At 38.8% G+C, this 72,089-nt stretch overlaps 2 protein-coding genes across 5 annotated transcripts; both read left to right on the top strand.

The window, feature by feature from the left end:
* The first annotated feature begins 40,001 nt into the window (after positions 1–40,001).
* On the top strand, positions 40,002–44,698 carry LOC107762793 (rac-like GTP-binding protein 5). Its single transcript, XM_016581184.2, has 7 exons — positions 40,002–40,243; positions 41,514–41,601; positions 41,718–41,827; positions 42,163–42,226; positions 43,882–43,946; positions 44,067–44,132; positions 44,214–44,698. The coding sequence occupies exons 1-7, from the start codon at positions 40,145–40,147 to the stop codon at positions 44,316–44,318; spliced, it is 597 nt and encodes a 198-aa protein (XP_016436670.1). The 5' UTR covers positions 40,002–40,144; the 3' UTR covers positions 44,319–44,698.
* Positions 44,699–61,076: 16,378 nt separating this feature from the next.
* On the top strand, positions 61,077–67,116 carry LOC107762792 (basic leucine zipper 23). Of its 4 annotated transcripts, XM_016581182.2 has the most exons (4): positions 61,077–61,232; positions 61,747–63,899; positions 65,315–66,108; positions 67,000–67,116. In XM_016581182.2, exons 3-4 carry the CDS (start codon positions 65,334–65,336, stop codon positions 67,032–67,034), a joined length of 810 nt encoding a protein of 269 aa, XP_016436668.1. In that variant the 5' UTR covers positions 61,077–61,232; positions 61,747–63,899; positions 65,315–65,333; the 3' UTR covers positions 67,035–67,116. The 4 variants fall into 4 exon arrangements, with proteins under 4 accessions (XP_016436668.1, XP_075110320.1, XP_075110321.1 ...); XM_075254219.1 differs by lacking the exon at positions 67,000–67,116 and having other exon boundaries at positions 65,315–66,993; XM_075254220.1 differs by lacking the exon at positions 67,000–67,116 and having other exon boundaries at positions 61,747–63,903; positions 65,315–66,993.
* Positions 67,117–72,089: the final 4,973 nt, after the last annotated feature.

The raw sequence follows: 72,089 nt of genomic DNA, 5'->3' as shown, positions 1-72,089 counted from the left end.
GAATGTCATCAATGAATACAATCACGAACACATCAAGATAGGGCCTGAATATAGTATTCATGAGATCCATAAAAGCTGCTGGGGCATTTGTTAGCCCGAACGACATCACCAAGAACTCAAAGTGCCCATATCTTGTCCGGAAGGCCGTCTTTGGAATATCCTTCTCCCTAACCCTCACCTGATGATACCCTGAATGTAAATCAATCTTAGAGAAATACTTGGCACCCTGGAGTTGGTCAAACAGGTCATCAATTCTTGGAAGTGGATACTTGTTCTTTATAGTAGACTTATTCAACTGTCGATAGTCGATACACATCCATAACGACCCATCTTTCTTCCGCACGAATAGGACTGGTGCACCCCAAGGTGAAGTGCTAGGCCTAATAAAGCCCTTATCCAGCAAGTCCTTCAACTGCACCTTCAACTCTCGCAACTCTGCCGGGGCCATTCTGTATGGAGGAATAGAGATCGGTTGAGTGTTAGGCAACACATCAATGCTAAACTCAATCTCCCTTTCAGGAGGAAGGCCTGGGAGTTCATCTGGGAAAACATCTGGGAATTCGTTGACCACAGGGATTGATTGTAAAGTAGGCGGTTTCGCCTCCGCATCCCTAACGCGAACGAGATGATAAATGTAACCTTTTGAGATCATTTTCCTTGCCTTAAGATAGGAAATAAACCTACCTTTCGGTGTAGCAATGTTCCCTTTCCGTTCAATGACGGGTTCACCCGGAAATTGGAACCTAACCATCTTCGTACGACAGTCAACATTTGCATAGCATGAGGCCAACCAGTCCATTCCCATTATCACATCAAAATCAACCATTTCTAACTCAAATAAATTTGCCGAGGTTTGACGACTACAAATCATCACAGTGCAACCTCTATATACCCTTCTAGCAATCACAGAATCTCCTATCGGAGTAGATACCGCGAGGGGTTTACTTATCAATTCAGGTTCAATGCCAAACTTATTAGCCACAAATGGTGTAACATATGATAATGTAGATCCCGGATCAATCAGCGCATATACATCATAAGAAAACACAGATATAATACCTGTAACAACATCTGGAGACGACTCGAGATCCTGTCGACCTACTAGAGCATAGGTTCGATTTTGAGCACCACTCGAACTCGGCACTGCACCTCTACCCCTACCACGACCTGTCGACTGCTGAAAACCCCGTGCTGGAGGTCGAACTGATGAGGAAGAACCAGACACAGATCCAGTCGGCTGAGCCATACCATCACCTCCTCTATTAGGACAATCCCGTATCATATGGCCAGGCTGCCCGCACGAATAGCATGCATCAGAACCTCGACGACACAGTCCAAAGTGGGCCTTTGCCGCACTGATCACAATGTGGTGTTGGGGGTCTCATCTGACTAGTATCCCTGTGATGTTGCGAGCCAGATGCCCGCGAACTCTGACCTGGACCAGAATAGGATCGATCATATCGAGGCCTCTGAAACTGTGGAGGAGCACTAGCTACAGGTGGCGCCGAACTCCTCGAAAACTGTGGCCTGATGCGGCCTCTGAAGTCATCAGAATACCTTGCAAATCTTGCCCTCTTATGCTGGCCTCTATCCTGCTCCCTAACTGCCCTCTGCTGGCGCTTACGATCCTCTAGGGTCTGGGCATAAGCTTGAATACGGGAAATATCCATGCCCTCCACCAAGGAGGCTGTCGTACACTCATTTATTAGATGTGGTCCCAACCCATTCACGAACATATGCACCCTATCACTCATCTCGGCCACCATATGGGGAGCATACCTTGCCAAAGAATCAAACTGCATACTGTACTCTCGCACACTCATATTACCTTGTCTAAGGTTCAAGAACTTATCAGCTCTAGCTCGTCGTATCTCAACTGGCAAGTAGTGACGAAGAAATGCCTCAGAAAATTCCTTCCACACAGTTGGAGGAGGGTTCGGACCCCTGGATCTCTCCCAACTATCATACCAGAGAACCGCTAAATCCCGTAGCCGATAAGAAGCCAACTCTACTGCCTCTGTATCACTAACATGCATAACCCGAAGTGTACGATGAACCTGGTCAATAAAAGTTTGTGGGTCCTCCTTGGGGTCTGATCCGGTAAACACTGGAGGGTCTAAATTAATAAAATCACGAACTCTTGTACTAACTGGTTTCTCAGCAGCACCTGTATTCTGCCTCTGAGCCTGAGCAGCTACCAAGCTAGTCAATAACTGCAAAGCACTCCGCATATCCTGGTCTGGAGTGCCAGACGGAGGAACTGGAGGCGCTGGGTGCCTTCTAATATCCTTTGGAGGAGATGGAGTAGATGAGGTATGAGAGGGCATCTCACTTTGAGCCTCACTTTGTCCTGCTCTGACTTGGGGCACCTGACTGGTACCCTCTCATGCTGCTGTATCAAGCCGTCTACTAATCGTTTGCTTCCTAGTCGAAGGCATCACTAAAAAAAACAAGGTGAATATTAGAGACGAACACTTACGACTCAACTCTACGCACGATCTAGATTTAGGAAGAAGGTAACAACCCTAGATGTCATGTAGCCTCCTGATTATAAATGTGGCGCGCTACACATCCATAATCAAGACTCTACTAGACACGGCTCATAGACAACCCCTAGGACAGACTTGCTCTGATACCAAGTTTGTCACGACCCAAACTGAAGGGGCCATGACTAGCACCCGACCACACTTGCCGAGCACCAACGTACATTTCATCTAACCTTCATTATTATTTTTTAAGGCTGACGAGATCAATATAAATGGTAGACCTAGATCATGGACAACCAGCAATAAAATATGACGGCATGAACATACATAGCAGGGGATGACCAGACAATCAAGAAACTACGTATAAGATATGAGCTACCTCGCTACTATGAAAGACTATACAACAAAAACTAGCCGACAAGGCATACCAAACTATACATGAGACGACACCTGTCTATGAGCCTCTAACAGAACATAAGTGTTGCAACATAGCCGGAACAGGGCCCCGACATACCCATAATGTCTATAACAAAAATTGCATACCAAGACCAAGGCAAGTCCGGAGAAGGGATCTCGCCAATCACCGCTGAACTGGACAGTCTACTGTGGTGGGGGAGTTGCACCTGCCTGTCTATCAGGACCTGCAGCACAACATGCAGCGTCCACAAATAAAAGGACGTCAGTACGAATAAAGTACTGAGTATGTAAGGCAAGGAACCATAAATGCGATCAGTAATGTAAGCAAGGATAGAGAATATACAACCTCTAACATCTTAGTACCTCTGAGGGCTACTTACATGAAATGCATGATACATATGTATAAATACATAAACCTTTAAAGCATTCGCCTCGTGGGCATCATCATCATCATATCGTACCCGGCCATAATAGGCTCGGTAGAATCGTACCCGGCCACGTGGAGCTCGGTAAAACCCAACTGATCAGTGGTTGCACAATAGGTGCCGTACCCGGCCAACTATAGCGTGGCTCGGTAGAGTAAAATAGATACATATATATAATGCATTCTCGACTCATGGAATCACATTCTAAACCTTTCGGAGTGACGTAAGGTCGGTATCCTCTGTACACGTTATTAGGACTAACTCTTCACTATGAACCTTATAAGAATCAGGAAGTACCAACAACATTGATAACATAAGAATAAGAGAAGCAACATTAACATCAATCGTTCCATAAGAGGGAAAACAATGTAAGTACTGCTAGATTCTAAGAGTAGAGTATCTTGGAAGATCGTTCATTACATTATGTACAATCGGAGTCGTGCAAAAGAAGGAAAGGGATAGCCTCACATACCTTGTATATACTGCCCCAATCTCAAGCTATGAAATTGTCAAAACTCCTTAGTCTACAATAAGAGAAACGATACTATCGTTATCATTTAAGCGTCATAACTATTATGTATCGACCACAACCTATTTTACGATGAAACGGACAGCACCTCCCCTATATATATGACCTCACACCATTCAAAACAGTCACCAAACAACCCAAACAACATCAATAATAAACATATTGAGCCTCCCAAAATAGTCCACACAAAGCCTAATCATTCCATACATACGACGACCACCGTAGTCGTGTCAAACAACCTGGAAATGTTACGAATAACTATCAGCCCATAACCCTACATATATATGGTGTTTCTCCACACCCTTCCTCCTCCAAAACTCCACAAGATAGTAGTAAAATACGCAGCCCAACAACAACGCAAAACAGTCCACAAAACAATAACATTACTACCAAGCCTTTCGATATATATCTCACAAGTTCTAGCTTCAATGGCTTAGCCGCAACTTGGATAATCTTAAATACATATAGAGTAAGAGGTTCCTTACCTTTATACAGAAAGAACAACTCCAATTTGACCTTAAATTTCCATGAAATATCCCTCCAATGCTGCCACAACAACAAAAAAGCGAAACTAGCGATCAATTAGTGTTTTTCGGCACTAGAATCACTTTAGAAGGCTTGAAATCACCTAGGATTGATATTAAGAACATGAGGGAGTATTTACAGAACATAAACCCTTTAAAACAACCTCCCACACGATCTGGAACAACACAAAAATGAGCAACAACAAGAAGAACAAGAGACTTACTAGCGCCACGGAATTCCCGATGCTTGATTTGTGTTGTTTGCCCCTTTTTTGGGTCTTGAATCTTGCGAGAACCTTGAGAGGATGTTCCTAGGGTTCTAAGGTCTGAAAATAGTGAAAATAAATGACTTAAAATGGGTTGGAGTCATCCTATATAGGTCCAAATATCTTAAACCGACTTAGTGGGCCCCATAGAGAGGTGCTTGGCGCAGTCTCACGAAAATACGAATATCTCTCTACTCCAAGATCGTATCGATGAACGGTTTAATGAGTTGGAAACTAGACTCATAGATATTTAATTTGGTTGGTATATCACCCCGTAATTCCTTGTAAATTATGAGAAAAGATTAGAAACATTTGACCTAATATTTAAGTAAAATTATGAACCTAAGTTGCGACAACTTTTGTCGACTTTTGTTTCATAACTCGTTTGACTTCATGACTTATGATACGGATATTATATGATTAAAATACCTTAATAAATGACCTCTTGAGTGTATTAAGCACCGTTAGATTACCTGAAAATACGAGTTACAACATCCTTGATTCGTTTAACTTCTAATACTGGTTAATCACCCTTATACACTCTTGTATCACTTAAGACCAATAGGATTGACTTCTTATCATCTCAAAGATAATTCCTTCTTGGATTTATGTTAACTAATATATGGCATGAACTAACACATGCGGATATGGGTTGTAACACCCAGCACACACAACACTATTACTATCACGACCCGGATTTCCCACCCTCGGGAGTCGTGATGGCGCCTACTAATGAGAGCTAGGCAAGTCAACTCTTAACTATTTTTATCTTTTATAAATTATTTCTTTTATCAAATATTAGTAATAGCATAAAAATGATTGAATTAAATAAATATGCGGAAGAATTAATTTAAAGTGACTGAATGTAAATGCGGAATCCAACATAAATCTCTACCCAAGAACTGGTGTCACATTACTCACGAACTTCTACGAATACTGAATACAATCGTCTGAAAGAAAATAATAAATTGTTTGTCTTGAATACAATGAGATAACAGACTAAAATAATAGATAGAGGAGGCGTCGGGCCTGCGGACACATGCAAGGCTACCTCGGTGTCTCACTAGTCTGATTGCTCACACCCGCGCTATTGTTGTTGCTGTCCGAAACCTGTATCTGTGCAAAAGAGCACAGAGTATAGTATCAACACAACCGACCCCATGTGCTGGTAAGTTCCTAACCCCGGCGAAGTAGTGACGAGGCTAGGACCAGACAATCAAATAAATATGTGCAGTTCAAGTATATATATATAGACAACAAAGGAAGTACTGGAAGCAACCAATCAATGTGGGAGGGGAAACATGATGTGGGGAGGTAACAGTTTCAAATAGAAATATTCAATAAAAGGAGACAACAAAGTCATAATATCAACAAGTATCAAAAGGAATCAACAATTTGCACGGCATCACCCTTCGTGCTTTTATTCTCTTCCTCACCCAAGCAATATATAAAATAAAACTGTACACGACATCACCCTTCGTGCTTTTACTCTCTTTCCTCACAATATAATTAATAGATATTAGTACGGAATGACACATCGTATGGCACAGTATCACCCTTCGTGCTTTACACTCTTTCCTCACCATATCAAACAATACACGGCATCACCCTTCGTGCTTTATCACTCTTCCTCACCCAAACAACAATCACAGATAAGGGGCAAGGAAGTAAACTAGATAATAATCGGGATTCCAATAAGGGCACAACAATTAACAATAAAATTCCCGGCAAGGAATATATCAACAATTCCAGAATTATCTCGGCAAGGGAATAATTCAATAATTCTTTCTCTTTCTTTCATTTCTTACTTAGTAATTCATTTTATAACTTGAGCCAACGCTCCTCAAATATTAAATATCACCATTTCTTTCACATGCACTTCACAACATATAGAAGTCATCATTTAATCATGGAAGATATAACCAAATTCGAACATTCGCGATATAAGGACTTACGGTCATGCTAGACACCAACGTATAGATACTCGTCATCATGCCTATACGTCGTACTCGACAAATAGCAAGTAGCAATTAAGACTCAGCTCCTATTCCCTCAAGCTAAGGTTAGACCAAACACTTACCTCGCTTTGCAACCAATTCAAAATTCCAACAAGCCTTTGCCTCGCGAATTCGTGCCCGAAATTCTCAAATCTAGTCATAAACAATTCGATTAAGTCAATAAAAAGTATAGGAATTAATTCAATATGAAATTCTACATTTTCCATTTAAAATCCGAAATTGCACTAAAATTCGCCATGGGGCCCACGTCTCGGAACCCAACAAAAATTATGGAATATGAAACCTCATCCAACCACGAGTCCAACCATACCAATTTTACCAAAATCCGACATCAACTCGACCCTCAAATCTTCAAATTAAACCAAGAGGGTTTTCAAGATTTTCCCAAATAAAATCACCAATTAAATGCCAAAACTAGTAATAGATTCGGGTAATCTAACCAAAATTAAGTTAAGAACACTTACCCCATTATTTTCTCTAAAAATATCCCGAAAATCGCCTCTCCCCGAGCTCCAATTTGCTAAAAATGAAAAATCAGAAGTCTGCCCAGAATGTTTTCAGGGTTACTGTTCACGCGTTTTTACTATTCACGGGGTACTGTTCATGGCGACTGTTCACGGGGCACTATTCATGGGTATTGTTCACGGGACACTATTCATGGGACTGTTCACGAGTACTATTTCTGAAATTTTCTGCAATTTTCCTAAGTCCGAAATCACTCCGAAACACTCCCGAGCCCTCGGGGCTCCTAACCAAACACATACACTAACTCAACAACATCCTACGAACTTAACCATGCGATCAAATCGCCAAAATAGCGTCATATACCGAATTAAGCTTTAAAGTCCAAAAATTCTTTCAAATTTCATAAAACATCAAATTTTCCATTTTGAGTCCGAAACACGTCAAACGACTTCTGTTTTCAACCAAACTTTACAGAAAATGCTTAAACCATATATAAGACCTGTACCGGGCGCCAGAACCAAAATATGGGCTCGATACCATCACTTTCTAATCAAATTTCATTTTCATTTTTTTTCCTTAAATATTTTCAGAAAAAATTTTTACTCAAAAATTCATTTCTCGGGCCTGGGACCTCGGAATTTGATTCCGGGCATACGCCCAAGTCCCATATTTTCCTACGGACCTCCCGGGACCGTCAAATCACGGGTCCGGGTCCGTTTATCCAAAATGTTGATCGAAGTCAAATTTATTCATTTTAATATCAAAACTTAGCAAATTTTCACAGAATTTCATATTTGAGCTTCCGGCTACGCGTTCGGACTGCGCAAGCAAATCGAGGCAACTGTAAATGAGGTTTTCAAGGCCTCAAAAGCTCGGAATGGATAATAAAATAGGTGATGACCCTTTGGGTCGTCACATTCTCCACCTCTAAAACAATTGTTCGTCCTCGAATGGACATAAGAAGGAAGTATCTGAGTCGGGGAATAGATGAGGATAACGGCTCTGCATGTCGGACTCGGACTCCCAGGTCGAAGCCTCAGGAGGCTGACCTCTCCACGGAACACGACCAGAGGGGAAACTCTTGGATCTTAACTGACGGACCTGCCGGTCTAGAATAGCCACCGGCTCCTCCTCATAAGACAAGTCCTTGTCCAACTGGATAGTGCCGAAATCTAACATGTGGGATGGATCGTCGGGATACTTCCGAAGCATGGACACATGAAACACTGGGTGCACGGATGATAAACTCGGCGGCAATGCAAGTCTATGAGCCACCTCTCCCACTCGATCAAGAATCTCAAATGGACCAATGAACCTAGGGCTAAGCTTGCCCTTCTTCCCAAATATCATCACACCCTTCATAGGCGACACTCAGAGCAATACCCGCTCACCAACCATGAAAACCACATCTCAAACCTTATGATCTGCATAGTTCTTTTGCCTGGACTGAGTTGTACGAAGCCTATCCTGAATGATCCTGACCTTGTTTAAGACCTCCTGAACCAAATCTGTACCCAACAACCGAGCCTCTCCCTGCCCAAACCATCCAACCAGAGATCGACACCGCCTACCATATATAGCCTCATAAGGAGCCATCTAGATACTCGACTGGTAGCTGTTATTGTATGCAAACTCTAGTAAAGGTAAGAACTGATCCCATGAACCTCCAAAGTCAATAACACAAGCTCGGAGCATGTCCTCCAATATCTAAATAGTCTGTTCGGACTGTCCATACGTCTTAGGTTGAAATGTTGTGCTCAACAGCACCTGGGTACCTAACTCTCGCTGAACTGCTCTCCATAAACACGAGGTAAACTGCATGCCTCAATCCGAAATGATAGATACCCGCACACCATGAAGGCGAACGATCTCTTGGATATAAATCTCAGCTAACCTCTCGGATGAATAGGAGACTGCCACAGGAATGAAATGCGCTGACTTGGTCAGCCTATCAACAATGACCCAAACTGTATCAAGCTTCTTCCGAGTCAACGGAAGTCCAGTAACGAAGTCCATAGTGATTCGCTCCCACTTCCACTCGGGAAGCTCAATCCTCTGAAACAAACCACCAGGTCTCTGATGCTCATACTTAACCTGCTGACAATTCAAACACTAAGCCACGTATGCAACAATATCCTTCTTCATTCTATGCCACCAATAATGCTGCCACAAATCTTGATACATCTTCGCGGCGCCCGGATGAATAGAGTACCGGGAGCTATAGGCCTCCTCTAAAATCAACTCCCGAAGCCCATCCACATTAGGCACACAAACTCGCCCCTGCAATCTCAAAACTCCATCATCATCTAAGGTCACCTGATTGTCACCTCCACGCTACACCGTGTCTCTGAGGATACACAAATGGGGATCATCAAGTTGCCGATCACGGATACGCCCCAATAATGAAGAACGAGCGACCGTGCAAGCTAATACCCGACTAGGCTCAGAAATATCGACTCTCACGAATAGATTGGCCAAGGCCTGAACATCCAAAGCAAGCGGCCTCTGACCAACCGGAATATAAGCAAGACTGCCCATACTGACCGACTTCCTGCTGTGAGCACGTGATTTTTGCCCTATGAGAACTACTCCCAAAATTCAAAAAATAAAATGGTTTTGTGTTGTTTGTGATTTACTTGTATTCTGTCTGTGCATGTTTATTTCTACTTTAATTAAGAAAAATACAAAAAATATGTGTTGCATGTGCATTTAGGATTTAATTTTGCAAATTAGGATTTAATTTTACAATTTAGGATTTAATTAAACAAGTTTGCTTTACAAAAATGGAAAAATCACCAAAAAATATGTACTTTGCATTTAATGTCCGAATTGTGTGATTTTATCTTTATTTGATGTTTAACTTCGTGTGATAGCTATTATTAAGAGTTAATGTAGCTAATTGTCAATTTTATAATTAGGATTTTTAGTTGGTAATTAGGAATTGAAAAGAAAATAGAAGAAAAGGAAGAAATAAAGGGAAGTCGGACTGGGCCAGTTTTGAATTAAATAGACCAGGCCCAAACCAAAATAACCCCTTACAGCCCAGTCCGAATACCCTTTTTATCCGGTCCAGTTAGGCTGGCAATACGACCGTCCAAACGACGTCGTTTTTGTCACTCTCAATCTGGGTCGTTAATCTCACTGGATCAACGGTACAGATCACTCCGCCCTCACTCGTAACCCCATTACCCGACCCGTTACCCGGATCGACCCCGACCCCAACACTAAACCAAACGATACCGTATTTGATTAGCTCCTTGATCCTAGCCGTTGGACGTGCTTGATCCAATGGCCAGGATTAAAACACCCCCCGTATATAGCCATGATTCCTTACCCCCACGCCCCCTAAACCAAACCCCCCCTTCACCTCTTCGTCTCTGAACTTTAGAGACCAAACATATCCGCCGCCTTCAACCACCATCCTTCGCCCACCGGAAATCGCCTCACGACGGTTCCGGTGGTCCAAACGACCCCATTTTTACACCATTGATTCTCCTTGACCTTCCCATTCCGAATCCCTAACTCTTATCCCTCGAATCCCAGCCATGTGCTTCGAATTTTAGATCAAAAATCAGGCTGAAACCCTATCTCGTCCAAAAGCCTCCAATTTCACGCCACAGCTTCCCCAAGACTTCCTCGTTCCAGTCCCACGCTCAGTTTGCTTCGAATCACCCCCGAGATCCTCGAATCTTAAATCAAAGGAATAGACCCAAACCCTAATCCGTTCAAATGCCACCAAATTCACACCCTGTGATTTCCTGGACCCCCTCACCATGAATCTCTGATTGACTCTGTTTAAATTATCGTGGGGTAGCTCAGATTCCAGATCGAAGTTAGGCAGGCCAGGTTCCATAAATTTTGAGCCAGGGACTGACTTTAGCCATACTGTTTTCCTTCGAAAACACATGGTTAAAGCCTGTCTTGGCGTGAAAAGGGGAAGAGCCTCGAGTTTTTATTGAATTGTGATTCGGGTAAGTCTTTTACACCCAATTTTGGTTATTCACTCCTGCAGTTCCGTTTGTTTACTTTGTCCTTTCCCCTTCTGTAAATTGGTATGAATTTCCCATTTGAATTATGATCAGTAGTCTATGGTCCAAACTTGGGCCAGTTTGCGAGTGTGTGTCTATTTAGTTTCATTAGTCTAAAGTCCAAACTAGTTGAATTCATGTCTGTTTAGTTTGTTCAAGTTCAGGCTACCAATTATGTTGTCATTGTGATCCCTTAATCAGTAATGTTAGCCTATACAATAGACCTAATGCTTAGGAAGTGGTTCATGATTGTCTGAGCTTAGACTCGTGTTATTAATCAGGTTTCATTTCATGACACTTGCTTTGCCTCATCTCTAATTGCAGTCACATATTGATAGTAGTTGGGTTTAGCCAAATTGTTGTGAATTAAAACTTATCCTATAGTGTGTGATTCCCCTTTCTTGCAATTCATGTTGTTGATTGCTTGTCTAGTTGATTATCAGGGAGTCTATTGTTTGTTCAAATCTGAAGTTTTGTAATCTGTCCAGTTGAGTTAGGAGTTAGTGGTTAGGAATTTGATAGTTTGGATTGGCTATAACTGTTTAGGGTTGTTACCAATTGAAGGGATTGGGTAGGACAGTGATTTCAGGGGCTTTAGGAGGGTAATTTGGGAATTGAAAAGGTTAAAAATGGCTAGTTTAAGTGGGCTGTCAATAAAACACTAAAGTTCCATTAAACTAATGAATTGTTTAGTATTAGTGGAGAACAAAACATAAAAGCATGGGGGATTAATTGAATATTATAAGTTGCCCATACCTTTGGGCACAAGACACTTGATAATGGGCTGTAAGGGAACATCATGGGCAAAAATTTGATAAGGTAGAGGGGGCAGGCCTGCTTTGGGGATATATATAGAGTCATTTTTAGATAGAAGAGGGGGTTGAAAAATCTGAAGGGGGCTTTTCTTTAGTCTGGTCTGGTTTTTCTTTTGGGGCAGACTTTAGAAGGGAAGAACAATCTGAAAAGAGAGAGAAAAGAGTTCAAATTTTGAATACAAATAGGTTTTGAGATAGCTTAAGATGAGTTTGGGTGTAGTGTGGCAGTAGTGTGTTTTTCTGATTTCATTTCTAAGGTCGTTTGAGCTGTTTAAGTTTGAGTGTTCTGGTTTTAACTGGTTTCAAATCCACCTGGGTTTGCTGCACATGTTACTGGGCTGTTGGTGGGTGCTGTTGTATTGCTATTCGTATTACTGCTGCTGCTGATCTTTCTTCTACTTCATTTCTGTTCCAATTCCAGGTAAACAACTTGACTTCAATAATTGTGAAGTTAAAATGTAAAGGATGAACTTGTAATTGAAGCCTGAAGATTTTAATTTAATTCAGTTTTTCTGATTTGTATATTTGAATGTTTTGTTCGTTAAGGATGTTTAGACTCTTGTTTATGGTTGTGTTGGCTGAACTGAACTGGGCTATGCAATAACTGGATTATAGACTATTATAGCTTAGTTTTCTTGGATTGAGATAAAACCTGGAGTGGCTGTTTTGTTTCATTCTCAACAGGTAATTTAAATATGACCAGGCTGTATAGGGATTGTAGTAGACTGCCAAAATTTCCCTGGATGGTTTACTACGGCTGTATAGTGTGACTTGATTTCAGTAGTTCTTTTAGAACCTTAGTTAAAAGTCCTACCTTGCATGTTTAATTTCAATAGTTATAAGATAAGCTTGAATGGTTTTTTTAGTCTCAATGTGTCCTTCAACAATTCTATTAGGAAATCGTGAATCATTAAAGTGGTTAGTGTTAGTTTATTTTTTATGACAGTTCTTAAGCATTGATTCGTCTCAATAATTGTAAAAACAAGTTCAAATAGCTCCGGATTTCATATAGTTCATTTCCGTATCCTAATAATTTAAAATACCAAGTTAGTCGAGTACTAGTTCAGCACTGATAATGTAAATAAAGTACTGTTTGGGTCAGGGCCATCAGATGATACATTTGGAGCCGATTGGGCTGCCCAGATTCGTGTTGCGATATTCCCGTCCAGGCTCGAACCCCGGGCTCGTCGGGCTGCAAACGCCCTTGTAGGCCTAATGTTGGAAACAACCTTTCTCATAGTAAGGTTGTTGACGTATTAATTAATTAGGGCCTTTTCTTTATTTCTTTTTAGAGACAAAAATAGAAATAGCAAATCATAGTCGCTTTTAGGTTTGACCTTTAAATAATAAATGAGACGAGCCTCGCCGAACAAAAATACATAAATTGCGGGCCCCTTAATAAATGGTTAAAAATGAAACATTTAGAATTTGAGATGGGCCGTCTAGCGAACTTCACGGCCCTCCCCAAAGATAACAACACGCTAGACACTTTAGGCGTGCTTTTTAATAAATTACTTTCTTAAACTCGGGTGCACATTTATGTGACCCAAATCCAAATCTCAACGGAGTCAGAATATGTCAATAACCACGGGTGCATTGATGTGACGTGGTTCGATATGTGTTTCACGACGTTGCAATTCTCATTAAAAAATAAAAAAAATTATAATAATAATAAAAACGTTAAAAAGTTAAAATTTGCACATAGATTCAATACATATTAAAATCAGAAAAATAAGCCAAATATGACAGTTGAGCGACTGTGCTAGAACCACGGAACTCGGGAATGCCTAACACCTTCTCTCGGGTTAACAGAATTTCTTACTTGGATTTCTGGTTCGCGGACTGTTATACAGAGTCAATCTTTTCCTCGATTTGGGATTCAACCGGTGACTTGGGACACCATAAATCTCCCAAGTGGCGACTCTGAATTAAATAATAAATCCGGTTTCGATTGGCCTTTAATTGGAAAAACTCCCTTTACGTCCCTTCACGGGGGTGTAGGTAAAAAAGGAGGTGTGACAGCTCTGGCGACTCTGCTGGGGATAGCACCGGAATCTCTGATTCAGGGTTCAGAATTCGAGCTTAGATAAATTGTTATATTTGGCTTTGTTTATTATCTGATTTTTTTTACATGCTTGGGCCTAATGTGCTAAATGCTACTTTTACCGCTGTGATATTATCTGAAATGTATATAAACTGTGCCGAAACCCTTCTCTTCTTACCTCCGGGGATGAGCTTGCTGGTCGAGACTCCCTATTCTGTTAGTGTTATACCTTGAAATAAGAAAGAGGCCGGACAAGTTACAAAGCCGGACGATCCCGCAGGTCCCCGGTACGTAACCCCCTCCTCAACTCGAGTTATCCGCTCGGGTACACAGTCTTGAACAAATACCCAGGTTATGAACCTAGAATAACTCAGCTTCATGTCGGATCCATAGTAGGAACGTTTGTTTGCATCACGTGCATTTGACTTTGGAGGCTCAACACAGGGGTTGAGTCTGTCTAGGACAGGTGTACTAAAAATGAAAACGACCATCCTGATGCATCTTACTTGCTTCTACTTGTACATTTATTTGCTTCGCACTTGCATGTTGACCGACTTTTGAGGAAAGAGAAATAGCAGTGTGAGGGTTAAAGAGAGTTAATCGCCTGTTTTGAAAAAAAATCATCAATGTCCGAATAGCGTCGAAACTCTGTCGAATTTTTGAGAAAATGAAAAAAAGGGTTTTTGTTTATGAAAAAGGGTTTTATTTGCCATTGAAAAGAGTCTTGTTTTCAAAAGAAGTTTGTTTTATCTGCCCGAACTACGCCGGTTTGATTCTCACCGGGTGTGAGATACGTAGGCAACCCTCATCGGGTCCAACCTCCCCTTTTGCAAAAATAGCCAAAAATATTAAATTTTAATTATAACATAAATAAATCGGGTGATGCCGTTTTTGTCAAAAATAGCCAAATGTCCCCAAAAGGGACGATGGAAGGCCGATTTTGCATAAATAGCCACCTTTGGTCGTTTTAAGATTTCGATCAGTTAATCCATACAACCTTAAAATCTGCATTCTCGAAATGCTGAAAGGCCGTATGTGCGAAATCATGTTTTTATTTTTTATTTATTTTGGGAAAAATGTGTGTTAATTTTATTTTGAGTCAAATAAATCTTAAATTTTAAACACCCTAATAAATGTGCAGAATGAGGACAAGTCAGAATTTACATGTGACAATAGTGAACAAGATCCCTTTGGAGTTGCACATGTGGTGGGATGACTTGGGCAAATCAGGGTGCGACACGGTCAAGCTATAACTGGGAGACCTCACTGGGTTGCTGAAGATTATCCTAGGGGAATATCATAAAAGCTTTGGTTACATTTTGGGACATGGCCCACAATGTAGTCCATTTCTCAGATTTTGAACTCACCCCAAAAGAGGTAGCAGGTTATAGGGACATTACTAAGGGGCTAAGGCACAAATATCCGATTGCTCCAAGAGCCGTCAACACACACCAGTTCGTGAATCTACTAAGGATAAGCAAGGGAGTCTCGTACTCTGAGTCGGATAAAGTTTTTCTACTCTATAGTTCATGGGCATATAGGAGGGTTCGACGATCCAAAAATCTAGGTTTGCAGCAAAGGGAGTCAGACAAAATGAAATGAACATAGGCGGTTCGCCTTCATGGTAGCATCCTTAGGCATTGTGGTGTTTCCCCGGAAAAACAGAAATATTGATTTAAAGGTGGCAGGAGTCGTCAGAACCCTGATTACCAGCAACAAAAGCACGCTTGCCCCATGATGGTATCCAAGATGTGCCGAGTTCTCATAGCTTGTAAAGCCGAGGCAGATTTCGTTGAGGGGTACATAAGCGCGAGCAAAGCATACACGGCAAATAAAAAGGGACTAAGAAAGGGACATCACTATATTGAGAAAAACAATATCTACTCTCAAAAAAGCGGATATTTAGACAAGCCCGAGATGCCAGAGCAGATAGGAAGCGCCGCTATGATCTGATGGCCCGAATGGAGAAACAGGTGAATGAGTTTCAGGATCAACTCTTTTACAACACTCAAGTGCTGGGATGCAAAATCAACAAACAGAGCGATTGCTTATGGAAAGAGACAGAATCAAGGGAAGGATCGATGATATCGGGCACTACATCACCATAAAGTGCTTAGCTTGTGAGGATACGTCCCGTACCACATTCTTTGTTTCAATAAGGATTCACGTCCACCAAATCATGGAAGATTTAAAAGATCTGCAGAGAGGCCTTGCACCAAAACCCGCGGTGAGGCCGAATGACGCCCCGCGGGCGCCCAAAATTAAAATCTCTGGGACATTCACAGTTTGAAGTTTGTATGTTCTTTGTCTTCAGAGTCTGTTGTCCGTTGGAGTTTGTAATTTCCCTTTTGCATAAAGTCTGTAGTCTGTGTCAAGTCCGTCAGTTTCCTTTCAAAAAGTATTTTGCCTTGTAATAGATCGTTTTGCTAATGAAGATTGAAAATTCAAAAATGGTGTCTTTGTTTTTTCGCACTTGTAGTCAAAACTACGCACGATCTAATTCATGCGGGGACATGATACGTAGGCAATCCACATAAGATTCGACCACCATTAAAAAGAAAAGATAAAAAAATAGAAAAAAAAATAAGAAAAAAAAGAAAGAAAAAGGGAGCACAATTACAAGAAGCCGGAATGATGCACGTAACTGAAGCAAATGCATGATAGAAAGGGTTAATTGCCTAGTTGCATTGCATCCTCAATGTGTGTTTTCTTATCTGTTGAAAACCCTAACGCTAACAGGTTGCTTCCATTTTGTCCTCTTTCAATAATCAGAAAGGTGGTTGGTTGTGATTCTAAAGTAACGCTTCCCTGCAACACAAAGGCAAAAGATAATGGCAGAGAGCAACAGAACTGAGTGGGTTGGTACCGATGCCCGGAAGTAGTTGGTTGAACAGGACTACGGGTTGGTAAAAGAGGTAAGAATGTTGAGACAACATGTGGCAGACATGTATCGGGCATGGATGACTTGGAAAGCACCACCCTTGCCACCGCCTAGCTTCCAGAACTCTATCCTTACCCAAACCCCTAACACAATACCGGACGATCCTCCATATCTACCCACCCATGACGGTTTTCCCAGCCACCCGAATAGCTCCATCACTCATCGTCCAACTATATTTTTCCAACACTACTCCCCTCCCCAACACTACTTCTCTCCACGAGACTCCCAAAGACATGCTTCACTTTCCAAGTACCCAGCTCCACAAAATGCCTATCCACCCCCACGAGCACACCAGAAACCCCCTGGATTAGGTTTTAGGCCAAATCAGGCATTCAGGAATGAGAGGTTGCTGAAACGAGGAAAGGATCTCACCCCTATCGGAGAATCTTGTGCAAGTCTGTTTGAAAGACTAAAGCATGATGTCCTGATTGAGCCGCTCCCCGGATATACTCCAGATCCACGTGCAAGAAGCTTTGATCCTACTAAACGATGCGCATACCACTCTAATGTCCTAGGGCATAGCATTGAGGGTTGTCATTCGTTGAAAAAGGAAATAGAAAGAATGATTCACGAAGGAGTGATGGCGATCGACGACAGTAATAAAGAGCATGTGAACCCTCTTAGGATATTGACTAAAGTTGAAGATGTTGAAGCAGATAGTGGTCTTGATGCGAAGCTCAGTGGCTAAGGTATTGTGCTTGGTGATTGGGAAGACGCTCCCTTTCTTGGTCAGCCAGAGCGGAGCTTTCGTGGTTCATTTTGTTGTCATTTCTGTTGTCCGGGTTATTTGCAGGGTTGTAATCCGGACATTGTCTTGTGTCAAACACTCTTATCCTTCCATTTTTGTCATAGTGGTTTGTTTAGTGTTGTCTAGGTTTGTTATAGGTTTGTTTCAAGGTTGTACCCCTGTTGTTTTGCTTGTTTTGTTATATGCACCGTTTCACCGCTTGTCTAATGCAAATTCCGGTCTTGTGTTACTTCCAATCATCTTCTTTGTTTAGTTCTTTTTATCCTTTTGTTTTGTCTTTGTTCAACACCGATTCTAGTGAAATGACATGCGCGCACAGCTTAGGCCTAATCTTAAAAGTTAATTATAAAGCCATTGGGAGATGATCAGGACACTTAAAGGAAATATGAACAGCTTGAGGTCATTCGAAGCCCGAGCCACGTGAAACTGGGGCAAGTAAAACATAAAGAAAACAATAAAAACAAGTTAGCCACATGGGCAAGGGGGTCGGTCATGAAGTGAGAATGTTGCCCGACGGTGCTTTAAGAATGACAAATGAAAAGGTGAATGTATAGACACGGTTATCAAGTCTTGCACAATCAGAAGATGTGGAGAATGTTTAATTGTGTTGTTTATGCTTAGCATGTTCTGGAGATTGAAATGACGAAGGCATTTTATTCTTCTATCTAAATACATTGTCCTTCGTTAACCCTTTGAGCCTTATTGGTTTTCTTTCATACCCCTCGTTCGGAATCGGTAGCAAAGATTAGGAAACACAAGCATGGAAGATAAAGAAAAAGAAAAAGGAAAAGAAAATGACAGAAACAACAAAACAACAAAGGAGAAAGGAGAAATGAGAAAGAGAAAGAAAAAAGAAAAGAAAATAATAAATAAGTGAAAAGGAAACAAAAGAAAAGGAAAAAAAGGGTAATTGGGAACTACGTTTGACCTGATTCCTCAAAGAGGATATGTAGGGGCTTCACGGCTCGGTCATAGTGTAACAAAATCAAAAATCCCCAAGCAAGAAAATGGGGCAGAATTTGTGTTTAATGTAAAGAAACCTGGTTCCAAAGGTTGTAAATTTTGAACCCAAATTGATTCATTTTGAGCCGTTAATACCCTTTCTTTCTAGCCCTATCGAAAATCCCACGTTACGGTCCAAAGAAAGACCTTATGACCAATCTTCGGAAGATGCCAAGTCATGCAAATGGAAGTCGAGAATAATACTCTGATCCTCGACAGAAAAGTAATAAAATGAGAGAGTCTTATCGGTACGGGCACCTTAAGGCGGCTATAAGTTGAGAGAAAAACCAAAATGAGAGAGGCTTGATAGTAAAAACCCTTCGGGCACTACAAGTCGAATAAAGATTGAGAATCAAATAGGAAAGCACCAGACGAAGATTGTGAAAGGCGATTAACGACGAAGGATAGGCCACATGTGCATGTCATGGCCAATAGAGTTGGTATCCACATCTGATAGGTTTTACTTTGTAGTTTTTTTCGTTAGGAGTCATCTCTTCCTTTTATCTTTTACTCCGTTCCTTTTACCTTTGTCATTTCTTCTTCTTGAGTCTCTTTGGTCAGAACAAGTGAGAAATGATTTCAAAATTTGCCATCAGCTTTCCAATTATGCAAGACGAGATCTGACTAGTACATCAAAGTGGTATAAGTCAGGAAAGAACAAGCGCAATGAGCTAGTAATAGTCAACATGCTTTGAGGTTCGCGCAAAATACCTAAGATTGGTCCATATCAATTCAGGGACAGTGCAACAAAAGGAGGGCCAGGGTGATTGAACCAAGGGTATATTCGATGATGAGATTGACAAAAGGGTGGACCAATGTCAAGAAGGATATCCCCAGCAAAAATCGAAGGTTATAAGGCCAAGGCCAGTGGAAAGTCAAGAAAGAACAACACGGAGAGTGATGGACATAATTTGGAAATTCATAGGAGACTCAAAGGTTGGGGAAATGCTAGTTCACGGACAGTACCACAAAAGAAGATATTCGGTCTGCATGGGAAAAAGGTATTTCAGTAACACAGACAATGGAGAAAGTGGTTAATCAATAAACATGCAAGATCTTCAAGTGAAATCAGCTGTCATGAAAATACATGAGATCAGATAAGGAGACTGGAAAATGGTTGAGAGGTTTGTGAATAACGAATCATCAAGAAGGTCGGAAGGTATCAACCAAGTTTCAAGATGGTCAGACGACGCATAGATGGAAAATGGTCGGTAGTATCCCCAGCAGAAGCATCACAACCAACCACCACATTTTAAACTGACCAAATTTTCTTTGATTTGAAGCAGGGATGGGGAATGTTACTGATGACGGAAAGATGCGCCACAAGAAAGATTGTCAAACTAAGGCAGAAAATTTTCGTTCATTTCGAAAATTTTCGGTAAGTCTAACACAAGTTTGGTGAAAAGCGGTATCCCCAGCAGTTTTTCGGGAGAAGGCAAAACAAGTTTTAAAGAAAGCAATGTCAGGAGGAAGATAACACGAGTTTTAAGGGAGGTAGTCTTCGAAGGAAGAAGATAACAAAAAAAAAAGAGAAAAAAGAGGGATGACCAGTTTTGCAAAAGGAAACGGTTTGCAGAGGAATGAAACATCAGTCTTAAGAGAAGTAGTCTTTGAAGGAGTAAGATAACATATTTTTGAAAAAGTGTTATCCCCAGTAGTTCACAGAGAAATGAGACACCAGTTTTGAGGGAAGTAGTTTTGAAGAAAGATAATTCAAGTTAGAAGGAAAATGGTTCAGGAGGTAAGGGGAAACAATGTCGTTTTATTTTTCGAAGTTATTGATTGAAGTCAGGAGCCCGCCTGAAGAAAGGAATGACGCTTTATTTTTCAAAGTTGTTGATTGAAGTCAGGAGCCCGCCTGAAGAAAGGAATAACGCTTTATTTTTTAAAGTTGTTGATTGAAGTCAGGAGCCCGCCTGAAGAAAGGAATGACGCTTTATTTTTCGAAGTTGTTGTTGAGGTCAAGAGCCCGCCTGAAGAAAAGAATGGCGTTTTTATTTTCGAAGTTGTTGTTGAAGTCAGGAGCCCGCCTGAAGAAAGGAATGACGCTTTATTTTTCGAAGTTGTTGATTGAAGTCAGGAGCCCGCCTAAAGAAAGGAATGAAGCTTTATTTTTCGAAGTTTTGAGGGAAGTAGTTTTGAAGAAAGATAATTCAAGTTAGAAGGAAAGTGGTTCAGGAGGTAAGGGGAAACAATGGCATTTTATTTTTCGAAGTTGTTGATTGAAGTCAGGAGCCCGCCTGAAGAAAGGAATGGCGTTTTTATTTTCGAAGTTGTTGTTGAGGTCAGGAGCCCGCCTGAAGAAAGGAATGGCGTTTTTATTTTTCGAAGTTGTTGATTGAAGTCAGGAGCCCGCCTGAAGAAAGGAATGGCGCTTTATTTTTCGAAGTTGTTGATTGAAGTCATGAGCCCGCCTGAAGAAAGGAATGGCGCTTTATTTTTCGAAGTTGTTGTTGAGGTCAGGAGCCCGCCTGAAGAAAAAAATGGCGTTTTTATTTTCAAAGTTGTTGTTGAAGTCAGGAGCCCGCCTGAAGAAAGGAATGTCACTTTATTTTTCGAAGTTGTTGATTGAAGTCAGGAGCCCGCCTGAAGAAAGGAATGGCGCTTTATTTTTCGAAGTTGTTGTTGAGGTCAGGAGCCCGCCTGAAGAAAAGAATGGCGTTTTTATTTTCGAAGTTGTTGTTGAAGTCAGGAGCCCGCCTGAAGAAAGGAATGACGCTTTATTTTTCGAAGTTGTTGTTAAGGTCAGGAGCCCGCCTAAAGAAAAGAATGGCGCTTTATTGTCGAAGTTTTTGTTGAGGTCAGGATCCCGCCTGAAGAAAGGAATGACATTTTATTTTCGAAGTTGTTGTTGAGGTCAGGAGCCCGCCTGAATAAAGGAATGGCACTTTATTTTTTCGAAGTTGTTGTTGAGATCAGAAGCCCGCCTGAAGAAAGGAATGACGTTTTATTTTTCGAAGTTGTTGATTGAAGTCAAGAGCCCACCTGAAGAAAGGAATGGTGCTTTATTTTTGAAGTTGTTGTTGAGGTCAGGAGTCCGCCTGAAGAAAGGAATGTCGTTTTATTTTCGAAGTTGTTGTTGAGGTCAGGAGCCCGCCTGAAGAAAGGAATGGCGCTTTATTTTTCGAAGTTGTTGTTAAGGTCAGGAGCCCGCCTGAAGAAAGGAATGGCGTTTTATTTTTCGAACTTGTTGATTGAAGTCAGGAGCCCGCCTGAAGAAAGGAATGACGTTTTATTTTTTGAAGTTGTTGATTGAAGTCAGGAGCCCGCATGAAGAAAGGAATGACATTTTTATTTTTCGAAGTTGTTGGTGAGGTCAGGAGCCCGCTTGAAGAGAGGAATGACGTTTTATTTTTCGGAGTTGTTGTTGAAGTTAGGAACCCGCCTGAAGAAAGGAATGTCATTTTATTTTCAAGTTGTGAAGCTGGGAGCCCGCCCATATAACAGAGGAATACATTGAAGTTTGAAGTCAGTAAAGCGTAGGGTTACAACAAAAATCCCAAGCATAAATTGAAATTCATAAGTCGTAAGGAAGGCAACACTAGTCAAAAGAAGGCAGTTCAAGCTTCGAAGGAAGAATAATTCGAAGCTCACAAGAAGGAAATAAGCAGTTCAAATTCGGCAATCAAGAGAGAATACAAGTCAAGTCAGAAGAAAGAAACATCAGAGGAAACACCAGTCACCGAGACATCAAAGCAACAAGAGACACAAGAGCACGGCTGAAGATCTAGATAAGATTTTGTAATTCATAGACTATAGTTTAGTCTATCTTCTTGTTTTCTTTCAGCATGGTGTAATAAGGAGATCAAAAAGTAGTAGCAACAGCATGCAGCAACAGTAACAGCAAAAATGCAGTCCCAGGGTAGTCCCGGCTACCAAAACTTCCCGAACTACATTAACCCGATTCCCTTCTAGCCAAGGATATGTAGGAAACCTTTGAAGCAAAGGTTCGGTTAAATCTTTTCAAAAAATGCTTCACACGGAGTATTCCAATGGGCAAAAATCGCTAATATCCGCTCACTTTATCTTTGCACGAAAACTCTTTGTGTTTTCGGACAAAGAGGGGCAGCTGTGAGCACGTGATTTTTGCCCTATGAGAACTACTCCCAAAATTCAAAAATTAAAATAGTTTTGTGTTGTTTGTGATTTACTTGTATTCTGTCTGTGCATGTTTATTTCTACTTTAATTAAGAAAAATACAAAAAATATGTGTTGCATGTGTATTTAGGATTTAATTTTGCAAATTAGGATTTAATTTTACAATTTAGGATTTAATTAAAAAAGTTTGTTTTACAAAAATGGAAAAATCACCAAAAAATATGTACTTTGCATTTAATGTCCGAATTGTGTGATTTTATCTTTATTTGATGTTTAACTTAGTGTGATAGCTATTATTAAGAGTTAATGTTTTAGCTAATTGTCAATTTTATAATTAGGATTTTTAGTTGGTAATTAGGAATTGTAAAGAAAATAGAAGAAAAGGAATAAATAAAGGGAAGTTGGACTGGGCCAGTTTTGAATTAAATAGATCAGGCCCAAACCAAAATAACCCCTTACAGCCCAGTCCGAATACCCTTTTTACCCGGTCTAGTTAGGTTGGCAATACAACCGTCCAAACGACGTCATTTTTGTCACTCTCAATCTGAGTCGTTGATCTCACTGGATCAATGGTCCAGATTACTCCGCCCTTACCCGTAACCCCATACCCGACCCATTACCCGGATCAACCCCGACCCCAACACTAAACCAAACGACACCGTATTTGATTAGCTCCTTGATCCTAGCCGTTGATCTTAATTGATCTAACGGCCGGGATTAAATCCCTCACATCATATATGTAAGCACGTGATTTTTTCCCTATATGAGAATTACTCCCAAACCCCCCTTCACCTCTTCGTCTCTGAGCTTTAGAGACCAAACATATCCGCCGCCTTCAACCTCCGTCCTCCGCCCACTGAAAATCGCCTCATGGCGGTTCCGGTGGTCCAAACGACCCCATTTTTACACCATTGATTCTCTTTGACCTCCCCATTCTCAATCCCTAACTCTTATCCCTCGAATCCCAGCCATGTGCTTCGAATTTTAGATCAAAAATCAGGTCGGAACCCTATCTCATCCAAAAGCCTCCAATTTCACGTCACAGCTTCCCCAAGACTTCCTCGTTCTAGTCCCACGCTCAATTTGCTTCGAATCACCCCCGGGCTCCTCGAATCTTAAATCAAAGGAATCGACCCAAACCCTAATCCATTCAAATGCCACCAAATTCACACCCTGTGATTTCCTGGACCCCCTCACCATGAATCTCTGATTGACTTTGTTCAAATCATCGTGGGGTAGCTCAGATTCCAGATCGAAGTTAGGCAGGACAGGTTCCATAAATTTTGAGCCAGGGACTGACTTTAGCCATGTTGTTTTCCTTTGAAAACACATGGTTAAAGCCTATCTCGTCTTGAAAAGGGAAGAGCCTCGAGTTTTTATTGAATTGTGATTCGGGTAAGTCTTTTACACCCAGTTTTGGTTGTTCACTCCTGCAGTTCCGTTTGTTTACTTTTTTCTTTCCCCTTCTATAAATTGGCATGAATTTCCCATTTGAATTATGATCAGTAGTCTAAGGTCCAAACTTGGGCCAGTTTGCGAGTGTGTGTCTGTTTAGTTTCATTAGTCTAAAGTCCAAACTAGTTGAATTCATGTCTGTTTAGTTTGTTCAAGTTCATGCTACCAATTATGTTATTATTGTGATCCCTTAATCAGTAATGTTAGCCTATACAATAGACCTAATGCTTAGGAAATGGTTCATGATTGTCTGAGCTTAGACTCGTGTTATTAATCAGGTTTCATTTAATGCACTTGCTTTGCCTCATCTCTAATTGCAGTCACATGTTGATAGTAGTTGGGTTTAGCCAAATTGTTGTGAATTAAAACTTATCCTATAGTGTGTGATTCCCCTTGCTTGCAATTCATGCTGTTGATTGCTTGTCTAGTTGATTATCATAGAGTCTATTATTTGTTCAAATCTGAAGTTTTGTAATATGTCCAGTTGAGTTAGGAGTCAGTGGTTAGGAATTTGATAGTTTGGATTGGCTATAGCTGTTTGGGGTTGTTACCAATTGAAGGGACTGGGTAGGACAGTGATTTCAGGGGCTTTAGGAGGGTAATTTGGGAATTGAAAAGGTTAAAAATGACTAGTTTAAGTGGGCTGTCAGTAAAACACTAAAGTGCCATTAAACTAATGAATTGTTTAGTATTGGTGGGGAACAAAACATAAAAGCATGGGGGATTAATTGAATATTATAAGCTGCCCATACCTTTGGGCACAAGACACTTGATAATGGGCTGAGGGAACATCATGGGCAAAAATTTGATAAGGTAGAGGGGACAGGCCTGCTTTGGAGGATATATATAAAGTCATTTTTAGACAGAAGAGGGGGTTGAAAAATCTGAAGGGGGCTTTTCTTTAGTCTGGTCTGGTTTTTCTTTTGGGGCAGACTTTAGAAGGGAAGAACAATCTGAAAAGAGAGAGAAAAGAGCTCAAATTTTGAATACAAATAGGTTTTGAGATAGCTTAAAATGAGTTTGGGTGTAGTGTGGCAGTAATGTGTTTTTCTGATTTCATTTCTGAGGTCGTTTGAGCTGTTTATGTTTGAGTGTTCTGGTTTTAATTGGTTTCAAATCTACCTGGGTTTGCTGCACATGTTACTGGGCTGTTGGTGGGTGCTGTTGTATTGTTGTTCGTATTACTGCTGCTGCTGATCTTTCTTCTATTTCATTTCTGTTCCAATTCCAGGTACACAGCTCGACTTCAATAATTGTGAAGCTGAAATGTAAAGGATGAACTTGTAATTGAAGCCTGAAGATTTTAATTTAATTCAGTTTTTCTGATTTGTATATTTGAATGTTTTGTTCGTTAAGGATGTTTAGACTCTTGTTTATGGTTGCGTTGGCTGAACTGAAGTGGGCTATGCAATAACTGGATTATAGACTATTATAGCTTAGTTTTCTTGGATTGAGATAAAATCTGGAGTGTCTGTTTTGTTTCATTCTCAACATGTAATTTATATATGACCAGGCGGTATAGGGATTGCAGTAGACTGCCAAAATTTCCCTGGATGGTTTACTACGGCTGTATAGTGTGACTTGATTTCAGTAGTTCTTTTAGAACCTTAGTTAAAAACTACCTTGCATGTTTAATTTCAGTAGTTATAAGATAGGCTTGAATGGTTTTTAGTCTCAATGTGTCTTTCAGCAGTTCTATTAGGAAATCGTGAATCATTAAAGTGGTTAGTGTTAGTTTATTTTTTATGACAGTTCTTAAGCATTGATTCGTCTCAATAATTGTAAAAACAAGTTCAAATAGCTCCGGATTTCATATAGTTCACTTCCGTATCCCAATAGTTTAAAATACCAAGTTAGTCGAGTACTAGTTCAATACTGATAATGTAAATAAAGTACTGTTTGGGTCTGGGCCATCAGATGATTCGTTTGGAGCCGATTGGGCTACCCAGATTCGTCTTGCGACGTTCCCGTCCAGGCTCAAACCCCGGGCTCGTCGGGCTGCAAACGCCCTTGTAGGCCCAATGTTGGAGGTAACCTTTCTCATAGTAAGGTTGTTGACGTATTAATTTATTAGGGCCTTTTCTTTATTTCTTTTTAGAGACAAAAATAGAAATAGCAAATCATAGTCGCTCTTAGGTTTGCCCTTTAAATAATAAATGAGACGAGCCTCACCGAACAAAAATACATAAATTGCGAGGCCCTTAATAAATGGTTAAAAATGAAACATTTAGAATTCGGGATGAGCCGTCTAGCGAACTTCACGGCCCTCCCCAAATATAACAACGCGCTAGACACTTTAGGCGCGCTTTTTAATAAATTACTTTCTTAAACTCGGGTGCACATTTATGTGACCCAAATCCAAATCTCGACGGAGTCGGAATGTGTCAATAACCACGGGTGCATTGATGTGACGTGGTTTGAGATGTGTTTCACGATATTGCAATTCTCATTAAAAAAAATAAAAAAAATTATAATAATAATAAAAGCGGTAAAAAGTTAAAATTTGCACATAGATTCAATACATATTAAAATCAGACAAATAAGCCAAATATGACAGTTGAGCGACCGTGCTAGAACCACGGAACTCGGGAATGCCTAACACCTTCTCCCGGGTTAACAGAATTCCTTACTTGGATTTCTGGTTCGCGGACTGTTATATAGAGTCAATCTTTTCCTCGATTCGGGATTCAACCGGTGACTTGGGACACCATAAATCTCCCAAGTGGCGACTCTGAATTAAATAATAAATCTCGTTTCGATTGTCCTTTAATTGTAAAAACTCTCTTTACGTCCCTTCACGGGGGTGTAGGTGTAAAAGGAGGTGTGACACCTGCTCAAAGCATCGGCCACCACATTGGCCTTTCCCGGATGATATAAGATAGTGATATCATAATCTTTCAACAGCTCCAACCACCTCCTCTGTCTCAAATTCAACTCCTTTTGCTTGAACAAATACTAAAGACTCATGTGATCCGTGAACACCTCACATGCCACACCGTACAGGTAATGCCTCCAAATCTTCAATGCGTGAACAATGGCTGCCAACTCTAAATCATGAACCAGATAGTTCTTCTCATGAATCTTCAACTGTCGTGAGGCATAGTCAATGACCTTGCCACCCTACATCAACAATGCACCAAGCCCAATACGAGAAACATCACAATAAACTGTATAAGGCCCTAAACCTGTGGGCAAAACCAATACTGGTGCCGTAGTCAGAGCTGTCTTGAGCTTCTGAAAGCTTGCCTCACATGCGTCCGACCATCTAAACTGGGCACCCTACTGGGTCAACCTGGTCATCGGGGATGCAATGGATGAAAACCCCTCCACGAACCGACGATAGTAGCCTGCCAATCCCAAGAAACTCCGAATCTCTATAGCTGATGCTGGTCTAGGCCAGTCCTTGACTGCCTCAATCTTCTTCGGATCAACCTGAATACCCTTTGCTGATACAACATGACCTAGGAATGCAACTGAACTCAGCCAGAACTCACACTTCGAGAACTTAGCATATAGCTGACTATCTCTCAGAGTCTGAAGAACCACTCTGAGGTGTTGTTCGTGCTCCTCTTGGCTGCGGAAATATATCAGAATATCATCAATAAAGACTATCACGAACAAGTCCAAATAAGGCCTGAACACTTGGTTCATCAGATCTATGAAAGTTGTTGGGGTATTTGTCAGCCCAAATGACATAACTAAGAACTCATAATGTTCGTACCAAGTGCGGAAAGCTGTCTTAGGGACATCAGATGCCCTAATCCTCAACTGATGGTAGCCAGATCTCAAGTCTATCTTGGAAAACACCTTGGCACCCTGAAGCTGATCGAACAAATCATCAATCCTCGGCAGTGGATACTTATTATTGATTGTAACCTTGTTCAATTGCCGGTAATCAATGCACATTCTCATCGAACCATCCTTTTTCTTTACAAACAACACCAGCGCACCCCACAACGAAACACTGGGTCTAATGAAACCCTTCTCAAGAAGGTCTTGCAACTGCTCCTTCAACTCTTTCAACTCTGGCGGGGCCATACGATATGGCAGAATGGAAATGGGCTGAGTGCCCGAAGCCAAATCAATGCAGAAATCAATATCCCTGTCATGTGGCATACCCGGCAGGTCTGAAGGGAATACCTCAGGAAACTCGCAAACCACGGGCACAGAATCAATGGAGGGGGCCTCAGTTATTGGAATCACAAACATAAGCCAAATAAGCCAAACATCCCTTCTCGACCATACGCCAAGCCTTCACGTATGAAATAACACTGCGGGTAGAATGACCAGGAGTCCCTTTCCACTCTAAACGGGGCAGTTCCAGTAAGGCTAAGGTCACAATCTTGGCATGACAGTCCTAGATAGCGTGGTAAGGTGATAACCAGTCCATCCCCAATATAACATCGAATTCGACCATATCTAAAAGCAACAAATCAACACGGGTCTCAAGACCCCCAATCACCACAATACAGGAACGATGAACTCGATCGACCACAATAGAATCACCCACCGGTGTAGACACATAAATAGGAATACTCAGTGGATCACTAGGCAGAACCAAGTACGGTGCAAAATAAGAGGACACATATGAATACGTAGACCCTGGATCAAATAGCACTGAAGCCTCTCTATCACAAACCAGAATAGTACCTGTAATGACTACATCTGAAGACCCAGCCTCTAGCCTGGTTGGAAGAGCATAGTATCTGGGCTAGGCCCCACCACCCTGAACTATATCTCTGGGATGGCCTGCTGCTGGCTGGCCTCCATCTCTGGCGGTCTGAGCTCTACCTCTATGACCTCTACCTCTACCTCTAGCAACTCTACCCCCACCTCTAGCTGGCTAGGTGGGTTGTGGAACACCTGGTACCGGTACCATGGCACGAGAACTCTGATGTTGAGAACTACCCGGTGCTCGAGGGAAAAATCTGGCAATGTGACCTAGTTCACCACAAGTGTAACAAGCTCTCGGCTGCTGACCCTGTCGAACTGAATGACCACCTTAGAAACTCTGAAGCGGTGGTGCACCGATAGGAGCTGGTGGTGCACTGTAAGGCTGCTGATCAGAATAGTGCGTATGAGAACCACGACCACCTAAAGTACCATGGGAAACCTGGAGAGCTGACTGGAAGGGCTTGGGAGGATGGCCTCTGCCATTAAATCTCTACCTCCAGACGAGGTACCACTAAATCTGCCTGAGTAACGGGGCCTCTTATCTGACCCATGACCACCTCCCTGTGATAGCCTCCTGAAATGTGATCTCACTCCCGGCCTCCTTGGCCATCTGAAGACGAATCGACTGAATAAGACCATCAATAAACCTCCTCACCATCTCTCTCTCTCGGTGGGGAGTATGACAAGAGCATGGCGAGCTAGATTAATGAACTTGGTCTCATACTGAGTGACCGTCATGGAACCCTGCTAGAGGTGCTCAAACTACCTTCGATAGGCCTCTCTCTGAGTAACGGGGAGAAACTTCTCCAAAAACAACGCTGAAAACTGCTCCCATGACAAAGATAGCGACCCGGCTGGCCTGGCTAAGCAATAATCCCTCCACCAAGTCTTGGCGGATCCAGATAGACAAAATGCAGCAAAATCGACCCCATTGGTCTCAGCAATGCCCATGTTCCTAAGAACCTCATGACAACTGTCTAGATAATCCTGGGGATCCTCAGAAGATGCACCACTAAAAGTGATAGTGAAGAGCTTGATAAACCTGTCCAATTTCCACAAGGCATCGGCGGACATAGCCGCTCCATCGCCGGGCTGAGCCACTACACCGGGCTGAACCGCCATAGCTGGCTGAACCAATGGAACCTGAACCTGGAGAGCTACTGGCTCCGGAGTGCGCGTAGCAGAAGTCTGGGCCCCTTTTCTAGCTTGAGAAGTGGCTGGTTCTACCTGAAGCAAACCCGCTCGGGTGACACTCTCCATGAGGCCCACCAATCGGACCAGAGCGTCCTGAAGAATTGGGGTGGCAATGAACCCCTCTGGGACCTGAGCTGGGCCCACCGGAATTGCCTGGGCTGGAACCTCATCATCAAAGTCAACATGAGGCTCTACCGCTGGTGCTGCTGCTCTGGGCTGCTGAGCGGTAGATGAGGAAGCGCGTGTTCTCGCCATCTGCGAAACAACAGAGTAGAAATTCAATTAGCATTGAGAAACAAAACCGCACGACAAGAAAGAACAATGTGGAGTTTTTCCTAACTCTGTAGCCCCTGGGGGATAAATACGGACGTCTCCGTATCGATCCCTCAGACTCTACTAAGCTGTCTGTGAGTTGTGAGACCTATGTAACCTAGAGCTCTAATACCAACTTGTCACGACCCGGATTTCCCACCCTCGGGAGTCGTGATGGCGCCTACTAATGAGAGCTAGGCAAGCCAACTCTTAACTACTTTTATCTTTTATAAATTATTTCTTTTATCAAATATTAGTAATAGCATAAAAAATGATTGAATTAAATAAATATGCGGAAGACTTAATTTAAAGTGACTGAATGTAAATGCAGAATCCAACATAAATCTCTACCCAAAAACTAGTGTCACATTACTTACTAACTTCTAAGAATACTGAATACAATCGTCTGAAAGAAAATAATAAACTATTTGTCTCGAATACAATGAGATAACAACCTAAAATAATAGATAGAGGAGACGTCGGGCCTGCGGATGCCTGCAAGGCTACCTCGGTGTCTCACTAGTCTGACTGCTTATACCCGCGCTACTACTGTTGCTGTCCGAAACCTGTATCTGTGCAAAAGAGCATAAAGTGTAGTATCAGCACAACCGACCCCATGTGCTGGTAAGTGTCTAGCCTAACCCCGGCGAAGTAGTGACGAGGCTAGGACCAGACAATCAAATAAACCTGTGCAGTTCAAGTGTGTGTATATATATATATATAGACAACAAAGGAAGTACTGGAAGCAACCAATCAATATGGGAGGGGAAACATGCTGTGGGGAGGTAACGGTTTCAAATAGAAATATTCAATAAAAGGAGACAACAAAGTCATAATATCAACAAATACCAAAAGGAATCAACAATTTGCACGGCATCACCCTTCGTGCTTTTATTCTCTTCCTCACCCAAGCAATATATAAAATAAAACTGTACACGACATCACCCTTCGTGCTTTTACTCTCTTTCCTCACAATATAATTAATAGATATCAGTACGGAATGGCACATCGTATGGAACGGTATCACCCTTCGTGCTTTACACTCTTTCCTCACCATATCAAACAATACACGGCATCACCCTTCGTGCTTTATCACTCTTCCTCACCCAAACAACAATCACAGATAAGGGGCAAGGAAGTAAACTAGATAATAATCGGGATTCCAATAAGGGCACAACAATTAACAATAAAATTCCCGGCAAGGAATATATCAACAATTCCACAATTATCTCGGCAAGGGAATAATTCAATAATTCTTTCTCTTTCTTTCATTTCTTACTTAGTAATTCATTTTATAACTTGAGCCAACGCTCCTCAAATATTAAATATCACCATTTCTTTCACATGAACTTCACAACATATAGAAGTCATCATTTAATCATGGAAGATATAACCAAATTTGAACATTCGCGATATAAGGACTTACGGTCATGCTAGACACCAACGTATAGATACTCGTCACCATGCCTATACGTCGTACTCGACAAATAGCAAGTCGCAATTAAGACTCAGCTCCTATTCCCTCAAGCTAAGGTTAGACCAAACACTTACCTTGCTTTGCAGCCAATTCAAAATTCCAACAAGTCTTTGCCTCGCGAATTCGTGCCCGAAATTCTCAAATCTAGTTATAAACAATTCGATTAAGTCAATAAAAATTATAGGAATTAATTCAATATGAAATTCTACATTTTCCATTTAAAATCCGAAATTGCACTAAAATTCGCCATGGGGCCCACGTCTCGGAACCCAACAAAAATTACGGAATATGAAACCTCATCCAACCACGAGTCCAACCATACAAATTTTACCAAAATCCGACATCAACTCGACCCTCAAATCTTCAAATTAAACTAAGAGGGTTTTCAAGATTTTCCCAACTAAAATCACCAATTAAATGCCAAAACTAGTAATAGATTCGGGTAATCTAACCAAAATTAAGTGAAGAACACTTACCCATTGTTTTCTCTAAAAATATCCCGAAAATCGCCTCTCCCCGAGCTCCAATTTGCTAAAAATGGAAAATGGGACGAAGTCCCATTTTCAGAAGTCTGCCCAGAATGTTTTCGGGGTTACTGTTCACACGTTTTTACAATTCACGGGGTACTGTTCATGGCTACTATTCACGGGATACTATTCATGGGTATTGTTCACGGTTACTATTTCTGCAATTTTTTGAAATTTTCTGCAATTTTCCTAAGTCCAAAATCACTCTGAGACACCTCTGAAATACTCCCGAGCCCTCGGGGCTCCTAACCAAACACATACACTAACTCAACAACATCCTATGAACTTAACCATGCAATCAAATCGCCAAAATAACGTCATATACCACGAATTAAGCTTTAAAATCCAAGAATTCTTTCAAATTTCATAAAACATCAAATTTTCCATTTTGAGTCCGAAACACGTCAACGACGTCTGTTTTCAACCAAACTTTACAGAAAGTGCTTAAACCATATATAAGACCTGTACCGGGCGCCAGAACCAAAATACGGGCTAGATACCATCACTTTCTAATCAATTTCATTTCCATTTTGTTAAAATATTTTCAGAAAATAATTTTACTCAAAAATTCATTTCTCGGGCCTGGACCTCGGAATTCGATTTCGGGCATACGCCCAAGTCCCATATTTTATTACGGACCTCCTGGGACCGTCAAATTACGAGTCCAGGTCCGTTTACCCAAAATATTGACCGAAGTCAAATTTATTCATTTTAATATCAAAACTTAGCAAATTTTCACAAAATTTCATATTTGAGCTTCCGGCTACGCGCTCGGACTGCGCACACAAATCGAGGCGACTGTAAATAAGGTTTTCAAGGCCTTGGAAGCTCAGAATGGATAAGAAAAGAGGTGATGACCCTTTGGGCCGTCACAATTACTTATCAGAAAACTTAGATTTGGTGCGCGATAAGACAATTTATATATACAGTTAAGACAATATCAAAGCAGAAAAAAATGGACAAGTAGCACATTAGGCCCAAATAAATCAAAATATATACAAAAATTAATAAAGCCAAATAAAGTTAATGTACAAGTTCGAATTCTTAAAAAAGTTCCCCAGCGGAGTCGCCAGAGCTGTCACATCCATTTTTACCCCTCCAAAAGATAAATGTGTGTTATGGATTGTGAGTTAAAGAGCTTTTCCAATTAAAGTGACAAATTTGAAATAGGGATTATTTTATTTACAGAGTTGCCACTTGGAATTGATTTTTGTCGGTGTTCGAAGTCACCTTTTATTTGAATCCTTATTCAAAGGATTTTTTGACTATATTATTATTGGTCTGCGAAAATAAAGTCCGGGTAAGGAATTCTATTGATCGGGGAGAAGATGTAAGGCATTCTCCGAGTCCCGTGGTTCTAGCACGATCGCTTTATTAACTATATTTGGCTTATATTAATTCTTTAATTGCTCATCTTAGAACCTATGTACATTTTTACCCTTTTACCGCTTTTTACTTGCTTGATTATTCACAACTATGGAATTATCTTGAAAAAGAGTCGAGCGTACGTGTACTCGAATTTGGAATTATGTATCGCGATCATGCCACGGGAACAATGCCCATAGTCATAATGTTTTATTATTAATGTGCCTAAAAGCAAACTACCAGTGTTTATAAGAATTATTTTCTAAACTAGTTATTAGTGTAGAAGTCATGGTTTGTGGGAGATTATTGTGGGATTCGTGTATGACTTTAGCTTATTTGCAATTATAAAAGTCATTTACACTATGTAGTTTTCATTGGCACACCTTAAAAGTTAATTGCTAATATAATAAATAAAGGCACTAATTTTAATAGTTACGTACATCACATTATTAGACAAGTTAGAAAATAATGATATATCTAAACAAATAACAGGACTTTTCAACTTTAGCTAAACAATTTCCATAGCTTTTTTTTTTTCTTAACAATGAGTTTTAAATTCAAAGGGAAACCATGCACTTTTCAACAATCTTCAAATAAATCAAAATGCCTTAAACTTAAACTCACGTTTCCAACTAACCAAAGATAATAAAATTATTTTATTCCAAACAAACACAGAGATGTAAAATCAATAACAACCAAAAATTTAGCTGAGAGAAGATCACATTGATGCAGTAGTATTATCAAAATGCTAAAAAAAAAGGCTGACCTTTAAAGGACAAAACTTCTAAATTTGATTATATATTGAATCTCCTTGAATACATCGTAGAAGATAGTGCTGATATAACTCCAACACTACCCGAGTTATCTACCAAAGACCACTGACAAAAAATCTTGAAGCGGGGACCTCGACGAACTTGACGAACTGAGCTCAACTTAAGAAAGAAACATGAGCTAATGAAGGTGGAGCTGCTGCATTTTATAGTGAAAGAGAGCTGGTCGGAGATGGTGAAACTCCTGCAAAATGCCGGCAAGGCAGTGAACTAGTGGAAATACATTTACATAGCTTCATAACTGATTTTAAGAGTGGGACGGAGAAGCCATAGCTGCTACATTTTTCAGATCTGCTGCTGCGTTTTCTGTTGTGTTTGGAAAGCTTTCAGAGGTAATTTTGTTGTGGCTATTGGGGCTGCTTTTCAGTGGGCTGCAGGAGCTTTATTTGGCTGAATTTTTTAGCTGATTGCAGGAGAAAGAGTTGCTAGTTTTAATCTAGAAAATAGTGATGTTTTGTCACCCTTTTGCTGGAGAATTGCATTGCTTTTAATGGATTTTTTTGAGGAGGAAGATGAGTGAAAGTTGGAGAATGTCATGGCTGCTTTCTTGGCTTCCTTTTTTTCTTCTGTATCCATCCGTGTGTGTGTGTGTGTTTTATGGAGGGGATATGGGTTGTGAGTGGTGGACAAGTAGGGGACAAGGTGTGGAGAAAAAATGAGGGACAAAGAGTGGGGAGCAAAGGGGAGTGGGGTAGGGACAAAGGAGAGTGATATGGGGAACAGGCATGGGGGACACATGAATGTGGGTATGGGTATGCGCGTGTGAAATAGAAACGATAAGATGGGTGAGAAGTGAGGTATTTGTGAGATAAATGGGAAAAGAATTCAAACATGATCAAAAATTAGGTGTTCACAATGTGTGATAATAGTATGGGTCTTGGAGCTTATCAATGCCAAACAATAAAGGATGCAGGTGGTGTCAGGCATGATTCATAGAAATTAGAGGTCTTTGGGAATACCACCTTTTGAACTTGTTCATGTTCTTTTTCCAGCAACTAATTTGAATTATGTCGAAGGAGAAAAGATTAAAACCTACATTAACTCATCCTCCACGACTCTGATGGTAATCCATTTCAAAGGAAAATAAATCTCATTACAAATATTATATCAAAAGTATTGGTATGTATACATTAGAGTTTTACTTAAAATTAAGATGTTTCTATCACATTATAAGTTTTGATACTTAAAGACGATACAAAATGAGTCTTGTGCAAGTCAAGTGCATCTTTTCCATCCAAAAGTATTGTTAAGATAATATGTGCATAATGCTACTACTAAATTCAGTTTAATGGATTTGAAAAAACAATAGGAATGGAAATCAAAGCAACTGATGGAGATAGTTCATTTACTAGTGAGTTTGATAGAAAGACAAAAAAAATTAAATATAACTTATTTAAAGGTATGAGTATAACATGTGCATCTTGTTTTTATTATCATAGACTTATATGTAATAAATAATAAATTTTTGTTTGGCTGCATCTTTTACAACCTAGGTGTGCAATATATGTGCATCTTTCTACTTCAAGAATTTACTGGACCAAATTCTATTAACTCATTAGCAATTTCTAAAACTTTGGAAAATTTAACGCTAAATTAGCTATTGTCGTCCAGTTTTGATACTAAAGGAGTATAAAAATATGTTATTTCACTTTAAAACAATACAAATCTACAACACATTTTATTTTGTTATATTAATGCTAGCTGGAGTGACTCTTATGATCCATTTGATGAGGAAGGCCATGGCATGCATAACTGCTGATAACTTTATTGATGTCAATGGCACAACAGTTGGCTTGGGTCCTCTTGCTCACATTGCCACATATAAAATGTGTTCAAACTTTAGTTGTCCAGACGATGCCATATTGGCTACAATAAATGCTACAATAGATAATGAAGTGGACGTGCTCTCTCTCTCTCTTCATTTGTGAACCTTCTCTAACTTTTTATGATAATAGTGTTGCTACTGATGCACAAGGGTATTCTCCTGATCACCTCTATTGGACATCATGGTCCAGACAATACTACATTGTATAACGAGGCACCTTTGATTCTCACGTTGGCGCTAGCACCTATGATAGAAAGATAGTAGCAACAACTATGCTAGGAAATGGAAATTAAAAGCATATGATGGCGAGTCACTTGTCCAGCATGTAGACTTTCCCTGTACGATCAAGAGATTGCCCAATATTTACCAATAGTTGTTGGAAAGCACTAATGTTAAAGGCAAGATTGTGGTGTGTGATAATGGTATGGGCCTTGGAACTTATCAAGGCCAGACAGTAAAGAATGCAAGTGGTGTCGGGCATGATTCTTGATAATTAGAAGTCTTTGGGGATACCACTTTTTGAACTTGTTCATGTTCTTCTTCCAACAACTAATTTGAATTATGTTAAAGGAGAAAAGATTAAAATCTACATTAACGCATCCTCCACGACTCTGATGGTAATCCATTTCAAAGGAAAATAAATCTCATTACAATTATTATATCAAAAGAATTGGTAGGCATATACCAGAGTGTTAATTAACATTAAAATGTTTCTATCATATAAATGAATAAATAACTAAATATAGATTTTATTACTTAAAGACGTTACAAAATATGTCTTGTGCAAGTCATGTGCATCTTTTCTATCCAAAAGTATTGTTAAGGTAATATGTGCATAATGCTACTACTAAATTCAGTTTAATGGATTTGAACAAACAAATAGGAATGGAAATCAAAGTAACTGATGGAAATAACTCATTTATTTGTGAGTGTGAGAGAGAGACAAAAAAATATTAAATATAAATTATCTAAAGATATGAGTATAGCATGTACATCTTGTTTTAATTATTACAAACTTATACGAAATAAATAATAAATTTTTGTTTGGGTGCATCTTTTACAAACTAGGTGTGCAATATACGTGCATCTTTTTACTTCAGGAACTTTCTGGACCAAATTCTATTAACTAATTAACAATTTCTAAGAAATATGAAAAATAAAAGCTAAATTAGCTATTATTGTCTAGTTTTGATTATAAAAATAAGTTATTTCACTTTTAAACAATAAAAATTTACAACACATCTTATTTTTGAAGGACTATTAATCAAGTTTAAATCTATGTAGAGAGTATATAAAAATTACTAAACTTAAATTTGATCTAACAAACTTAACATCCGTACAAAATATAATGGTAACATAATTGAATATAAAAGTAATACAAGAAATTAAGGCCTTGAAACGTTAAGTAAAAGGCAAACACGTGCATTAGGCAAATCTCAAAGTTTTAGTTGTGAAGTCTTTCGGGTTTTTGTTTAGACTACTACTACTACAGGGGTCGAGAGGAATTTATTTATTTATTTATTTATTTATTTTGATTGATATTGTTGTCTAGTTTTAATCCTTTAGAGGGTTAAAAACAAAAGTGATAGACTGAGAGTTGGTCTCTGAGTTGAAAAATGTTTTTGGAAAGCACTTTTAAACCAAATAGTACTATTACTAGTGAAAATATATCATATTTCAATTTTTATTAATTGTTGATCACGTTGTAATGAAGAATACATCTAACTTTGATATGATAAAAGTTGAGGCTTAAATATGGGGTTATTACAACGAGAAGCAACTTCTTTATTAGGTGTGAAGACTTTTCACACAAAGTTTTTTAGACAATTGATTTTTTTATTTTTTTTTGGGTCAAGTTGGTGCAAAACTGCAAATTGACATTCATTTGTATATATGGCACATGCGCACATTAGGTTTATTGTAACTAGCTTTATTTTGTATCTTTCAAAAAAATTATTTTAACTCGTGATTTCATTATTATATGAAACTCTCAGATGTTTATTAGCATAACAACACAGAATTAGACGGAATACTTTTGAAAAAAAGAAGTCCGATCAATTATTTCATATTAAATTTTCATTATTCGAACAATTTGTGGATGGGACAACCTTGGTTTGCCCAAATCTCTAGAAATATAAAGATCCTTTTGGTACACAAAATTTTATTTAAAAATCATATGAGTAACCTATAAGGTAAAGTATTAATTGGTAATTTAATAAAATAATAATTAATTTGGTATGATATTAACTATATTGATAATAGAGTTACCTACAACAAATCCTTACAAATATAGCTGACTCTTCTGCGAAGTTAAAAAAAAAAAAGCCCCTTCTCTCACTACCTGCTTTTAACTCTTTGCTCGCAATCAGATGCACAAGGCATTCCGTGTTCCATAAGGTCTAAGAAAGGGCCGCACCCTAAGGAGTCTGATTTAGACAGTCTATCCTAATATAAATATTAGTGTTTGTTTTCACGGTTTGAACTTGTAATCTATAAGTCATACAAAGATAATTTTACCGCTGATCCAAAGCTACCCTTCAAGTAATTATAATTAAATAATAAAAATTTATTTAGAAACAAATATCATGCAAACACGGAATAAAACCGCTTTCTTCCAAGTAGGGGTGGGCGTTCGGGCAGTTCAGATTGAATATGAAAATTTCAGTTCGAATATTCAATTTTCGGATTAAATAAATGACAACCCAAATCCAATCCCAAAAAGCTCGGATTGGATCAGATTTTTTTAAGTTCGATTTTGAATTAATCAGATTGGATATTTCGGATTTTCGGTTTTGAGCCTATAAGTTTAGATGTTTCCTCTTCTTAAAATAATAAACATCTAAATAAAATATTCATGGTAAGTTGCCTAAAAAGTTCCTCATTCTCACTGTTTCATCTAAATAAAGAGTAGTAAAATCATTATCAAGAAAATACAACAAAGACATTAATAAGGCCGATAAGAAGTAGCAATAGTAAAACTATATCCAAATAGAAAGTATTCTGATAGTAACTTAATAATTTGTACGAAGTATATGAGATAATATCTAATGGATAGGGTACTGGACTTATTACTATTGACATCTGAATAATGGACTAAATATAAAGTATAAAAATTTCAGATTTTCGGATATCTAAAAATCTGAAGTACCAAATCCAATACCAAATCCAAAAAAATAAAAAAAAAACAAATCCGAAATACAATCTGTAATTCAAAAATACAAATCAAAAATTCAAAAAAATTCGAATTTCAGTTTGGATTTCGGGTTTGCCCAAACTATGGTCACCCGTAGTATTAAATTGAATTAGGTGATGTCTTTTTCCCTATTGCAGAACTGTTTTATCTATCATATAGTCAGACCAGAGTTGTTCAATTTAATACCTCAATCTAAAACCAGTTGAAATCATTACTCAAATATCTAGTTCGTTGCATTATATTATGGTTAGAACCCGTGTCACTTTAAAATTGTCAACTTCTTTAATTTTACTTTTAATTTTGTTTTTGTCTTTAAAATTACTTAACAAATATCCAAACTCCTAACGACTCCCGGGTAGAAGAGTAGTTGTAGAGAGAGAGAGAGAGCGCGCAAAAATATTGTCATTTGTAGAGAAGAAAACGACGAGAATTTGAAGGTGTTGCCGGAAAATTTGAGGCTGATTAAGCTTAAAGAATAAATAAAGAATGAGCGGGTCTCGGTTCATAAAGTGTGTGACCGTCGGCGACGGAGCAGTGGGTAAAACTTGTCTACTCATTTCCTATACCAGCAATACTTTCCCCACTGTAATCTCTCTCTCTCTCTCTCTAGTGTACTTTATCTGTTATTGGGTTTGAAAGATGTTACATGAAAAGGTTAACATTTTTGTCTTTGGCTTGCTAATTGGGATATTTGATCCACTAGTTTTCCCGGTGGTGGATTTCTTAGTTTGAGTTTATATCAAATTGGGGCACTTAGAGAATACTGAGCTAGCATTTGGACATAGATTTGGTTAAAACTTGAAAAAAGATAGTCTGAAAAATGGTTTTTGAAAGTTGAAATTGTGTTTGAACATGCATTTTACTTGAAAAAATTTGAATTTCCGTGAGAAGAAAACTTCAAAAATTACTCTAGAGTTTTTTTTGGAATTTGAAGTTTTGTTTTCAAAATCTGCCCAAAAAATGGTTAAAATTTATAAACAAACAGAAATTTGAAAACAAAATGTGAAAAAAAAAACTCCCAAATTTTATAGCCAAACGGGAGCAGAATAGTTTTGATATTAGAAAAGATAAAAGTATTATCTTTAAATTGGGGCTCTTGAGCTTATCATATTTTGTTTTTTATTCAAAGGGAGCTATTTTTGTTCCGTTTGACCACAAATGAAGTTCTCATTTTTGGTATTGTTGAAAAAAAGAAAAGTAATTTCAGCTGTAGCTCTGTAGTTAAAACTTCCCTTCTTTCTTTTGCTCCATTTCTATTTTCTTGTATGATCATTGGACGGTCGTTGAGTTTTGAGAGAAGAGTGTGAAAACCATCTGCAGCATAAGCCATTTCTTTTATATTTTGTGGTGTCATTTCCAATAGTTTTTGAACCAGTATATGATTATGATTTTTTCTTAAACTTTTCCCATTGATGTGTTCTATAGCTAGAAGGGCAGGGGTATTGCTGATTTATAATTAAATGGAAGTTTGATATCAAACCTCTTGATTTAATTTATTATGCTTCCAAGTAATATCTTAGAAGAGTCATAACTGTATTTTGGTGTCTTTTCCTATACATGTGATAATTGTTTTTTGACGTAGGGTCTTAATTGAAATGTATGTATTGTCTGATAATCAGATGAGGTTTTATTGAAGATCCGGCCTTTGCTTTGCCTCTGAGCTTAATAGTCTGGCTTCTAAGTTAGAAGTACGGCTGTTCTCTATTTGAAGTCATAGAAGGGTGGATTAATAATGAATTTTAAGTTTATTGTCTTTCTTTTGGAAAATTCATTTATAACTGTGGTGGCTATGAATCGCTCAAATGAAACTTTACGATTCATCATACTCTAAATTTGTTTGCAATGTTGCAAACAGGATTATGTCCCAACTGTATTTGACAATTTTAGTGCAAATGTGGTTGTGGATGGAAGCACTATTAATCTGGGTTTGTGGGATACTGCAGGTAAATTCTCTTCCTTTTTTCTTTGTTTTTGTTTTTGTTTCTGGACATTAGTTTCCATTTTTCTTTTACCTCATTGTGGCACGCATGTTGACTACCCCGATTGTTTGATTGGACAGGCCAGGAGGATTACAATAGATTAAGACCCTTGAGCTATCGTGGGGCGGATGTATTTATACTAGCATTTTCTCTCATCAGCAAGGCCAGCCACGAAAATGTCTTCAAAAAGGTACAATCTCCTTTCTAGCATTAGATCTCTGGCTTTCAGTTTTTTTCCCCTCACATAAATGACTTTGAGACTGAGGAAATTTATATTATGGCTGTCATCCCCATTACATTGAAAGCAGTCCATGGAAGACTTTGGCTTGATTAACTTCTGTTTTTAGTCATTTGATTCAAATCGTTAGTGAGAAGACCAATCAACTTGATTATTTAGGATTTCGTTTTCATCAGTAAGGAGTGGTAAAGGATGCCTATGAGAGAGAAAATTAATAAGATGTATGGTTGCTGCTATTCCACAATTTCCCGGAACTAATACATTTCCCTCTTGCTATTTAATTTCAGTGGATTTCTGAATTGAGGCATTATGCCCCTGGAGTTCCAATCATTCTTGTTGGAACAAAGCTAGGTTAGTATGTCCTCGTTAATCTGGTTTTATTGTCAACTCAATTAGCTATGTCCTATTTATCTCTTTATTTGGTTGGGAAGGTCTCTTCATCTGCCATTAATTTTAAGTTTCTACTTATTTTCATTGGAGATAATTTTCTTGAACTGTTATCGCATCCTTTATATTGGATGTCTTGCGTTGTATATATAGATGAGCTATGAAACATCAGACAATGCTTGAAGAGACTTTGTTTTTATACCCAATCGTAGCTTGCTATGTCAAAGTCTGTTATGTTCTGTAGAAGGATTGTCCATATATGTTCTTACTCTAATATGTCGAAAGAAGTTGGTCTTGCTGTCTTTGGAACTGTGGTTGCGGTCATCCAAATTACAAGTCAAATTTTCCCTTTCTGAATCAGTTATTCGTCTATTCTCTGGACTTTGAGCATCGCATTTAGCATTTGACATGCTTCATCTGCACCTTGTTTTCTCCTCCTTTTGAAAAGTTGAGCCTATTGTTACTACGAGTAAGCAAAGTAATTCAGTGGTGAATAGAGATCCAATAACTAGTAGTATGTCATTGTGTAGACATTTTGAAGCTTTACCAGTTGTCTTTTGAAGGAGATCATCTCTGTGATTGAAAGACAGTTGCTTCACATATGAAATAGACTGCCAAACCTTAAATGCTGCTATCAATTGATATGAGAGAATATCATGTAACCTCAGCAACTTCTGATTCCAGATGATATCTTGCATGAAGCACCTATAATGGCTGGATTTTTGCATGCTTTCAGTTAAACCAGAATTACTCCTAGGAACTACTTATGTTGTCATTCATAAATTTATATGATTTGGCAGAAACATTAGTGTTGAATAACTTTATGGATATGAAATCAAACTGCTTGAGAGACTGAGGAGACCTTACCTTCACAACTGAAATTTGAAGGAGATGCGGTGTTTGGTTGAAGTTCCATTTCTGCAGGATGCCCAAGCTTTGTGGTCTTAAACTGCTTACTCGCCATTGCCTTTTGAGAAGTTGCCGCAAAATAACTCATAAATCACCTAGCTAATAACATAATTGGTCTCTGAATTTGAATTAAAGTATGTGTACCATTGCACTAAAAGGTTCATAAACTGTTTTAAACATATTCTGAGTCACATGTTCTGTGGACTTCGAAATCAAGTACGTAATAAGCTTAAACAGCATGCTGTCTACTTTATGTTACCGTCAAATATTAAGGATATCTAGGTTTCATGAAAAAGTTCCAGAAACTATTTTAAGTCCACATTCTGCAACATATTTCATAGGAACTTTGAAATAAAAGCATATAATATGCTTAATTGGTGTTTGTTGTCTACTTTATGTTAAATATTTTCCGTCTGTTGGTCTTTCTGCTTAACGTGCTTATAGCATGCACCTTCATCACATCCAACTTGTAGTATCTTGTTTCATCCTTATTGGTTCAATTGAATACTATGTTGTTCGGATTTTCCGAAAATGTCAGTAGGTGCGTGTCGGGTCCTCCAAAAGTAGTGCATTTTTGGAGGATCCGACACGTGTGCGGCGCCATCTTGGAGACTTTGCTTCTTCCAATGCGGGCTGGTTCCATTCCTTTCCTGTCTTCTCTTATATTATCTCGTGCTTCATTTTAATGGCTTTAATTGTGCTTCCACTAGATCTTCGAGAGGACAAGCAATTCTTTTTAGACCATCCTGGTGCAGTACCTATTACCACGGCTCAGGTATGCCACTTTTTAACATGTTTCAGCCATTGGTGTGCATTCTCTGTTTTTAAACCAAATGGCTTAAGATTTTGAGGTGACTAGTCTTCTGTCAGTCTCACTTCCTGCTTCTTTGTAAAGGGTGAAGAGCTGAGAAAGTCGATTGGTGCTGCAGCTTACATAGAATGTAGTGCAAAAACACAGCAGGTGCTTTTACTATTCAAATAAAGATTACATGGTTAGTTCTTAAGTCACCTCATCTCGTACTTATTTTGCAAAAAACTGCAGAATGTAAAGGCTGTTTTTGATGCGGCTATTAAGGTGGTATTACAACCACCCAAGCAGAAGAAGAAAAAGAAGAGAAAGGGTCAGAAAGCCTGCTCTATCTTGTGATATTTCCGAAAGAATGACTAAGAAATGGAGATGTTGACTATTGTCAACCTGTTAGAGTGCACAACATATTTCTTTACTGCTTTGTAGTCTTGACTAATCACACTAGAAAAGCATCAACCTGGCTAGTGATTGAGATATGGTATGCGCAGAAAAGAGCGGTCTTCGTCTCTTTCTGAGTCAAATCTATATGATCTATGTAACATTTGTAAGATGATTATTACTTGCCTTGGCATCTCATATGTATTGTTGTAGTGGCATCCAACACACTGATTTAGATTCTGCAAGAGGTTGGATGTGCTGTTGTTAGTGTTGAAACAATAAGATGTTGTAATGTATGCTGCTTGTATATATTTAATGATTTCTGATTTCTTGATGGAAAAGGCTTCTGAATATTTTATGCAAATTTCACTGTTCCTTGAGCCAAGGGTCTATCAGAAACAGCCTCTCTATCTCTTTAAGGTAGGGGTAAGGTCTGCGTACACATTACCCTCCCAAACCAAATGTTCCAAATTTAATGCCAATAGATGGGAGTAAACTTTTGTGGTGTGAAGAAAGCATCAGCTGGTTTTTGGACAAATTGCAGTGTATTGAAAGATGCTAGCCAAACCATTAGTACAGTTCTAACATGAACAAGGACTGCTCAAAAAATAAAGTGACAATTGTATTGGCATGTCTCTCTTTCTTGTTATGTCAGGATTTCACAAATGATACAATAGTAAGCTATGTGCAGTTTTACTTTTTCACATTTCTTTTTATCTCAATGAAGTCTATTAAAGTAGACTAGGAAAAATAATTGGTTTCAGGTGGTTCTTCCAATTCGTATTTTTTAGTTTTTTTACAAGTAAACTTAGTGGGCGTTTGGACATAAGAATTGTAAAATTCCAGAAAAAGTGGAAAAAAATTAAGTAAAAATGGTATTTGAAAATTAGAGTTGTGTTTGGATATTGTAGATAATAAATTTGGGTCGAGAAAATAAAATCAAGACCGAAAAATATCGCAACAATCGTAGTATTTTATTTCAAATATTTGAGTGTTACAATCTCTATGATTCCTCTGATTCTACTTTTCTAGTATAAATTCAAGGGCCTTTGAGCTTGATCTTGAATTGTAATTTGATTTATCCGTCACGAACACTTTGATTGTTGCCACGAATTTTATCACAAACAAGTAGCCTTGATCTTGAACGCCTTGTATTTGATTTGACTTCGTTCTTGATCTTGAATACTTGAATTGTTCTTCGTTCTTGAGCTTGAACTTGATTTCTTGAACTTGAACTTGATTGCTTGAAGCTTGAAACTTGTAGAGAAATTTGCGGCGTTTGATCCACGAGCTCTCTCTTGCTTCTTGTTATAACTTCTGATGTCTTTTCTGAGTTATGAAGACCCCGATTTATAGTTGTGGAAAGGAAGAGTTGTGATAAGAACAAACTCTTTCCGACCAATCAAATTGAAATGTGACATGACCGCATTTGATTGGCCAAAACATGTCACTTGCACACGTGGCATGATTTCATTGGCCTTTTAGTGTGACTGAGCATGCTTTGTCATTTTGACACATGGCACGATCCTATTGGCTCTTTCGTTTGACTTGGCGTGCCACGCCATTTGACGCGTGGCATTGGGCCTCTAGGAAGATGACTTCTTGGGCCTAATGAGATGGGCTCATCATTTGTAGCCCAATTAAATGGGCTAGCCCAATCAATATTTATCGGACTTAAATAATTAATTCAATTATATTATCCCATAATATTTATTTGGACCAATATATCTTGAATTTAAAATATAGTCCAAATTATTTAATGAATTTAATTTCAACAAAATTTATATGCCCACAAATGCCCCTACTTCAAGACTTGTCAAGGTATAAACTTTAAACACTAGACTTGAAGTATTTACAAGAACAATTTGTATCATCCTTCTTACAAGCGCTTTGCCGGGTTAATTCATGTATATCCCTTTCAACTTGTAACTTAAAGCGACTCATTGTCAAATTAAGAAAAAGAGTAATAGCTTTATTTGCTACTTCCTCCGTTTCAATTTATGTGAATCCATTTAACTGGGCACGGAGTTTAAGAAAAGAGAGAAGACTTTGGATCTTGTGGTGTACAATGAGGCACATATATTTTGTGTGGCTATGAATCATTGTGTACAGGTAATTTGTTTCCAAATAAGGAAAGGGGTCATTCTTTTCAGCACGGACTAAAAAGGAAATAGGTTCACATAAATTGAAACGGAGAGAATATTATTTTGGAAGTAGTACGTCATACCACAATTTACATGAAATGGCCCGCTGTGCTTATTGATTTCAAAAGATTTGCACATGACTCTCTTTCTTTGCAATTCAAAATTCTGGCGTAAGAAATAATTTTCTTTCTTCATTCACATGCATAAATAAGGCAATTATATATTCACTTTAAGTTTTGGACAAAGATGATATTCCTTTCCACGTAGACTTGCTAAGATACGTTTCCTTACTTCATTGGGAATGCCTTTTGGAACTTGCATGTGGGTACACGCCGACACACAGTAACCATCTTCGATTAGGAGACTAATTCGTGCAATTTAATTCCTTGTTGGAATTGATCATGGCAGTCATCCCATATCGGCAAAGCCACTTAATGGATGAAAGGGAAAACTTAGGAAAGAATAGCTAAGGGGAATCCTTCGTTTGAGGAAAGAGATGATAAATTCAGTCATGAAAAAAACCAGTTTGTTTTAAGCCTCATGAATCTATAAATAGCCACATTCTCATGTATTTGAGCATCAATCAGCTTTCGGCATCTTCAAGCTGCCCTTGAATTCGTTTCTTTGACGATTTGAGGCATTAACGCGAAGGTAATTTCTTCTTCTTTTCTCGTGCTTTTCTTGTTTTGTTGTCCCCTTTTTTTTCTTTGTAGGTCAAGCGAGAAAGATATGTTCTTGTTTAACAAGATGATCCACGCATGAAGAAGATAACCTTGGGCTGTGAGGGGATGAGTATTCATCCTTGGCCGATTCTTGGAGAGATTACTCTCAATGTGGCTCAATTCTTGGAGAGATTACTCTCAAAATGGCCTGATTCTTGGAGAGATTACTCTCAATGAGGCCCAATTCTTGGAGAGATTACTCTCAAAATGGCCCGATTCTTGGAGAGATTACTCTCAATATGGCCCGATTCTTGGAGAGATTACTCTTAATGTGGCCCGATTATCGGAGGGATTACTTTCATGGCCCGACTACCGGAGAGATTACTCTCAAAATGGCCCGATTCTTGGGGAGATTACTCTCAATGTGGCCCAATTCTTGGAGAGATTACTCTCAATGTGGCCCAATTCTTGGAGAGATTACTCTCAAAATGGCCCGATTCTTGGAGAGATTACTCTCAAAATGGCCCGATTCTTGGAGAGATTACTCTCAATGTGGCCCGATTCTGGCCCGATTCTTGGAGAGATTACTCTCAATGTGGCCCAACTCTTGGAGAGATTACTCTCAAAATGGCCCGTTTCTTGGACAGCATTTCATCCATTTAGACCTTTGTACCCATTCTAATATTCTTGATTCGGACTTTGATGACCCCTCTTTTCTTCTTTTTTTTAGCACAAAGAGATGGCAAATTTCAGGGAATATACCTCACCTTCCTCAAAACTTAGATATCTCATCATCGAGACTGAAGATGGCATAGAACAAACCAAGATTTTGGTTCACACCTCACAAGTCGGCCGATATGCAGCCCCATGGCCTCCTCTAAGGAACTCCCTTCATGTAGAGAACTGGACCTTGGAACAAAAATCGATTTCTAATCCATTATCCAAGATGTGGTCTCTCCAAGCGCCTATCCATCGCCATGTAAATATTGCTATCACCCTTCCAAACTTAGGAAGTCGCATAATTCAAGGCGAAGTACATTGGGAAAACACAACAACAATCGAGGGCGAGTATTGTCATATCCCAGGATATTGGGAATGGGCTGAAGACGTACTTGGTGGAAGCCAACAAACTCTGAGTACAACAAAGATTTACGATGTTGTCTATGCCTCACTTTTCACTTATGATCGAAACTCGAACATTTTGCAAGCATTTTGTGAGGCTTGGTGCCCCAAGACGAACACACTTCTTACATCAGCTGGGGAGCTATCTATATATCTTTGGGACTTACATATCCTTGGGGATTTGCTCATTGCGGGTTCTCTGTACAAAAAAGTGGTACCTAAGACAAGAGAACTCATCGGTTTGAATGAAAAACAAGTCAGATTAATTCCTCGATCTTGCGAGTATTTATTTGCCGCATTTCATCATCTTAAGGAGGGTACCGGTGCTATCCAAAAGGTCTCCTTCATCAAGTGGACAAGTTTTTGGTATAAAAAACTTTAATATATAGGCCTGCCCCGTTGCGAAAGGAAAAGAAATCTGCACGCCTAAAGTCAACACATAATCCTAACGGAGTTATTCTCGTGACGACGAGGTGGTCGAGTGATCAAGAAACTATATTTTCTAAGCTTAGGGTGAGGTCTGACAAGAAATATGAGACGTATGTAGCGGCATTCTTATCAATTTGGCTATGTGCCTTTGTATTCCCCAAGGTAGAAAACTTCATTCATCCTGAGACTTTTAAGATGGCAACCATGATGGCAGGCGGGCGACAGATTAGCCTTGCAGTCCCAGTTTTAGCTAGTATTTATCATGGTTTGAATAAGATTTCGCGTTCTTCCCAACTCGATCAGGTCAAAGTTTCTTTTCCCATTCATTATGTTTATGGTTGGCTTGCATATTACTTCAAAACCCACTATCCACTTGCTAAGGGTTCGTCTGTCCCTTTGATGGTGGCATACTCAGGATAAGGGGCTGCAAGGTACTTTGACGAGAAGGATGGAAGAAAACGCATCCACAATGGGGAGGATATAGTTTGGGCACCAACAATGTTAACCAATTCCCGTCCGTATTATTACGTGGATAACGATGCCCCTCAAGAGTTGGAATCAAATTACTTCATGAGCTTACGTTTTAATTACCTTCCTTTGAGGTATGGTAACTCATTCATCATCGAGCCATATAGCCCGCATCGGTTTGGTCGTCAATTTGGATTTTACCAAAACGTCCCCAACTTTTTGGAGAACGATATCCGCAACACCTCTCTAGATGAAGGAATCAAATTTTGGAGGATTTGCACACTGTATCGATCTATGTCACGTGCGGTTTTTCCCCCAGCGGGAGATCCTATGGAGAAGCCTTTCTCCACTAATTATATGTCTTGGTGGGAGAAAGCGCATGGGAAGTTTCTCGAGAATAACTTACAAGCTTTGGTAGACAATGTTGGGCTAGATTCTGCAACTCCTTTAGGAGGTGAATATCAAGGTGTTGGAAAGACGCTCGCAAAAGTTAAAAAAATATCAACTCCAATCCCAAAAGTAGTTACGCAACCTAAAAAAAAGGAAGCTTAAATCCTCAAAGGCAGCTTTGAAAGAAGTGGTGTGCACTTCAATAGCTATAGAGACACATCCTCTAGTTCTTCCATTTAACACGCGTGTTCCTCAAGACACAAGCCAGAGTACCAATGAAGATCAAAATTGGAAAAGGAAACGGCTTAACCCAGTAGAGATCGTAGAGGTTCAAAGTGTTGATAGTCCCTCAAGAACGCATACAACTTGTAACAAAGAGGTAAAATACAATCGCCTCGCTCATTCCTTTTTTTAGGAGTAGCTTCACTATAAATTACTTACTTTATTTGCCTTTTCTTTATGCAGTTAAATACCATTGGGCATCCGATGGTATCCCCATGTGACAAGCCGCAAGTGAGTGATGAATCTATTGGAGGGCATACGTGTAAAGTGAAGTCATCATCAAAGGCGTCATCTCTTCCTCATGATGAATCCCTAAAAAGACAAACTCCAAATAAGATAACTCGCATTTCACCAATAACAAATACGGTGGTATCTATATTTGAAGGAAAAAGCATTGTTTTCAATCGCAAGAAGGAATTCATTTTGGGACTTTGGGAGGATATTTGCAATAGGCTCTCCAAAACTCGTCCGGAATTGCTCTCATCTTATAGGGAGCAAATCATTGAGATTTTCGAGGATATGAAGAAGATGAATATTCTGGATTTTTCTCCATTAGAAGATTTACTGAATCTCTTTTTGAACTTGCCGCATCATATGACCAAGAGCGATCCAATATGGCTGATAAGACGAGTGAAGATGAGAAGCTAGAGCTGATTTCCAAAGCTAAAGAGCGTCTCGAATCGTTCAAACTTGAAGCAAGTGAGAAAGTCAAGAAAGTTTCCTCTAGTGAAAAAAAATTGAAGAGAGTCGTGAAGAAGTTGCAGACATTACAACAAGAGAGGGAGAACCTCGAAGGTGTTATAGAAGCGACTCAAAAGGAGGTTGAAGAGATTCAGAAAAAAATTTCAACTACCGAGACTGAGGTCTCTTCGTATGACAACATAAATTTGTTGATTGTTGATGATTCGGCCAATTTGGAGGAGAAGAAGAAGAACTTGGAGACTAGCTCTCAATAACTGATCAACTACAAATTTTGTTTAGATTAGGCTGTTAGCATTATCTCCCCTTTTATTTTTTATATTAGGTTGACCTAGTGGATATTTATGTCATCTTAGATAAGATTATTTCTCATTTGCTTTACATTACCTGACATTTATCTTAGTTGCATACTTTTTTACTTTACGCACTTGTAACGAAAGATTCATATCTTGTCGAGGGAGAGTCCAAATAATGAACTATTTGATTTTTCGAAAATTAGATTTCAATATCTAAAATATATCCAAAATTCAGAATCAAGCACCTTTAGAATCGCCCCAGATAATATTTTGGGACCAACTTTAGATCCCACCACGTCGAAAATTTTAGATTTGCGCGGTCTCACCAAAAAATTCATATCTCGGTGTAAAAATATCTAAATTGTAAAACGTTTGATTTAAAGAAAACTAGACTTCAAGATCTATAGCATACCCAAAATTCTAAATCAAACAATTTCAGAATCGTCCCAAATAATATTTTGAAACCAACTTTATATTGCACCTCACTATCAATTCCAGATTTGCCCAGTTTCACTAAAAAAATTATATCTTGGTGTAGGACGTTAAAATTATGAACCGTTTGATTTCTTGAAAACTAGACTTCAAAATCTAGAACATATCCAAAATTTTCAATCAAATAACTTCAGAATCTTCCCAGATAATATTTTGAAATCAACTTTAGGTTCCACCGCGTTGAAAATTTCAGATTTGCGCGACTTCGCAAAGAGTTTTGTATCTTGAAGTAGGAACGTCGAAATCATAAACCGTTTGATCTAATGGAAACTTAAATTCCAAATATTTAACATATCCAAAATTCAAGATTTAGTGCCTTACGGATACATTCATATAATATTTAGAAGTCAAGACTAAATTCTAATACACCGACAATTTCAGATTTGCGCGACTTCACCAAATATTTTGTATCTTGATATGGAAGCCTCGAGATCGGAAGACGTATTACTTGCCATAAATAGAAATTTAATATCCATATTCTCACAAATATCTTGGGATTCAAATCTCACTGAATTTGAAACGTTGCGCCAAGCAATCATTTCCTTATACTTGTGTTTCCTTTTGACGCCTCGCTTCTCTTCCCCTTTTTTTAGGCAGAGGGCGGACTTGGAGACCAACAAACTTGAAGGTTTGGTGAACCTGAAGACATAGAGAATCCCTGGACTTTAATGCAAATACGTGACATCCTTCTAAAATCGGTCCATTGAAGAAATCAATTTACCAAGGAGGGTTGCCCCCTTTAAATCAAATGAGATCAAAGTTCAACAGGAGAATGACATTTCAGCTTGATTTTGCATTCCTCCATACTTCACTCGAACAACAATTGGGGCAATATGTATCTTTTGAACTTATGTGACTGAACTTAGAATGAAACTCTAAGCTACCTACGTACCTCGGTGAAGAGGATCAAGTCATACCGTAGTTCAGACTGGGTAGATTTACCTAGGCCGCCTCTTTCGAGATTTTCAACCTAGCGGATTTTTTTTTACATCCTAACTTTTGCCTAGGCCGCCTCTTTCGAGACTTTCAACCTAGTGGACTTTTTTTTTTACATCCTAACTTTTGCCTAGGCTGCCTCTTTCGAGATTTTCAACCTAGCGGACTATTTTTTTTTTGGGTCGTACATAGTTTATACTCTTGCGGTCTAGGAGTGTAGCAACATGCAGTTTAGGCTCGTGCGTCAAGGGACGTTGCAACTTCAAGGATAATACTTCTTCAAAAACTTGCCATTAATAGGGTCGATCTCCATACCATCTGCATCAACCAGCTTGTAAGCCCCACTTGAATAAGCTTCTTATACGACATATGGCCCATCCCATTTTGAAGTGAACTTCCCTACAGGTTTATGGGAAGTAATTATGGGTCTTCATACGGCAAGGACTTGATCTCCTACTTGAAAGGATCTCGGACGAACTCTTTTATTGAAGGCGCGAGACAATCGAGCTTGATAACATTCAAGACTCTGTTGAGCTTCCAATCTCTTTTCATCAAGAGCTTCCAACTCTGCTAATCGAAGTCGAGCATTTTCTTCATCAGTGATCCCTTCTTGAATTGCCAGTTGTAATGAAGGTATTTGACGCTCAAGTGGCAAGACGACTTTGACTCCATAAATGAGTGAATAAGGAGTCGCATGTGTTGGTGTGTGATGAGTTATTCTATATGCCCATAGAGCTTCTTCCATACGGTCATTCCAATCTCGTTTGGATTTGGAAACAACTTTCTTTAACAAGTTGCATAGAGTCTTGTTGAATGCCTCAGCTAGACCATTGGCGGCAGCATTGTACATTGAAGAGTTATGTTGTTTGAAGCCAAAGAGATCACAAATCCTGTTCATCAACCTATTATCGAATGGCTTTCCATTATCCGTTATTATGTAACGAGGAATGCCAAAGCGATAAATAATGTTTACTTGGATGAAACTTGCAACATTTTACTTTTTTACTTCCTTAAGAGCAACAGCTTCAGCCCATTTTGAGAAGTAGTCAATTGCAGCCAAGATGTATAGGTGCCCACCAGAGGACTTTGGCAGTGGTCCAACAACATCCAATCCCCAAGCGTCAAATGGCCAGGATGCAACAGTCGGGTGCAATATTTCAGGAGGTTGATGAATAAAATTCGCATGGAATTGACAAGACTTTCATCTTCGAGCGTAGTCCAAGCAATCTTTTACCATCGTTGGCCAATAATATCCCATCCTTTTTATATGGAAGTGGAGCTTTGGTCCGGACTGGTGTGACCCACATACCCCAGAATGTGCCTCTTGCAAAGCTTGGAGAGCTTCTTCTTCTCCTAGGCATCGCAAGAGTATTCCCTCGAACGACCTTCTGTATAGAGTATCCTTATAGTAAAGGAAGCGAAGTGCACGACGACGGATTTCAGTCCTTCTCCTCGGATTTTCTAGAAGTATCCCATAGCATAAGTAGTTGATAATGGGTTGTCACCATTCTTCTTTCTCAACTTCAGAAATAGCAACAAGCTGCTTGAGTTCGTTTTCTTCACCTTCGACCTCATTTGGCGGCGGTCCTACCCATTTTTGGCAGACGGTAACTTGTGCTTGGTCGGGCAGGGCTAATGATGAAGCTAGAGCAGCTAAAGCATCAACCTTCTTATTTTCTTTCCTTGGTACATACTGAATAGTCACATTGCTGAGCCACCCCATCAACTTTTTTTGCGTAATCATGATATGGGTGTAATCCAGGCGTCTTGACCTCGTAACAACCCAAAAGTTGATTGACCACTAACTGGGAGTCACCAAAGACTTGCAATTGCAATTGCTTCATATCAACGGCCATTTCAAGCCCAAGTATTAATGCTTGATATTCAGTAACATTGTTGGAACAGAGATGTGTCAAGGTGAAGGAGTAGGGCAAGACTTCACCTTGAGGAGTGACAAATACTACGCCAGCCCCGGCTCCCCCATGATGCGCAGCACCATCAAAGTATATCTTCCATGGAGGTTGAACTTCAATGACCATTGCGTCCTCATCAGGTAGTTCATCAGTTAGCTCCCAGTCATCAGGTATCAGATGATCTGCCAAGAAGTCTGCCAATGCTTGTCCTTTTACATCCTTTTGAAGGATGTACAAAATCTCGAATTGTTGAAATTAGAGGTACCATCTCGCTAGTCGATCACTAAGAACAGGTTTTGACATCACGAACTTGATGGGATTTGCTTTAGAAACAAGACGGACAATATGAGCTTGAAATTAGTGCTTCAACTTTTGAATTGAGAAGACTAGCGCCAAACACAACTTTTCAATTGGCGAATAGTTCAACTCGTTAGGTGTCATCATCCTGCTCAAGTAGTAAAGAGAGTTTTCTTTCCCCTCACTATTTTCTTGGGCCAATAATGCTCCAACAGACCTTTCCTGCATCGCAATGTATAGTATCAATGGCTTTCCTGGTATAGGAGCTGCTAAAACTGGAGGCTTCATCAAGTAGGTTTTGATACTTTCGAAGGCATTGCTACAAGCTTGATCCCACTTGAAAGGAACGCCTTTCTTCATGAGGTGACTAAATGGTTGGCACCTCCCAGCCAGGTTTGATATGAATTTTCTAAGGTATGCTATCTTTCCTTGCAGACTCTTCAATTCATGGATATCTCGAGGCTCAAGCATTTTCAAAATGGCATCCACTTTGGCTTGATCAATTTCAATCCCTCGATGGCGGACAATGAAACCAAAGAACTTTCCAGAAGTAACTCCAAAGTCACATTTCAACGGATTCATCCTAAGTTGGTACTTCCGGAGCAATTCAAATACCATCCTCAAGTCTTTTATATGGTCACCCTTCTCTCTTGATTTCACCACCAAGTCGTCAACATAGCATTCAACATTCTTGTGGTGAAGATTGTCGAAAATATTCTGCATAGCCCTTTGGTAAGTAGCACCAGCATTCTTCAAGCCAAAAGGCACTACCTTGTAGTAATAATACCCTTGGGGATGCAAAATGCAGTAAGCTCTTCATATTTTGGTGTCATGCGAATTTGGTTATAGACCGACGAACCGTCCATGAAAGACATTGCCTCGTAACCAGTAGTAGCATCGATCATCAGCTCTGGAAAGGAAGCGGGAATTCATCTTTGGGACATGCATTATTGAGGTCCCTGAAGTCAACGCATACTCAAATCTGGCCATTCTTCTTCCTTACAGGGACAATACTTGAAACCCATGTTGGGTATTTAACTTTTCGAATAAATCCAGCTTCAATGAGTTTGTTAACTTCAGTTTCAATCAGGGGGACCAAGTCTGGCCTAAAACGCCTTTGAGCTTGTTTAACAGGGCGAGCACCATTTCTGACTGCAAGGTGATGGACTGCTACTTTCGCGTCCAAGCCAGGCATCTCTTTGTAGTTCCAAGCAAAGACATCCCTGAATTCTTTGAGTAACTCAATATAAGTGCTCTCTTCATTAGCTTCTAGTAAAGCACTTAGGTAGGTGGGTCTTGGTTCCTCATCGATGCCAAGGTTAACTTCTTTTAAGGCATCAACTGTCGTCTTCACTCCTTTTTCAAGTTCAGGTGGAGCATCTTTCGCATCTTCATCTTCTTGAGGGTCCCCATCATTAAAGGATATGTGATAACACGGTGAAACATCCTCTAATTCCGCATTATCTTCAATCGAAGATGAAACACCATTCTCGCCTTGTACAGTGATATGATACGAAGAACCTACACTTTCTTCATCTTCGTCACGTTCCTTAGTGTAGACCACAATATATGGCTTTACCTTCAGTACTTCTTCACATGAAACCACCAGTTTTGTTTGTCGCCTCATTCTGGAAGGAACCAAACTTTGGAAATCCTTAGAGATCTCCTGAATTTTGGGTGAAGCGGGTGTTCTTGTATTTCGATGATTTCTCTGGAAATTATTCCCCTTCTTTAATGGACCCAATCTCTCAAATACAGAAGTTCTCACAGTTGATTTTCCAAGCCGATCAAAGACAGAAGGTCTGTTAGAAGAGGCAGATTCGTCTTCTATAGTGATATAATTGCTACTCGCCCTTCTTATTGAGATGCGCACTAGTGACGGTTGCTTGTATCCCAGACCTTCACGGGGTTGCCTCGTTGCAGCTTCTGATGGAAGCTTCCTAACTTTGACGGCTCGTTGGGATTGTATCCAGCTTTTGCAAATAGCTTGTAAGCGTTAGGATCGAAACCTTCATCTGTTCGCTTTTTAGGGAGTGCCACATTCTGCAAACGATTTTGGGCTACAAACCCTAAAAGCGGCTTTGAGGACAACTTTACTGCCTCAATTCGTTTTACCAGAAGAGTTAACTCCCTTAGCATCTTGGTTTGGAGATTATGTGATCCGACCTCGTCTTTCTTCCTTTTAGGGACATATTGGAGTGCGGGACTTACTTACTTTCCATAAGATGCAATAACCCCTTTATGAGATTTACTCACGTTGGCGGGTACCTCCTCAGTAACAGTTTTGGCTTTACCAATAGTCACATCAGCTCTTTTAGTTATGGGTTCGTCATTCTTGCTTTTCGTACCATCATCAACTTTCAGCTCCTTCACAATGCGGTTCTTCAAGTAGAACTTTGCATCGGCAAAGTGTGACTCAGCCTCGGTGAATGGCTCATTATCAGCAACTACCATCTTCTCGACTTCACCCTCGTAGTATTTTAAACATTGATGGTAGGTAGGTGGAACAACTTTATTCTCATGTATCCAAGGCCTCCCAAGCAAAACAGTGTATGAAGTCTTCGCGTCGATCACATGCAGCCATGCACTTGATTGCATATCTTCAATAGTGATTCCCAGCCTGATCGCGTCTATGGCTCTTTGCCCCCTTGGTTAAATCATTGGATCATCACACGACTTTCTGAGAGTTCATTCATGGGAATACCAAGTTCTTTCACAGTATGGATTGGCAAAATGTTCACTGAGGATCCTCCATCAACCAAAATCCGATTTACCCTTTCATCGCGCGTATAGCCAACCAGGTACAATGGGCGGTTATGAGGAGTGTCACCTAGCAAAAGATCGTCATTTGTGAACGTGACCTTTTCCTTACAAGCATTAATTTCTTGAGGAGTGGACTCGATGGGCTTTTCCGAAGATGGTGCCAACGGTAGGTCATCACTCTTTTCTTCCCTTTTGTCAGCATGGCAACAAGAGGCATCAATGCCCTCATGGGAAATCTTTGTGCGAAATCAACTTGGTAAAAACTCCTCCAATATCACTGGATTTCGTGGCTTTTGAGGGTGGTACATCGCCACTTTTGCTTTCTTCAAATGCCTAACTGGATTTTTTTTATTGGTCTTTTTACCATCATCTTCCTTGTTGGTTGTTCCACTGATTCTTTTTGTGGGCTCCTTTTGTGGCGCCTACGATGAGTCACCAACGTCCAACCTTCATCATCATCAGGTTGGTTGACTTCAGCTTTGTCGCTCTCCAGTAATTCTTTATTTTTACTTTCTTTAAAATTACATAATTCATCCGGACTGAATGTGCCAAAGGTGATAGAGACTTGGTTTGCGCTTGCTTTCTCATCTTCAAGCACGATCTTCTTTTCGCGAGCCAAGTCCATGACTTTATCCTTGAAGACAAAGCACTTCTCTAGAGGGTGGCTTACAAGTCGGTGATATTTGCAGTAGTTTGGGTCATTTGTTTTCCCAGCTTCATTTGGTCGCTTCATCTCCGGAAGCTCGATGAGATTTAACTCGAGGATTTCTTCGAAAATGGCTGGCACATCAGAATCCAGGAATGGGTACTCTTTCTCTTGCATTTCTTTTAGAGTCAGCTTCCCACTTGGCTTATCTTGAAACGAAGTGGATTTCATACTCTGCTTCTTGCTCTCCTTCGTCGTGAACTTCACAAGTGACGTATTGACATTCATAGCTTCTTTATTTTCAGACTTGGGTACGAACTTGCCCCACTTCCTGACTTCTTGTTTGTCATTCACTTTGCGAGGTTCATAGATGGGTAGCCTTTCATTTCCAGTGGAAGCCATGCTCAATTCCATGTCATGGGCACGAGTTGCAAGTTCTTCAAATATGCTAGGCTTGATACCTTGCAAGATGTAGCGCAATCCCCAATGCATGCCTTGGATGCACATCTCTATGCCTGAAGCTTCACTAAGCCTGTCTTTGCAGTTGAGGCTTGCATTCCTCCAATGATTGATAAAGTCGATAACTGGTTCCCCCTTTCGTTGACGAGTATTTGTAAGCTCTATCATACTCACCGTGCGTATTGTGCTATAAAAGCGATTGAGGAACTATTGCTCTAGTTGATCCTAGTTGTCGATAGATCTAGCCTCAAGGTCCGTGTACCAGTCAAAAGCATTTCCTTTTAGCGAGTGGACAAATTGCTTGATGAAGTAATCTCTATAAGTCCCAGCATTGTTGCACGTCTCAACGAAGTGCGCAATATGTTGCTTTAGGTTACCTTTACCATCAAACTATTGAAACTTCGGAGGTTGATAGCCAGCAAGCATCTTCAACATATCGACCCTTGCAGTGTACGGCTTTGCACATGTAATGGAGGATTTGGCAGCAACTTCATATTTGTTCTTAATGGTTCCTTCGATGAACTCCTTCAGTTGATCGATTGGAATCATCCCTTCAGATGAGACAGGGATAGCCTTAGTGGATGCTGCTTGTCTTGGGGGAGAGTCACTCTCTAGAACTTTTGGGAGCTTACCGGGTGCATGGGTAGATTCTTCTTCCATCAAGATTCCCGCCCTGTCTGTTAGCTTGTCAATTCTAGCCTCTTGATTTTGCATGCATTTGGTTAAGCCAGCGATTGCTTCCGTCAAGTTTGCCAACTGCTCCTCCATAGATGAAATGTTTGTCACCATGGCTTGCATGATTGTCGTGGATGACGGAGAGTAGCATGGATTTTCACACAGATTGATCCTTGACTGGCTCACGCTATGTGGTGTAAGTGGGGAGGATACATCTCTTGAAGCATCATCATCTTCCTTCACAGTAGAGTGCTTGGATCCGGAGAGGTCAAGCAGAGCAAGAGTTTTCTTGATCTTTTCAGCAACATCGCTTCCTCCTTCAGATGCGTTTGTGGAAGATCTTGCTCCTTTTGAGGATGAAGATAAGAAAACAGGGGTTGATGCGGACGACACTTGGGGTGCTTGTTGTCCTAAAGAGTTTGCTTTTCTCCTCGTAACTGGTCCCAAGCTTCCAAAGGTGACATCGAGGATGCTTTCCACATCAGCATAGAACCTAGAGTTAGCAGCCTTGGTAGATGTTGATCTGGAGTTGATTTTCTTCAAAGCCATTTCAATGTTCTTAAACTTTGGTGATTGAAAAGTTGAAATGAGAGGTAGAGATTGTCCCACTGGGCGTGTCAGAATTTGTAGACAATAAATTTGGGTCGAGAAAATAAAATCAAGACCGAAAAATATCGCAACAATCGTAGTATTTTATTTCAAATATTTGAGTGTTACAATCTCTATGATTCCTCTGATTCTACTTTTCTAGTATAAATTCAAGGGCCTTTGAGCTTGATCTTGAATTGTAATTTGATTTATCCGTTACGAACACTTTGATTGCTGCCACGAATTTTATCACAAACAAGTAGCCTTGATCTTGAACGCCTTGTATTTGATTTGACTTCATTCTTGATCTTGAATACTTGAATTGTTCTTCGTTCTTGAGCTTGAACTTGATTTCTTGAACTTGAACTTGATTGCTTGAAGCTTGAAACTTGTAGAGAAATTTGCGGCATTTGATCCACGAGCTCTCTCTTGCTTCTTGTTATAACTTCTGGTGTCTTTTCTGAGTTATGAAGACCCTTATTTATAGTTGTGGAAAGGAGGGGTTTTGATAAGAACAAACTCTTTCCGACTAATCAAATTGAAATGTGACATGGCCGCATTTGATTAGAAAGAACATGTCACTTGCACACGTGGCGTGATTTCATTGGCCTTTTAGTGTGACTGGGCATGCTTTGTCATTTTGACACATGGCACGATCTTATTGGCTCTTTCGTTTGACTTGGCGTGCCACGTCATTTGACGCGTGGCATTGGGCCTCTAGGAAGATGACTTCTTGGGCCTAATGAGATGGGCTCATCATTTGTAGCCCAATTAAATGGGCTAGCCCAGTTAATATTTATCGGACTTAAATAATTAATTCAATTATATTAGCCCATAATATTTATTTGGACCAATATATCTTGAATTTAAAATATAGTTCAAATTATTTAATGAATTTAATTTCAACAAAACTTATATGCCCACAAATGCCCCCTACTTCAAGACTTGTCAAGGTATAAACTTTAAACACTAGACTTGAAGTATTTACAAGAACAATTTGTATCATCCTTCTTACAAGCGCTTTGCCGGGTTAATTCATGTATATCCCTTTCAACTTGTAGCTTAAAACGACTCATTGTCAAATTAAGAAAAAGCGTAATAGCTTTATTTGCTATTAATTTGGAAGTAGTACGTCATACCACAATTTACATGAAATGGCCCGCTGTGCTTATTGATTTCAAAAGATTTGCACATGACTCTCTTTCTTTGCAATTCAAAATTCTGGTGTAAGAAATAATTTTCTTTCTTCATTCACATGCATTAATAAGGCAATTATATATTCACTTTAAGTTTTGGACAAAGATGATATTCCTTTCCACGTAGACTTGCTAAGATACGTTTCCTTACTTCATTGGGAATGCCTTTTTGAACTTGCATGTGGGTACACGCCGACACACAGTAACCATCTTCGATTAGGAGACTAATTCGTGCAATTTAATTCCTTGTTGGAATTGATCATGGCAGTCATCCCACATCGGCAAAGCCACTTAATGTGCTGCCTCGAGAAATCTATAAATAGCCACATTCTCATGTATTTGAGCATCAATCAGCTTTCGGCATCTTCAAGTTGCCCTTGAATTCGTTTCTTTGACGATTGGAGGCATTAACGCGAAGGTAATTTCTTCTTCTTTTCTCGTGCTTTTCTTGTTTTGTTGTCCCTTTTTTTTTCTTTGTAGGTCAAGCGGGAAAGATATGTTCTTGTTTAACAAGATGATTCACGCATGAAGAAGATAACCTTGGGGTGTGAGGGGATGAGTATTCATCCTTACCCGATTCTTGGAGAGATTACTCTCAATGTGGCCCGATTCTTGGAGAGATTACTCTCAAAATGGCCCGATTCTTGGAGAGATTACTCTCAAAGTGGCCCGATTCTTGGAGAGATTACTCTCAATGTGGCCCAATTCTTGGAGAGATTACACTCAAAATGGCCCGATTCTTGGAGAGATTACTCTCAAAATGGCCCGATTCTTGGAGAGATTATTCTCAATGTGGCCCAACTCTTGGAGAGATTACTCCCAAAATGGCCCGATTCTTGGAGAGCATTTCATCCATTTAGACCTTTGTACCCATTCTAATATTCTTGATTCGGACTTTGATGACCCCTCTTTTCTTTTTCTTTTTCTTTTAGCACGAAGAGATGGCAAATTTCAGGGACTATAACTCACCTTCCTCAAAACTTAGATATCTCATCATCGAGACTGAAGATGGCATAGAATAAACCAAGCTTTTGGTTCACACCTCACAAGCCGGCCGATATGCAGTCCCATGACCTCCTCTAAGGAACTTTCTTCATGTAGAGAAGTGGACCTTGGAACACAAATCTATTTCTAATCCATTATCCAAGATCTAAGTTTTTATTGTGCAGCCTTTCTTACCCTTTGAAGGCCCATGTTCATCATGATTACAGCGGGCCCATTGTATATTTACCTGGCACGCCAACATCTGAGTTGCATTTTAGACACAGCTATTGGACATTGTATAGGTGTTCTCTTATTTTGTACTACTTTAATTAATTATTATAATTATAAATACTCACTGAAGTTTTGCACATACAGTAACTTTCATATGGCATCCTTCTACACTTCTACACATGCTTTTCAAAAACGTGGGGGCCACTTTCACTTTAAAAATCATGTCTCATACTAGAACAAAATACAAAAAAATTACATATAAAATTTTCATAAATTAGGTTATTGATGCCGGTAAAGTTGTATCAATTTACTAAAAAGCCTTAAAGGGTAAAAGGGAATATGGAATGATCAGATACATAATATTCGTGAAAGTTATTAAAAGGTAAAAATAGCTCGTAAAAAAATGAGTATACTATAAACCAAATATATACTAGCTCAAGACAGACGCAAAATTCCATTATGATTAGCGTGTCGTTAATAATTTCTTAGAATCAAATTTTGTGTCCCCTACTACAGAAAAAATACTAAATCCTTATAGTTGAATCTTTTTTTCCTTCTTATTCGTGAGACAAGAAAATTTCAAACTGGAGAAAAAACAACAGTTCTTTTTTTCCTAAGCAGTTGGGATACACTTCATATTATTAAATTGAAATAATTGCAATGCAAAATCAAACATAATTGCTTGATAGCGTTAACTTAATACAGGTGGGGAAAAAAGTAACTTCGTACAATTTTATACTGAAGTGCTTCTACTAATAATACTTTTAAGGATAAAATCTTTTATGTTATAAGAAAGAAACAACGTATAATAGAGTAGTTGTAACTTAAAAAATAATTCAACAAAGCAAAACTTATTATAGAAATCAGAGATACGTGAACTCGATATATTGAAATAATTAGTTTGATGCAGGTTGATTCTATTTATGGTATATATGGTAAGACAATAATCTGCTATGTCAATAATTACAATGGTGAAAAAATAACTTCTCAAAGTACCATACGAACGACAATGAATAAGAATTAGTATAGACCTTGCAAATATGCAAGGTTGAAAGTTTGTTCAACACATACCGAGCAAAGAATTAAAATTACAAAACTTATAACAAAGAAACGTAGAACCAAGAATGAGCTGGAAAAAAATATTCGCAATACTAATTTAAGCACTTTTCATAAAAAAATTTATTAAAGAAAAATTGACATTGGCGATATAGAAATGTATATTGGAACCTATGATTCATTTTATTGCTCTCGGATTAAAAAGATAAAAAAATTATTTCTATTATCGTGGAAGCGGCCACTAATATTTGCATTAGGTTAGCTATCTACATCACACCCCTTAGATATGATCATGCGATATTTTTTACGGACCATGTGTAAATATGGAATGCCTTATGCACTAAGCTATCTTTTTTTACAATTGAATCCAAAATATCAAATTGTAACCAGGATCAAATTAATTAATAAGTAAAAGATTCATAACATTTAAATTGTTGGGCCCGTGATGATCTAGTATAAACATATGATACAGTTAAACTATACAATAAAGATGTTATTAAACTACAACAAACGATTGAATCTATACAAACATTTGCCGTAAGTGATTTTCTTAGTATGGACATAGTACTACCTCTTTTCTTCCTCCTAGTAGTCTGTGATTCCCTTGTAATCTACACATATGAGATATGACCCCTTCGCTTTCTCCATTCTTTTTCCGCCATTGAAAGTGACTTGCATCTCAGCAATCCCTTTTTAGCGACCCCCCAATTTTCATTATACTTTTAAAATATCGACGTGACCTTAATTTCTCTCTAGCTTCTTCTTGAACTCTGTTTTTAAACTGAAACGCCACTCCCAGTACAAGTGCTCCATTGTAAGTATGTTTACTTACCCTGTTTACATATTTTTCTGAATAATTTAGCTCATGATTATTGCCATTTTAATTTTTTCTTTCTATGTTATCATCTGGCAAATTCTGGGGTTTTTGGGGCATACATGACTTGTACTCACATTTGCTTTAGGATTTTTAAAAAATTATATTCTTGTTTTGAGATAGTCTGAACATAGTTGAATGGACGTATAGGATTTATATAATTAGTGTGGGATTGAGGCGGAGTTGTTGTTGGTTAGAGAGGGTGGAGGCAGAGGGACTTACCGCTTTAAAATCTGAGGGTTCTGTGTGTGTGTGTGTGTGTGTTTTGTTTTTTGTATATGCATACAACATAAGCAGTGGGAATCTGCATGCCAACAAAGTAAAACTTTTTGCTGGTTAGTTTCAGCTATCTGATCTTGATCTTAATAAAACTTTTTACTGGAACTTAGTTTCAGTTATCAAAGTTTCAATTTTCCTTGCAAAGAACATATATCTTACCTTTTTGTTGTTAAAGGTAGGGGTAAGGTCGGACACTATGCCCTCTCCAGACCCCACTTGTGGGATTTCACTGCGGAGGCAGAATTTCCGCTAAGGGGTTCAAAAAAAAAGTTGAAAAAGATTATAGCTAGTGAGAATTGAACCTATGACCTTACAAAAGTTTTGAACCCTCTTTACCACCAAGTTATGCTTTTGGCCAGTGTCAAGGGGATTCAAAGCTTAATATATAGAGGTAAAAAACAAATTTTGCCTTATATATACAGTGTAATTTTTTGGCGAACCCCCTTCCGCCCCTCTAAATCCGCCACTGACTGAGCTTGTTGTTGTTGTTGTTAAAGTTTTCAACTTTTTGCCGTGTTCTTGCATTTTTTTTTTCCTTCTCAGTTATCATGTGGCAAACTCTGGGTTTTCTTCTTTTTGTTGCATACATTGCTTGTACCTTCATTTCCTGTAGTAATTTTTTAATATTTTCTGTTTTGAAATGGTCTAAACCAAGTTGAATGAATATATAGCTAATTCGTATAGCGACCGCAATTACTGTGGAATTGAGGCACAGACGCAAAGTTGTTGTATAAGAGGGACTTCAGGCTTTAAAGTCAGAGGGGTTGGTCTATTTTATATAGGGGTGTGTGTGTGTGTGTGCATAAATTGAGCCAAAGCAGTAGGAGTTTGCTTGCTAAGAATGGAGAGAAGCTGGCTAGTTTAAGCTATCCGATCTTGAACTTAGTTAAATTGTTTGTTAGAATTTCGGCTATCAAGACTTCCAGATTTCCTTTCGTTGGATATTTATCCTACTTTTTCTGCTGTTAAAGTTTTCAACTTTTTGCCGTGCTCTTACTTGTTTCTCTATCTGGCGTCTTGTCCTCCTAAAGACTGGATTTCTAGGGGTCTCTTAATTGTTTGTGGTTCACCTTCAGATTCTTTTGGATATCTATAATGCACAACGGGGAGCTCGAACTCTCTAACCAAGAAACGGTGTCAAGTTCTAATTTTGGTGAAATTCCAGAATGTAGTTCCACGAAAAGGCTTTTCAATGAAATTCTCTCGGACATGCACGCTTGTATTCATACCCACACTTGCAATCCACCTGGTCCTGATAACTCACACACACACTCTTGTTACCATGTTCACACCAAGGTTGTTCCTCCCCCAATCGAGGATAAGATCCTCAGTGATGATACTGCAGAGTCTGCAGAGAATAAGATAGGAAAGAAACGCCCTTTGAGTAATAACGAAGCAGTTCGCAAGTACCGTGAGAAAAATAAGGCTCGGGTTGCATCATTAGAGGATGAGGTAGTCAGGTTGAGGGCTATAAATCAGCAACTGTTGAAGAGGTTACAGGGTCAATCTGTCTTGGAAGCTGAAATTACCAGGCTCAAGTGCTTGCTTGTGGATATTCGTGGAAGGATTGAAGGTGAAATTGGATCTTTTCCGTATCAGAAGCCAATGGAGAGTGCGGATGTATATCAAAACCTTGTTAATCCTAACCTTCCTGGAGCTTATGTGATGAACCCTTGCAACCTACAATGTGATGATCAGGTTTATTGCCTCCAACCAGGTTCGGACGAGTTAAATGGACAAGACCTCATTAGTTGTGGATTTGAAAATCTTCAGTGTTTCGGTAATCAGGGACTTAAGGAGGTTGTTCCTGGTTGTGCATTGGGCGATGGCACTCCTACTGCCAGCGCATCTTGTGGGAATAAGAGAAGAGGTGAAATTTCACATTCATTTGCATTTCTTGGTTTTTGGCATATTATCTGAAAATTGATCAATATTAACATCTATACCTGAACTTGATGAACCTTCGTCCTCTTAGTTTACAAGGAATCTGTTTACCATTTAGAACGGAGTCGAATTACCTTAATAAAAGTAGGATTTCATCTTGTTTAGTCACATCATGTTGGTGATATAGATTAGGCTGAATCCTATAACCCTTTACATTTTGAAGCCTTCACTGAACATGTTCTAAATATAGTTTAATATCTCCTTAGAGGTCAGTTAAAACACACCACAAATTTTCATGCGAAACTTCCTTTTCAGTGAAAACTAAAACAGCATATGCTTCATAAGAGATTACGAAATCCAAGTGCTAAAATGGCTTAATATCACACTCTCAAGGCTCTATTTGTTATTTCATTTTTGATAGTTATTTGATTATATTGTACTTATATTGTCCCAGTATTGACATTAAAGTAAATAACAACATAACTAAGCATTTAAATTTTAGCATTTAGTTATGCTTTAATATTTTTGAATAGTTATACAGTTCAGTGATACAAATGTTTTCTTCAGTTAATGATACTTTTTCCCATTGATGCTAGTATTGCTAAAGAAATTTTGATGTAGTCCCCCAAATCCGTAAGAGCTTTGTTTTCATTTCAAAATAAACATATTTATCTATGTCTTTATGTTAGCTATCGCTTTTTTTTATATAGTTAAAACGTGTTTCTGTGTATTAGTTGGATCTAGTAGCAAAAAGACACAGAAGTTTGATGTTTGAGTTTACTTTCCTAATGAGCTGAATTAAGAAGCTGATTGATAGAACGAGTACAGTATGATGTTTTCAGCTGTGCTTTCAGATCTTCGCTTTGTTTTCTTTTAGGAGGGAAACACGCAGCAATGACGAGCTGGTCATGAACTGAAGGAGGTGTCTTTGATCTTGATAATAATGTACATTGTATTATGTTTCTTCTACTTCTTTGGGATTTTTTTTCCAGTATCTCTTCTTTGCTAAGTTCAATTTTATTATATTTCCCTGCTTCGAGTTGGTGGTCTAATGTGTGTTTGGATTTACAGTTATTTATCTAGAATAATGGATTTAGTTAGTACGCACCAATAACTTGAATGAGGCCTAGTTGTTGTAAAGGATTTAGCTAGCAGACATGAAGATGAGATGAAGATCTGGAAGCTTTGTTCCTAGGCAGCCTAGGAGTATTTGTTTTGTCCTTTTGATAAATACTCCTCTTGCTCTTGAATTTATTCAGTTGATAAGATTCATGACTATGTCATGTGAAGTTCGATCGATGCAGTGAACACAACAAAGTTTACTTTGTTGATGTTGAGGCCCACATCGACGATGAAGGGGATGGGTGGTCTCCTTATATGGACTTGGACAATTCTCACCTTTTGAGCTAGCTTTTAGGGTTAAGTTAGACCCAAGGTCCATTTAACCTGGTATCAAATCAGGAACCATCCCGATTTTCCGATGTTGGACCCCCATAATTGTTCATGCTCCAGATGTCCAGTCCTGGGAGTGAGAGGGGGTGTTGAGTCCCACATCGACAATGAAGGAAATGGATGGTCTTCTTATATGGACTTGGACAATCCTCACCTCTTTAGCTAGCTTTTGAGGTTGAGTTACGCGTCCATTTAACCGTTGATAAGCTAAAGTTGAGACAACTAGAAACTTGACTCTTTTTTCAAAGTGGATTGGGATGGTTCTTAGTTTTTTCCATCATTGTTTTACTTTATGAGTCAGTGTTTTTGTATGTTTCCCATGATCTTTTCACCACTATTTTTCCTTTTTATTTTTTGTTTGGGGGGGGGGGGGTGTGTGGTTGGATATATAGGATGCAAAAATAGATTCTCTTGTTTGTTGCTTCATCTAATGGTGTATAATGGACTACCCCAGCATACAGAAAGGAGATTTAATTAGGATTGGTTAGATGAAAGTTTATATGCATAGCTAGGCCTGTTTGACTGTGATGTATAACATGAAAAACTCATTTCATTGCGAAGTAGGGACACTCATCTCGAAGGAATGGTGGAGATCGAGTGCCAGATCTTCTATTCCAGTAACTTTTGCTTAGATCATATATTTATATTAGATAATTCATTAAACATCTATTAATATCTGATTGAGAATTTAGTACTAAAACGAGTTATGGGTTTGGTGGCAAGTTCAGAAATCATAAACTTCAATGGCTTACTTCTGTCACTAACATATCAGTAGGGTTGTTCACGGTTTGACCGAAAACCGAACCAAACCGATATTTTTGTTGATTTGGATTGGTTTTGGTTTTAAATTTTAAAAACCGATAATATTTGGTTTGGTTTTGGTTCTATTATAAAAAACTGAAAAAACCGAACCGAACCGATTAATTATATAAAAATATGAATAATTATTGATATATGATATAATATCTTTTCGTAAATAATTTTAAATACTTTATGCATTTTAATTATTATTTTAAATTTTGATTTATCTTACTTATATCTTAAAAGATTGCCTAAGCCCAAAAGAATAGGAATTTGCCAATTTTCTTTTCCTTAAGAGAATCTAATTCTCTAACCTACACACATACTTTTTCCTAATAAAAGAGTTAGAAAAAAAATCTACGACAAGAGTAAAGAAAGCAAACTCAAATTGCAAGACTATAGTAGCTAAAGCCTGAGAAAGTAAACTTTTAGTTTGTTTTTTGTTCATTTTTTTCGTATAAACAGGTAAATAAATTTTCAGTTCCGAAATAAATATATAAAAAAGCATAAATTTAGCAAATTATTTTCAGATTGTTATCTAGTGTTGTTTTACTATTATCGACTTATCATTAGCTTACTAGGAACCGAAAAACCAAACCAAACCAACAAACATATGTTTAAATTGGTTTGGTTTTGGTTTTAATCAAAAACCGGTCAAACCGAACCGTGAACACCCCTAAACATATGTTTTGCTACATTGACTACGGACCAAAAGCTACTTCGTTGGAGTAAGACACAATGGTTTAGAGCCTAGTTACAATTCGTAGCTACTGTTCAATTGTTATCAGCTTGTATCACTTGTATTCATTACTCATACAATACTAGCTACTATTCAGTTGTTACCAACTTGTATTACTGGTATTCGTTCGCTTTATATGGTTGTATCAACGCATGCAATACACTGAAATACAATGATACATACAATTACTGTATCACTGCATGTGATTCTATACATTATATATACTGTATTTGCCATTGGGATTTTGCAACAAAATACAAAGAGTAGCTACAAATTGTAATTATTTCGAAGTGTATTTATGTATGGTTAATACAGTGTATAAGTTAGTTACACCATGTAATTCTTCCATCAAATAATGACCCAAAATTTGTAGGGGCATTTGCATCTATACCCGCTTTTTAGGTCACGTTTTAACTTGTGCCCGCTTTGCAAAAAAAATTGCAAGCGTACCTACTTTTTCACGTAACTTCAGCATACGGGGCTGAAGTAGCAAAGGCAATCATGCAAAACTTCAGCATTCTAGTAGACGGGACTGAAGTAGCAAGTGTGCTGAAGTTTTTGTTTGTAATTGCTGAACTTAAGCATAGTAGCTGAAGTTTCTGTTTGTAATTGCTGAAGTTTTTATTTTTGTAACTGGCGAACTTCAACTCTAGAGATGAAGTTTTTTTTTTGTAACTGGCGAACTTCAGCTCTAGAGATGAAGTTTTTGTTTTTGTAACTGGCGAACTTCAGCTCTAGAGCTGAAGTTTTTGTTTTGTAACTAGCGAACTTCAGCTCTAGAGCTGAAGTTTTTGTTTTGTAACTGGCAAACTTCAGCTCTAGAGCTGAAGTTTTTGTTTTGTAACTGTCGAACTTCAGCTCTAGAGCTGAAGTTTTTGTTTCTAACTGGCGAACTTCAGCTCTAGAGCTCTAGGGGGCATGTTGTACCCACACGAAGTAACTTAAAGCAACATTAACAAGAACCAAGAAACATCAACACATTACCAATCCAATTGACAACTGAAATCTCCAATTTCTGCCAGACCCAATTCACCAAACAACAATATAAAATTAATAATTAATTTCTCTTGTCCCATTTTCACATCAAAATTGTGCAAAAGATTCAAGTTGCAAAATCAAGATAGAACCTTTACAGTTGAGGGCGTCGGTGAAAAGGAAAAAATAATTGAAAGGAGAAATAAGAAGAAGCAGATAGGGATGAACCTTATTTCTGGAAAAAGAAAAGATAAAACTTTGAGGAGGAGAAAGGATGCTGAAGTTGTTTAAAAAGTGGTTACAAGTTAAAACTTTTTTTAAAAAATGGGTATAGGTTAAATGGGGGGTGACCAAATAGGGCGCCCCTTGCAATTTTTACCAATCTGTAGTGTATTTAAGTATTGTTAGAGTGGATCTGGTCCAAGATAGGCATCTTAACCTTGGCCCAGTGGTATAGTTCATAGGGGAAAAGACAAGAGTACCTATAAAAGTAAAACTATTTACCCTACTCTACCAATAAAAGAATTCTACCCCTTAAATAATTATAATCTACCCATTTAATAAAAAAATAGGTATCTCAAAATAACTACCCCACGCTAATACCCTACCTATAAAAACGTAAAAGCTGCTCAAAATTTCAGAAAATACGCGCACAAAATTGCGATTTCCACCGGCATCCCCTAATATGAAGATTGTAAGTGTGAAAAAAAGAGCGAAGATGCTGATTTCTTTTTACAATTCGAGTTTTTCTCCTAAAATTTTGTAGAAGTAGCTGATTTTGACTTTGGAAGATGCTAAAACTTTTGTTGCTCAAACTCGCATCTTATTTTTCCAATTTTGATTTCGTTGACAGAGCAGAATATCAAAAATTATAAGTATTACAGAAGTCTCAAACTCCTGAATTTTTAGCTGAAAATTCTATTCTCAGTTTGGAGATCTAGAGATCTAGAGGTTTGAATCATAACAGCTGGTTTGATTTCGAAAAATCTTTTGTTGAAATTCAATATTTGACATAACACTGTTGAAATTTGCATTGTTGAGATTCAATTTTGGACATAAAAGTGGTTATAACTTTAGAATCATGGAAAATATACCAATTCTGTTGCAGCATAGTGGAGAATGTGATGATAACAATAATTTCATAAACTTTCATGTTGATGCAATTCTAATAAAGACCTGTTGGAAATTTGAACAACTTTTCAGAAAAATTGCAAAGCAACTGCAAAAGGATAGTAACACAGTAGTTATTCAGTATGCTATCGCTCAAGGATATCTACCAATTACAATTTGCAGCGATATGAGTGTTAGTATTTACATGCAATTGAAAAAATCAAGTGAAGGATGACAACACTTCCCCTGTGTGCGTCGTTTGCTAAAAATACTATAGCTGCAAGCACCTCCAGTTTCGATGTTGCTCCAATTTCATCAAAAATTGCACAATTTGAAATGATTAATACGTTTGATGTGCAAGAAGGAGATGACAGCAGTATAGAACTTGATGATGCAAACATCATAACTGATCAATTTCATCAAAAAGTTAAAAATGGACAAATTTACAAAGACAAGAACCTGCTAGCTCTCGTTATGAAACAGTATGCCTTTAGAGAAAAATATCAATATCGGGTTGTCTGCGTATTTTCAAGTAAAAAACTTTGGGATACCTATAAAGTATATAATTATGCTAAATGATTATACTATGCGAGTATGGAATTGTATTGGTTTGTCTGTGTTTTTTATCAGTGATACTGGTGTAGTATATAAGTATGTTATATCAGTATACTATGCGAGTATATAATTGTACTGGTTTGTGTTTGTTATTATCAGTAAAACATAATACCAATATAGTATATATGTATGCTAAATTAGTATACTATGTGAGTATAGAATTGTGCTAGTTTGTCTATGTTTTTTATCAGCAAAATATGATACTAATACAGTATATAGGTATGCTATATGAGTATACTATGTGAGTATATAATTGTACGGATTTTTGTGTGTGT

Source organism: Nicotiana tabacum, chromosome 5 (assembly GCF_000715075.1).
Source record: "Nicotiana tabacum cultivar K326 chromosome 5, ASM71507v2, whole genome shotgun sequence".
Classification (NCBI taxonomy): domain Eukaryota; kingdom Viridiplantae; phylum Streptophyta; class Magnoliopsida; order Solanales; family Solanaceae; genus Nicotiana; species Nicotiana tabacum.
This window is presented reverse-complemented; position numbering and strand designations above follow the sequence as displayed.

Excerpts from the sequence above, each read along its gene's own strand:
- LOC107762792 (XM_075254219.1), top strand. The coding sequence starts at position 65,334 with ATGCACAACGGGGAGCTCGAACTCTCTAACCAAGAAACGGTGTCAAGT.
- LOC107762793 (XM_016581184.2), top strand. The coding sequence starts at position 40,145 with ATGAGCGGGTCTCGGTTCATAAAGTGTGTGACCGTCGGCGACGGAGCA. Across the intron at positions 41,602-41,717 it reads GGGTTTGTGGGATACTGCAG|GCCAGGAGGATTACAATAGA; the intron begins GTAAATTCTCTT and ends TTGATTGGACAG. Across the intron at positions 41,828-42,162 it reads ACGAAAATGTCTTCAAAAAG|TGGATTTCTGAATTGAGGCA; the intron begins GTACAATCTCCT and ends ATTTAATTTCAG.